General features: G+C 38.3%; 2 protein-coding genes across 3 annotated transcripts; one reads left to right on the top strand and one right to left on the bottom strand.

Moving 5' to 3' along the window:
• The first annotated feature begins 353 nt into the window (after positions 1-353).
• Positions 354-6237, top strand: LOC142095366 (somatotropin-like). The gene is made up of 5 exons (XM_075178318.1): positions 354-434; positions 1866-2066; positions 3097-3213; positions 5664-5813; positions 5970-6237. The coding sequence occupies exons 1-5, from the start codon at positions 354-356 to the stop codon at positions 6168-6170; spliced, it is 750 nt and encodes a 249-aa protein (XP_075034419.1). The 3' UTR covers positions 6171-6237.
• A 688-nt stretch (positions 6238-6925) lies between these two features.
• Positions 6926-53442, bottom strand: RDM1 (RAD52 motif containing 1). Of its 2 annotated transcripts, XM_075176884.1 has the most exons (7): positions 53277-53442; positions 31515-31694; positions 31041-31163; positions 20322-20484; positions 19702-19800; positions 8606-8694; positions 6926-7104 (listed from the first exon to the last, which is right to left on the bottom strand). In XM_075176884.1, exons 1-7 carry the CDS (start codon positions 53373-53375, stop codon positions 7000-7002), a joined length of 858 nt encoding a protein of 285 aa, XP_075032985.1. In that variant the 5' UTR covers positions 53376-53442; the 3' UTR covers positions 6926-6999. The 2 variants fall into 2 exon arrangements, with proteins under 2 accessions (XP_075032985.1, XP_075032986.1); XM_075176885.1 differs by lacking the exons at positions 6926-7104; positions 8606-8694 and adding an exon at positions 12714-12878.
• Between the last annotated feature and the right edge of the window lie 8279 nt (positions 53443-61721).

Raw genomic sequence — 61721 nt, forward strand, 5'->3', positions numbered from 1 at the left:
GGCAATTTATACCATTTGACTTAAAATGTTGAGGTTTAATGACCAAGCTTTACAAAATGGTACAGGATTTGGGGTTTAAATACACAGTATGGTTTTATTAGTGAAAAGATTTATGACTCAATCTATAATCTGGACAAAACACAGGGTACACATCTGTACACCTACAATAGATGGGCAAGGCATAGACTAACAGGTATGCAATGTTCTGAAAACAAGATAAATGTCACACAAGCTCTATCCATATTAAATTACTGTCACATGAGAAAATTTTCATATATGTATAAGTTGTGCCCTGACCACAGTAGTAACTAGCGTACAAAGCTTATGCTTATTAATTACTTTATGTATATAAAATGGTTGAGATCGGACCTAGTCCTCACACTCAAGAAGATCTTCAGGCTTGCAACTTACATCCGCTGCATCGCAAACTTCAGGCAATGGCTTCAGGTATGTGATTCTATATATAGAAGAGTTAGCAGGTGTGTAAATAACACATCAACATTAGTAGTTCTAAATAGACAGGGGATGCTCAGTGGAAAATATAATGGATCACAGGGACAGGAAACCACTATAAGGATATCAATCAAGCAGATAAATGTGTGTAAAATAAATGAAACAATGTGCATCTATTATATTTCTATGTGCTCTCTTTAGTGGTTTTCTACTTGTATAGTCTGTAGGTATATTAAAAAAATACAGACAGTACAAGACTAGAGAAGGCTTGTTAAAGTGACAATATACTCTTGAAATATACCTATGTGAAGTGAGAAAACTTGAAATATCAGTTGCATTATAAAAGGTCCACAAATTAGTGTAGTACAGGACTACAATCCCTCCAATAGAAAATAAAAAAACTAGTGCATAAGACTAATAATACTGCACCAAAAACCCGTTTTTTCCTGGGCAAACCCAGACGACCCAGGTCGAGGCGCAGTATGAATGGTGTCGTATCTAATTCAGGAATTAAACCCAGGACCTTTGGTGGGGTAATTCCCGGGTCCGACACGGGTCGCCTGCACTATGAATGGTGATACACGGGTTTTTCAACCTGGGTCTCACCAAACACAATTATAAAGTTGAAAAAAAAACACCACATCACAAGAGGAGCCAATCAGAGCTCCTCTTGTGATGTTGCCATGGAGATCCGGGCAGACCCGTGTTCAGTATGAACAGGGTCCACCTGGGAATTTCTCTCCGTGTCCCTTGGCAATATCCCGGGTTCATACACCCGGGACATTGCTGGGGCGGCAGTATGAAAGCGGTATAATAAGTATAGAGCAGATTTCATTAAAAATCTCTGACCTCATGCACCAGCTGAAGATAAGGAAGGAAGAGTAGTCCCAGCAACATCCATTAGGTACAAGAAATAACAATAACAAACTTTAGTGCAACGAAGGTTCAAAATCCATGAGCTAATAGAATTGGTGCTGCCCAAACACACACCCCTATTTTATGAACTTTATTTTAAACATCTAGTGGAGAAAGATAATAGCAAAAAATTTAACATATAAAGAATAATCTACATATAATATACCTGGAATTTTGAGCATGCAAGATAATAATGATTGTTCAACTCTGGACCAGTCAGAAAAATTGTTTGTTTTCAAATAATTAGCAATGAAAATTACCAAATCATGCCTGAATAATCATCATTTTAGAATATTCATGTGCTACATATTTAATAATTGTAGGATCTCATTGAATATAATCACATTGCTGAAGTGCAGAAACATGTGTTTATTCAGCTACTGGAAACCGAAACTAAAAGGTCCATGAGTGTGGCGTGAGGAGGTGCAAAAGTAGACATACCATTTAATATAAGTAAACAATAAATCTGACACATAAAAAAAAAACAAAAAAACAAGAAAAGAAGTAAAGTATACAACTGTGAATTACCTTTGTTTCCAGGGCTGTTCTCCTCTCTTGGACTCCTAGTCATAGTGTGCCTTCAAAGCCCTCCAGGATTTAGCGCTTTTCCCCAGATATCTCTGTCTAACCTCTTCACAAACGCTGTATTCAGGGCACAGTACCTTCACCAGATGATTGCAGATGCATGCCGAGATTATGTAAGTACCATGTAAGTTTAAATGGCTAGTACTGCATACGTTACAATTTAGAAGCATCTACCTATTTTCTGTATGCCCCGTGACTTGTTCCTTTCTTTTGCATTCATGCATTTATTTTTCTGCGCTATTGCATCCTTATAACTGTAACTATACTTACTGTTTTCATGTATGTCAATCGTAAATTAATCTGTGGTGCTTTATAAATAAACGATGACGATGGCATAAATAACACAGACAACAAAAGCAAGGACTATGAGATTCAGATTTATTGATATCCAGGGGGAATTATTAATATTATTAAAGTACAAAAAAAATAGCCTGAACACAGCTTTGGAAACTCATGCTGCAATGCAATCCTCCATTCAGGTAACAAAGCATAGTGTAAGCATGATACTTCAAGAACATAAGCAATAACTACGGATGGAGAATAAGGGGTAAATGTATCAATCTCCGGTTTCTTCAACTCGCGGGAGTTCGGCGAGATGACAGCTAAAATTTAAAGGGAAACTTGCCTTTACAAGGCAGCGCCGCTTTAAATTTTAGCTGTCATCTCGCCGAACTCCCGCGAGTTGAAGAAACCGGAGATTGATACATTTATCCCTAAGTCTGCTATCATGGGACTTAAGCATCCATGTAATACTGACTTGATGTTACTTAGCAAAAGCTCACAGCGTCAAAATCTCTCTAATAATCTTTCCCAATATGTTTATATGGTTGAGATAATCATGTTGTAGCCTTTTGGGGGTAAAAAAATTAAAATAAATAAATAAATATTGTCAGAATTAAGAATAGATGAGAAGTTTTGGTGATGTTGGCCGCAACATGGGGGGAGGTGAAATGTCTACAAATGTTACCTGCCAAATATTTTTATTCTAGTGCCATTGTTCTGGCTGGTATACAGAGTTGTAATAGGTTTTATGCCTATGTATTCAATTATTAGTTATCTGATAATAATAAAAAAATGTATTAAAAAAAAATGCTTATATGCATAGTAAAACATCTTGCTAAACAGCTAACTGGTATCTTCTAGGAACGAACATATTTCCCTGAAGATCAGAGAAATTCAAATAAAAACTCCTATCCACCATTTTGTTACTCAGAAACCATCCCAGCCCCAACTGACAAGGACAACACCCATCAGAAGTCAGTAAGTAATAAAACATTTTTATGACATAGCGGATTCCACAGTACATGCAGCAACTGCAACAAATCAGATTGTAGCTGTCATTTTGTACTGTAGTTTTGAAAATGAAAGCAAACATTTGATTGGTTTCTATGAGTGACACCACTTTTCCTATGCATAACTTTTCAAAAATGTCACCCATTATGGGAATACAAAATAAAATTGGTATACTGATTTTCACTATTACTCTAAACCCTTATGTTAAGAGACTAAAATATTTTGTTCCTAAATCAGGGAGTTTGAGAATTTGTGTTCCTCAATGTACATATTAACACCAAGTTGTCACAAAAAAGTTGACTAATAACAAGAACAAAGTAGAAAGATCAGGGTCTGAAATATATTGCCTACACATATTAAAAATCAGTGTTAAGGGGTGAGAGCGTACCTTATAGTCTGGCAAATGTAGTAATGACTGACCACTTAATAACGTATTTATGACCATCACCGTCAAATTCCTCGTAAAGGCTGGTTTAACAAGGAATATGCTTCCTATTTTACTCTAAATCCACAGGTCCAATATTTATGCTTATGCTTATAATTTCAAGAAAATCTGTATGCAAGATGTATTTATGTTAATTAGAAATACAAAACATTTAAAATGTTTTCTATTCCTAATTAACATTATAATTGTAACAATCATATATAATATAAAATAGTAAATAAAAGTATGTTATACAAATGCAACATGTTTTGGTTACTCTATTAGCAGAGGTGGTATAGCATAGATGTTAATACAATACATTACATTCATTGCCTGTTTTATAAATATATGACTTATGTGTGTGTGTCAGGGTGCATACATTCCAGTTTGTATTGTATGGTGTATCTCAATCAGTTTTATCTATTGTGAAGGGTGTATGTATATTGTGTGTGTGTGACTGTGTCCAGTGAGGAGGTCAGAATACACAGTGGGGAGACACACTCAGGCTACACTCCATTTTAAATATCCAACAAAACAAACATTCTATCTTCCACATAAGTTCACAACACTATAACCTTCAATACACCATTTATAGCCCATAATACTCACATTCATTATACCTGAATAAAAATCATATATTCTCACACTTTAAACTCCAGCATCTCACATCATAAACTCCATATAACCTCATGTATATCAATAAACATATGGCACATTGTCAGCCATCTTAACTCTAATTTATCAGCAATAGCAACACTATAACTCTCAAATACCATCTATAGCCCATACTACTCACATTCAGTCTCAGTATTCATTTTTCATTGCATTCTCACAGAGCACAAGGCCTACAAAATGCATACAATTGATATTTATGTAACACAATCTAGACACAAGACACATATTAAATCACACAATCTCCACTATCTAAACTACAATTCTCATTCAGGGCATCACATTGTCTCACATCTAAATCTAAAGTAATACAAATTACACAAACTAACACATTCTATTACTTCATATTACAAACAAGCACAGTCAGATCATAAGGCTGGGTACACACTACAGAAAATTTCTCCCAATGTGATAAGGATTTTAACAATGACTGAATGTCCCGATCAGCATCCACATTCACATGTACACACTATACACGTTTTACAAGATTTACCTTTAGATCTGTGCTCTTCATCTGTCATAACCATTGGCTGAAAAGATTGCTGCACTGTAAACTCTATGGAGATTGGCCTACACTGCTGTTTGTCAGTGCATACACACTGCAGAGTTTGACAGATATCATTCCATCCTTTATAGTCCGATTATAGAATATGTTGTAAAATGTATCCTTATATAGGGAGAGTAGTGAGGTCATGGCTAAAAATATACCTTATTTGGTGACCAGTGACATAACTGCTCATTTTGAAAGTGTTTCATGATATGACGTTAATAAGGGAAAAACACCTGGGTATGACATTCAATTCATAACAGCAACTTGCTCTGTTTGAAATTGAAACTTGTGTATAAGAAATAATGTTCCCCCAACTAAGAAAAAAATAGATTGTGTATAAATTTTATAGTCACAAAACTCTTTGGCGGCTTCTAATATTCTTATATATTAAAACAATGGGTACATTGTTTCCATAACCAATCTGCAAAAAAATAGCCTTCTTAACTCTGGTCCTTAAGGCCCACTAACAATACAGGTTTTAAGGATATCTGTGCTTCAGTACAGGTGGCTTAATTAGTGCCTCAGTCATTTTGATTCAACTGTGCTCAATCCTGGACCTTATTTAGAATAATAACAATATCCTTAAAACATGGACTGTTGGATAGGAATTGAGGACTGGATTTGGCAACCACTATCTAGGGGATCTTTACAGCTTCTTTTTAATACCACAGAATATTAGAATGTATATGAAATTAAAGAATATTGCTGAATGGATTCCTCTATAGAACTTTTATATGTTTGCATGGCTAGTAACCTTTTCTGCAATCACAGGATATGGACCTCCTACGTTTCTCACTCACCCTCATTCGGTCCTGGATGACTCCAATGCGGATGTTAGCTAACAACCAGGTGTTTCGGAGCTCAGACAGAGTTTGTGACAAGCTGGGGGACCTTGAGGAAGGATTATATGCTCTCATAACAGTAAGTATAACCCCGTGAAAACAACCTAAATGTACAATGTGAAGTAAATTAAAAAAGCTATAACTTGCAAATAGGCTGTAGAGAAGTTCCTGCTGATTAAACGAACGCTAATACATAAACTATGTACATTGAATGCATACTTGTTTTTATCACCAGGAACTGGATGGCGGTAATGCCCGCAATTACGGTGTACCGACTTTTCCATATGATAAGTTTGCCGTTAATCTGCGCAATGAAGATTCGAGGATAAAAAATTTCAGCCTCCTGTCCTGCCTCAAGAAAGACATACATAAGGTGGAGACCTACCTAAACGTGATAAAATGCCGGAGGTTTGTGGAGAGCAACTGTACCTTTTGATCAGAAAAGGAATACTCAGTAATGCCCATCCCCCAGTCCTCCAGACAACCGATCCATTTTCAGTTGATGGGGGGATCAAATATTATGTAACGTTACTATTACACTTCCTTACCAAATTATGTGTGTTGCTGATGTATTATGCTTTATGTTGTTAAGGGCTTTATACATTGTAAAGTAATAAAAGTAAAAGATGCATTTACAAGAGTTCAGAATGTCTAGCCATATGGCAAGAAACAAAGCTTGGACACAGTATCTATTAATGTGTGTCTATCCTGCTATAATGATGACGTTTGCTTGATCCATAAAAGTAGGGGGTGTGTGGGGGTGTAGGTGTGTGTGTGTGTGTGTGTGTGTGTTTTTGGTTGCCATTTCTTTATAATACTGGAAAAGCCTGGATTCTAGCGATGACATTCGGTCAGTTGATACTTCCACCAACACATGCGGAGGGGACTCAAAAATTCAAAATGAATAAATATGGTTACTGTGAGGTCTTCAACACAGAAGAACAAGGCATTTATCTGATGTTAAATTATATATCTATGTTTAAATATAAACGGACCCCACCAGAAAAGGAAATTGCACAGAGGCGTACAAGTTTTTCATACCATGACAATAGATACAATTATATTATATACAATAATGTATGGTATTCGAGTGCAATCCATTGTATTCTGCAAGCAGAATCCTTTTGAATTTATATAAGCCCCAGAAGTTGGAGAAGACCAGTAAAATAATTCTGACATCAAGTCACAACATTTATAAAATCACAAATACATTTAATATAAAGTACAAGAAAAAAGTCTCTAGTTTCCTTTTAAGAAATGCCCGCTTATTCTCCATTTACCAAAGTGTCTTCCTGAAATGTGAGTTCGGCCAGGTTGTTCTGCTCCTCTCCATCTCCTGGATCCAATGATGTCCAAGTGAAGTCATTTACCTGCGGCACAACACACTTGTAACACCAACAATAGAAGAAAAACTCAGCACTGGAGTAGACAGAAAATGGTGTATCACATGGTGCACCAAGGTCTACATCAGTAGTTATTATATGCTCTGCACAAATGGGGATTAACAGAGTTGCAACTCCTGGAGAATGTTTTTTACTGACAGTTTTAAGGGAATTAAACTGGTGCTAAGGCATTACAAACATGTACATATAAATGAATTACATAAATTAAACTGTAAACACACTAGAGGTTACAGGTTCTCAGATGGTGAATATGACTCAAGCTGAAACCACTGGCTACTGCACTTTATCTGTAGTTTATAATGGTCACTAGATTTAATATTTACAGATCAGTACTTCTATTATTTTCTTATTCATTGACAAACATTTTATTTATTTTCACTGAAAGTTGGCATGCATAAAAACAAAACATGGCAAGTGGCATAGTATTATTCCAGCTGTCTTGAATAGATGCTAGAGAGGTTACATGATTTCTGGTTCCTTCCTTCTGATCTGGAGGTCATGTCCAAAAGCTTCAGATTTCTGGTATCACAAATTTAATCTGTGCAATTCTTCACATTAATGTTAAAATTTTACTTAATCCCACTCACATCTGTGGATGCAACCCATCAGGCTAAGCTCATACGGCATATTATAATAGCCGCCACTTGCAAGTTAGCAACAGATTGAAAGTCTCCTGCGGTTCCCACCTTTGCTGCAGTCAACAATAGAATATTGTTGAATGGAATTTATGATGTATATTATTAATAACTCAACTAAGCTTTTTTTAGTAAGGTCTCGGGGCTGTGGGTAACACATTTCAAGGTTTTACATTATAATAGAAAAAAACTTGTTAGCTCCCAACGTAAGATAAGTAAGCAAACATCTATCTGGACCTGATCCCCCACCCTCTCCCCCTAGTGTTCACTCCTCCGGTCTACCCTTCACCCCTATATAAAACTTCTGATAGTCTCCTCTGGTCATCCTTCACAAGTATACAATGTGTTAACTACAAATGTACGTTATGCTCTCTGTTCATTGTTATAGCTACTTCTTTTATTTGTACTAATTTGTCAACCTTGAAATAAATACAATTTTAAAAAAAACAGAACAATGAAATACAAGATATATTGAGCAATTAGTTTTTTGCTTTGTTTTTTTCCAAACTCTCCCCCCCCCACCCCCTCCCCCAGGCCACCATACCTAGGACAACACGGTGGCAGAGAGGTTAGCAATGTTGCCTCACAGCATTGGTGTCATGGGTTTGATTCCATCCAGAGCCCCATCTCCTATGTGGAGTTTGTATGTTCTTTCCGTGGGGTTTCCTCTGGGAATTACAGGTTCCTCCCACAGTACAAATATATACTGGTAGGTTAACTGGCTTCTGACATATGTGTGATGGGGAAGGGGAATAGGCTAATGTGAATGAAAAATTTTCTCTGTACATCAATGAGTAATATGATTGGTGCTATATAAATGTTAATAATAATACCTGGATGAGTCCCTGTAGTTCTTCTTCTGTTAGACAGTCCACAGTATCATCTTTACCAGGTACACATTCCACAGCAACCTTACCACTGTCTGTAGGGGGGCAGAGAAAAAAAAAAAGAGAGACATCAATTCCAGACAGGCAGGTTACCTGTACCATTATTACTACCAGCTACTGTTTGCTGTGGTCATTGTTCGTTATGTAAAAACGGTCTAGGTTAAGAACATTTATTTCTACAGATAATTCAAAATAATTCATTTTGACACCATTGAAAAGAGCTCTGTCAATATTATTAGTGTCTGATTTATCCCGTTTGAAAATGTAATAGATGAAAACAAAAGCTGTCACTTTCCATATATTTGCAATTCCTAATATTTTCACTTGGATTGATCATCAAATTTGAGGTACAGGATAATCCATATATTTTCTGGGACCTTACTTGATCTGAGACAACAGGTTATAAACATATTTCTTGTACCCATTTTAAAATGGTCACATGTAATAATTTTTTGGACCTTAAGAGTCACCAATCACCATAGCATGTAGCAAGAACACACTTTTTGGTCCATTAAACAGAATAAGAAAGAATTGCCCTACATCAGATGAAAGCCAGATGGAAATTTTGTTTTATTAAATTTAAAATATAAGAGATATCCGGAATATATTTTTTGTGATGCTCTTGCAAGAAAACAAACTATATATAACAATTCTACTAAAAAACCGCCATCTGCTATAGATTTCACAGCAACCCCTGTTTATTACCAAACTTAACAATAAAAGTAAACAATTAACAAACATTCTCAAAAAGCAGTAAGCCACTACCCTGACATTAATAATGTAGTATATCCAATTCAAAGATACATAAAATGAAATAGACAATTCATTATCTATATATTAAAAATTGTAGTTGCAGCTGCAAATAAGTCAAGATTTCTTACACCATAGGAATATTCTTAAAGGATATCAGCTACATCGTGGAGCGGATTTAGAGGTGCACGGATTTGTGTCACAAAAGTACACAGAAAAAGACGCATGTGAGAAAAAGCATATTTATGCGCATATATTCAGTCAGATGCATTTGGGTGAAAAACAGTAACATTTGTGCCAGACGTGTGTCAAGAGTATTAAGTATGAACATTTCTGCCCCCAATAGTGTAGAGATGGGGCTTGACCAACATGTTTTCCCTTTACAAATCAAATAGGAGTCTTCTTTTCTGCAGTAGTCTAAATGGAAATGTCAATAAATAATATGAATAGACATCTGCAACCTCATATAATGATTTAAGTACTCGCTAAAAGAGTCAATACACAGTCAATTAGAAGCAGCTTTCTAGTGCTGCTGGTAGTCATCTGGTATTGTTGTTCCTATCGTCCAGCAACTGAAAGCGATACACAACCTAGAAGTATATGCTGATGCGTCTATATGCAATTGTGTCGCAATTATGTGAACACGCCTTTACTGTACTCTGCCTACCCTTGCACACAACGTTTAGCTTTTCCAGGTGTAGGGAGATGCAAGACACATGTACACAGAAATGTATATAGGAACTATGCATATACACTTTTGGTGTGCATACACAGTACGGAAATGTGTTTGTTACAAAAACAGAAAAAAAAAAGCAGACGTACGTATCCAACCCTAAATGACCCTGTGCCTAGACATTTTAGTAGCAAACATGTGAAAGATTGCAGCTTTCTCTCTGCAGCTGGGATTAAGCACATCTCTCTGCAACTTGATGCCCACTCTTCCTTTAAAAAGTTGTCAAAGAGAATCCCATTCGATCTTCAGATTGCAAAAAAAAAATTAATGAAGGTCTACATGAAATGTTCAATATGTAAGTTTCTTGACTGATAGGAAATAAATAGCTACCTTTTCACCTTCTCGCTCTCCTTTCTTTTTTTATCCACTCCATGTATGTTTTATCATACATAGTTCTGTATAGATCATGTGCTAATATGTGCATTTTCGTGTGTATGCATATATATGTATCTTTATACATTCAATATTTTTAATGATCAGGTATTAATGTCCTTGAAATTACTTTCCACTGAGGCCTTTGTAATCATGTATTTCCATTGTTTTATGAACTAGACTGTTTTACTAATTAATAGCTGCTCTTATATAATTAACTATAAAAATTGTAAAACCATATTATCCAATATGTATGATATAATTCTAGACTTTTGAATATATATATATATGCCATACCACATTTAAATTAATAATTGGACACACTATATAATGATTGCCTCTGCACATCATTACTACACCTGAAGAAAGAGCTTAAGCTCAGAAACACGCTGCATTTACATTGACTATTACACCTTGCCGCTCTTTCTGTCTAAATGATCCACGAGAGCAAGGACACGTCTGACCGGTGACATCTTGCTCTTTTGCTTGCGGATATATCAATCATTCTGTTTATCGGGGAGACTTTTTTACATTGTTGTTCGCCTCCAATTTTATTATCTTTGTAATCCATATTAAAATATGTAAGAATTTAACAGTAGAAGCTGGGTTTCTGCTCCTTTTCTTTAAGATTTCCAAAACAATCTAACACTGAAAAGTTAATTAAATATTAAATATGAATTAAATATATTCTTAACAGTTCTAACATACTAAATATTATAACAAACATATTTTTCATAGTATGCTGATACAATCCATTACAAGTTAAACCAGGCTAAACAGGATACAAAAGTATATGTATAAAAGACACAATGTGTCTATCGAAATGGTGACCAACACCTCAGATCATAATTAAAACACATGTAACAGGCAAGTTCTTATAAACACACAACTCGCTATCCAAAGGGATAATGGTACTTGAAACAAAGTTCTGATTAACGCTGAACAAACGAAGTTACGATCCTGGGCTTATCAAATGGTTTATCACAGCTTCTGATGAAACGGCTTTATTTGGCCGAGAAACGCGTCAGAGTACAGTTGCGGTGGGTAGTGGTGTCTAACAACCCCTGTGTTCTATTTCAAGATATTGCTGACTCTAGTTCCGAGGACTTGCTAATGGGCTGGATCCTAAGACGGACGGTTGCTTCTTCTCTTCACAGGCAGGAGTATGAGCCAAGTACCCCACACGATTCGGATCATCTATTATTGTACATCATTATGTCACGAATCAATGCATGAATACAGCTAAGGAGCCACGAATAAGGTGAAAAACATTCAATGTTTATTTGCTGAAGATTATGAACAGAAGATGTAATAATGAGCTTTGCAGAATTACCAGGTATACGGCAGTTGCAGGTAAACAGGAGGTATGGAAAGATTCCAGGCAGCAAGTGCAGGGAAATGCAGAGGTAATTACCAGGTTCACAGATGATACAGGAAAGCAGAATGTATGTAGAGATCCCAAGCAGCATAAACCCTGGAGCACAGCAGGAGGTAGTAACAACAAAGAATAACAGGATGTGAGCACAGAGTGTAACATCAATAACCAGCAATGAATGCTGGGAGAGACAGGTATACATAGGGAACACCCGTGTGCCAGGGATAATTCGTGCAGCAGGGTTAACTCCTAAGGGACTAGAAGCAGGCACAATAGCAGCACCTCTGGTGAATAGAGGTACGGCTGTAACACATAAAAAGAAACACAAATAATATAGTCTAATAGTCCTGGAGGCAGGAGCTGCCAATACAAAGCAGCAAGCTGCAGGCAGATCGTGACACATTAATACCTTCACACACAGCTGTAATAAGTTGCAACGCTGACACGAGTTCTGATTACTTGTTGATGGGCTGGATCTTAGGATGGTTGTTTGGTTCTTTTTTTTCTCCACAGGCTGGAGTATGAGTCAAGTACACTAAACGATCCGGATTACTTATTCCTGTTTTTGCAATTCATTGCTTTTTATTACAAACGCTCTCAAACAAAGCTGTGATAAACCATTTGATGAGCCCAGGATCATATCAGGATCGTAACTTCATTTGTTCAGCATTAATCAGAACTTTGCTTCAAGTACCATTATCCCTTTGGATAGCGAGTTGTGTGTTTATAAGAACTTACCTGTTACATGTGTTTTAATTATGATCTGAGGTGTTGGTCACCATTTCGATAGACATATTGTGTCTTTTATACATATATTTTTGTATTTTGTTTTAATAAATTTATGTAAAAGCGTTTAACCTAGCGCTCTTTTCTTTTTGTTGTTTGCTTTCGTTTTTCTAGGTCCCAGAGCCTTACTGTTAGAGCTGCAGGTTAACGTTCTTTAGGTCATGATTAGCACCCAATATTGTGTTTGTAAGCTAAATAGGACACTGTTGAAAATAAAAGAAAAACAATTAAGGACAAATCATAATTTAGTCCATATTCTCCTTTTTCCAACATAACTAGAATTAGAGTCACACATTGACAACTGTAAGTAGTTTACATTTTAGAGTGTGTCTTAAAATAAATGTCTGCATAATGGCCCAGAAATGTATTGGAATGAATTAATGAACTGGCATTGGCCATGCTCACATTTAGTAGTAATGCTTACATTACAAAGATCACAACTTTTGAGAAATATGACGAATCCTGGTAAAAAGTTGTTTTTCGATTTTTCTCTTTATGGCAAACAATTTCTTTTCTAAGGATTTTTTAATGGTTATGTCTTGCAATTGTTGTAGACGACACCAGTGTTTTTGAAGAATTTAAGGAATATCAAATGTGATAATAAACCTACATATCTTGAAATCTTTGTTCACATCTTTTTTTTCTTTGATGCAATATGTGGTCTTTTGAAGCTATTCAGATGGTTATAGATTTTCCCTAACTAAAATACATAATTATAATGATTTTGCTGGGTACAATTTACTGGAACAACTACTGATTTGAAATAGTACGTATGCCCTAAATTGCAATTTAGAAGACTCTGACATGTTGTAAATATATACGCTTCTTAATCACATAACCATGGGAACAAACAAGACTAGCTGTTTCCATGGTTACGGGGATCAATATAATTTGGTAGTGTGACCACTTTATTTTTCCTATTCATTATTAATGGGCTATGTGTTTGTGAACATTTTTGCAGTCTACATACTGGTTTCAACAAAGGAATTTTTGGCATTCTACTACTGCACAACAAAATAGGATTTACAATTTACTCATGTAAAATCTTTAGAGAGACATTTTGCCAACCATTCATGTCATTGTCTGTCAACCAATCCTTGGTTTTAAATAATGATGATTGTTTTGTTATATTCTTTTTTTAAATGATGTTATATACAAAACAATGAGCAGACACTCATTCCTTCAGTGGGTTTTAGGGGGAATTGACCTACTGAGGAAAATGGCAGCATGAGAGGTGAGCTTTGCTGAACCCACTCTCCTACCAATAAAAATTAGCACCAGGAAGCACACTACTTGAGACTGCTTCTACTTCAGGAGAAGACTAGGTAGGGGGTAAATGTATCAAGCTACAATTTTTTCAGAGATTTAAAATCGCAGCAAATTTTTAGTCCCCAAATCGCCAGATGTATTAAGCTACGATTTTTACCCTGATCTTCAAAAACGCTGGTCATCTCTGGCAATTTTCTGCGATTTCAAACACTCCCGTGCTTAGCAAGCCCTCCTGTGTTTACTAACTGCAAGATTAGTAAACACATCACTGTTACACAGTTCTGCTTATAGAGCCGAAGGCCTGGCAGTCAAAAGATTAAAAATAGAGAAATATTTATATAAAAAATAATAATAAAAAAAAAAAAAAAAAGAAGCGTGTTGTCCCCCGTCCAACCACTATTAACTCTATTGCTGCCAGCCTACTGCTGGTTGCGTGAAAATCGGGGGGAAAAAAAGCGTAGGGTCCCCCCGATTTTCACGCAACCAGCACTAGGCAAACCAGCCGGGGTGGTTGGCACTATAGCAGGGAGACACACGGCAGGGGTCCCCCTGCCATAATGACATACCAACCCCTTCAGCACTGGGCTGGATTCCCTAGGGAGTGGGGTCCGCAGAAAAAAATGAGCGGGCCCCCCCTCTAGGAAGACCCAGCCCAGTACTGAAAGAACTAAGGCTCTTCCTATTCCCATGGTCTGTGGGTAGCACCCACCCCCCACGGAAAATGTTCCCCGATTTCACGCAAACAGCAGTAGGCTGGCAGCACTAGGGTTAATAGTGGTCGGGCGGGGGGACTATTTTTAAACTTTTGACAGCCGCCGGAACCTGCGGCTCTATAGACAGGCAGTGTAGTGTTTACTAATCACGCAGCTAGGAAGCAGCATGTTGTATCTAGCGATTATTAAAGCAAACTCAGGAGAGTTTGCTTAATCGCAACTTTATATATTTGAGACTTGTATAGCTAGTGTGACAAACAGTCGGGACTTTGATCTCTATTGATTTTTGACAGAAACATCTCTGGCGATTTTACATAAAATCTCACTTTAATATATCCGCGAGATGAAACACCCGCGAGAAGGAGAAAAAAAAAAAACTGTTGGATTTTCAAAATCGGAGCTTGATACATTTACCCCTAGATCTCAATGATATAGCTCCACCTGCAGTCCAGGGATTCTGAGGCCTGCCTGCTCGGAGCACACTTAATCACACTCATAACAAGAAGCAGAGGTGCATCTGATCTTTGTGTGTCCCTCAAAAAGTTATCCACGACATAGCCCCTACACGTGGTCACATTTACCAATATCTCAGCAACATATTGAATAAACAAAGAACAGCTGCTGACATGATGGTACTTTTTTTTTTTAAAGCTTGCACTTCTGATGCTAAAACCAGTTGCAACATTAACTAGTCCTTGGACATGGATCCGTATAATGTCCATGCGCTAAACATGACTTACAAGACTATAAATCCCTCCAAAGAACGTTTAAAGAGTTCATCCAGCATGGTCTGTGAACTACCTTCTATTACATTTTTTACAGCTCTAAAACAGCATTGAACTAAAGAGTTACGACCCTGGCGCAAGCGCCAACTTCCTCTTCAGAATCCACTTTGGTTGTGGAAAGCCAAAACTGAGGGAGAAGAGGAACCCATACATAGGAGAAACATCTGGAATACATTAGGACTGTTTGAGGCTCTGAAACCATTATATGTATTTGGTTACATTTTTATATTAGGTCTTGATAAATAAAAGGATGATTTTGATTACTAATAAAATTTACTACTGGTGTTTTTCCATTACGATAACTGGCATTAGAAGTGGCATGCAGATGGCTAGACCAGAGGAGAATCGGTAGTTTTGGGCACAAATCCAGGCACTATTAGGTAAAAGAATTTCTCTATGGGTTTTGCCTCAGATATTGACCTAAATGACTTCTGCCTACTGCATCTGACTATTACAAATTCTAGGTTATAAGACCTTTCCTTGAAATATGGTTATTAGTTATTTGAATCAGGCTACCTGAACAAAGAGAAGGAAATATAACTTGTTTTCTAGGCTGCTTCCTTCTCTTGAGAAAAAAACAAAAAAAACAAAAACACAAAACAAAACCTTTTGATAGAAGGTGTAGGTATGTGTGTGCTATGTGAATGGAGTATTACAAGAACAGGCAGGTAAAACCAGATCTTGCACAAGCAAGGAAAATGTGTATCCACTACAGTAATGCATATATGTTAAGTGGCTTCACAAATGATCAACCACTAGGAGAATGTACCAAGTAAAGTATGAAGTTATGGGCAGCATGGTGGCTAAGTGGTTAGCAATTCTGCCTTACAGCACTGGGGTCATGAGTTCAATTCCTGACCATGGCCTTATCTGTGAGGAGTTTATATGTTCTCCTTGTGTTTGCTTGGGTTTCCTCCGGGTGCTCCGGTTTCCTCCCATACTCCAAAAACATACTGGTAGGTTAATTGGCTGCTAAAAAAATGACCATAGTATGTGTATGTTAGGGAATTTAGACTGTAAGCCCCAATGGGGCAGGGACTGATGTGAGTGAGTTCTCTGCACAGCGCTGCGGAATTAGTGGCGCTATATAAATAAATGATGATGATGAAGTTAAAAAGTAAAGGTTTACTGATTACAAGGAGGGGGGGAATTCAATTCCCCACGAATTAGCGCGGCGTTAAATGTATTACTGTTATTATTTTAACCAGGCTTTCTGCTCGCAGCTCAGCGAGCAAAAAGCCAGCGTTAAAACTACTGTAATAACGGTAATTAAGCGCATTTCTGTAATTGAATTACCTCCCAGGAATTTGTTTTTATAAAATCATGGTTTCAGGGGTTTTTTCCCCTTTTTAAAAGGTACCTTCAGTTTAAGAGAAATTAAAAGGTCTCTTTGGACCTATAAGACAAGCACTTTGAAAAAAGTGCTGTTGGGGTCTAATAGTGTAATCTGAAAGATTAGGTTATCAACTGCTATATTATTTCACCATTTTTTTATATGTGTATATACATTTTCTAAAAGGTTACTTTAATATAATAGTAAATTAAATGAATAAAAAAATGCATCTTTGAAATTTTTTCTAAGAGACAAGGAGCTAGGGTTTTTTGTCTATGTAGAAGGAGTTGAATGAAAGTGAAATGAACGTATGAATGTAAATATGCAATTAGATATGAAATGGTTAATTACACACATGTATACACACATTCAATTTTGAATTCATTGTTGAAGAATTTAAAGAAAAGAAGTATCTTTAAAAGTACTGGTAATAGTTTAAACTGTCTCTTAACCTACTTGCTGTAATATCAACTGAAGGACTTTGTCCCAAGTTCATGTCAAATGTACCATACAATTTTTTACATTATATGATGTTCTTGTCTTTGGAAAAATTACCAATTAAAAAGGAATACAACCCATAATAATAACCTCTGAAACAAACAAAATAACCAGTGTCATTGATATATACATACCCAATGATGCATCTCTCCTAGGGTTTACTATAACCAAATCATGTTTCATAATGCATATGTGCAGACAATTGCAGAATGTTTAATGCTGTATCTCTACTGTGGTTCCAAAGGGTGTTATGGTATATTTTTGGAACCCTTTAATAGAACCGTTGGACCCGAGAGCGATAATGAAAGAGTTGTGTTGGCAAGCTAATCCGTTTTACAACCCGTTTAAGGTCACAGAGGAGAAAAAGTTTGGGGAAAGGAAGATTAAGGTCTAAAAAGGTAGTTGTGTGGCAAATTGTCAGTTTTTGCGTTTCAGTCTGCAACTGGGAAATTATTCAAAACTTCTAGCCTTCCCACCAGCCGCCGATTATACCATGAGTGTAGTTCTGTAGTTTATAGGTTTCATTTACATTTTATTTTGAAAAGAGCTGCATATATTTGTCAAATTGTTAACAATATTTATTCAATAAGCATTGTGTCTATACGTGTCTGTATTTTTATATTTAGATCTCTCTTGAATGGCCACAATGTTTAGAGAGCCATGGGACATTCAACTTGCTATCACAGATAAGAAAAGTTTAGCGCTATGGAGGAATTCAGGCAGGATTTTCATATCCAACTACATAGAAGAGAGCACAGAAGAATTCTGTATGGTTGGCTTTATACCTGTTCTAGAATACCAACATTTTACCAGGTTTCTCCCCTCTGTTCTTTAGGGGCACCATGATAAAGACATTAATTTTATTGTGTAGTGGATTGTGACTGGATCACTGATAAATAACTTTTGGTATGAATTTATTTAAAGGAAATAGCGCAGGCCGCTGATTTATATAAATTGCCAATGCACTTATTTTTTTATATTGTGTATGTTTTGATATAGGGAAATCTTTAATTTCTGAGACCAAGGGAAGAAATTTGTCTCTTGTTTAACCTTGCTATAGGATATGCCTATTTCTGATGTATATTTCTGATACAATGAGCCTTTGTTTACAAAGCCTTTGTGTATTGTGATGTGGGAAACTGGCTTGTTTTTGTTGTTCTGTGTGAATATGTATTCTGAACGGTCTGATGAAATGCCCCGTGCTAATTAGATCTTTTGATGTGTGAAGGTCCAACATTGAAGGCAGGAACTTTTAATTAAGACTGGCTCCTGGATTCTCTGCTTCTGAAAACCAGCTGCAGGACATCACAGCATTTCTAGAATTTCACATACAAGTGTAAATATGGCTAGCTTTCCAATGCATGTAAATCCATGTTTGTGTAAATAGAGTACATCCTGATACTAAAAATAGCCTGTGTCTGAACAGTATAAAAGATGAGTTGTTTGAGCATGTAATGTATTCTTCTGATTTCAACTGACTTGATCACTGAGACCTTGAATCAAGATGTTTATTTGTTCTTATTGGTTAAAGACTGGCTTGAAAACATCTTTAATATTGCTGTATTCCTGTGATCTGCAGATTAGATCCAAAATCTAATCCGTTCTCCGGCTGTCTGAGGTTTGGACCAAAGCTTTTCCAGTGCCACCACTCTGCCTGCTACCCATGCAGCCCTGGTTAGTGTGATAGGCCAGGGGGGATCAATCCACAGCAACCCTGATCTATAGTGAGAGGTCAGGAGTACCAGCCCGGTTACACCAGCAACGAGGCACACTAGCAGCGTCAGTTACCCAGAAGGATTGTGGTTCTGAGTGCCATAGAAGGAGCTCAGTGGTGGCAGCAGGCCCCTCCCACTGTGGCAGGAGGGGCATATACGGAATAACGAAAGGGGACAGTGGCAAAGTAAGCCCAGCCGGTTCCCAGCAGCAACAGACAGGGTGGCATAGGTGGTCCATCCTGTCACATGGATATTTAAGGAGATGGTTGCAGATGTCCAATCTAGCGTATTCTTGGTACAAGGGAGGCAGCAATCGAAAGCTGTCCTCCTGAGCCTGAAGCAGAGATCAGATTTTAGTTGTTTGGGAAAGCTTACAAATTTTAAACTTGACTGGCTCCCATGATTTTCTTGCCACTGGGAACACATCTGGGTAGTCAGGTATATTAATTCATTTGGCTTGAAATTCAAGGATCACATTTGTTCTTTTCCAGCCCTTTTTCTTAGCATGGATGTAGTTTATTACCAATAGGCATTTGAGTACTGTATTTTATGCTTACGTACTATTTACGCTTATATGCTTCTCTTTAGGTCTTAACTTTTGTCATTAAAAACAAACATCTGAGTGGGTACAGTGGATCCCATTATGGGAGTTCAAATTAGGTAAAACAGGGCGGTGCCTGATCTTTTAAAAACAAAAACACAAAATGTCTTACCAAAAACCACCAAAAGGATCTTTTGGAAAGCATTAGACAAAGCCCTTTGCACAGCATATTTCTGCAACTTTCCATTCTTTAAAAGAAATTCCATTGGATCTGAAATACAAATGTTCATTTTGAAGTACATAACTTTGGGTTTAGTGAGCAAGTAAAATGTTACTACCAAAAGCCTGTACTGCATACATTTTGGGCACCTTTCATCTACCTACAGGCATCTACTTTTTATGCTAATCGTGAAAATGCAGCCTATAAGTCATAGCCATCAGAAGAGTATGGTATTGAGCACAAGTCACATCACACCAGTATGAACTAGGAGACTTTTTATAAACTAGTATCAGGATGTCAATACAGTGAGATGGAGCGTGAAACAAATAAGGTGTACAGCGTGCAAAGAATGTGCCAACTTCCACAGTTTTTGCTGTATAGCCCACCAAATGATTTGTTTACTCAAAATGGAACACCAACCAGAAAGAAGGAGAAGTAAAGTCTTGTAAGGCTTCAAATGCCAATCACTAGGGTTCATTAGGCAATGTCAAGATTTTTAGCATGTATGTGAATCTTGAAGAGGGGGGGGGGCTTCACAATTTTTAAATGTTGAAAAATAATGAAGAAAGTACCATTCTGCTTCTCAATATTCTCCTGTACAACTCCAACTCCTCTGCTGCTAACTCCATGATAAGGAAGAGTCACTTGAACAACACACAAGTATCTTAACTGTGCCTGCTCCTTCGGACTGTTTTCCTCCTCTGCCTCATCATCCAGGCCGGAGATATTCTGAAGCTGAGGAGAAAACACAAACATAGTGTATACACTAACATTTTCCATATGACAAATCTTTCAGTTAGTCATGATTTCTGATTTTACTGGATATGGTTCCAAAATTGCAGAACGCATTACAAAACAGACCAGAGGAGAGTTTGGATAGAGACCCTTCAAACTCTTTGTGAGGTTTTAGTTAGTAACAGTAGTGCAAATGTGTGCCATGCACTAACCAACAGTGACTGAAAACTTACTTTCATTAACCTACTTTGCATTAGACCAATCAAAACCAGATGCAGATTGGTGGTTATAAGTTACTAAACTGAACAAGCTTATACCTATATTGTAAATAATCCTGTACCTGGTAATAGTGGTCTTGGGGATTGTTTATGAGTCATTTTACACAAGTTTCTATACCAGAGAATACAAATTTTACTGCATTTATCTATGAGCAAATTATGCTTGTTAAAATACAGTATCACCATAATAAATGGTTTAACATGAATGAAGCGCTACAATTATTTCCACATATGGGTTATGTAATACTCTGGAAATGTGGTATCACTTAATTAACATTGACGTTGCCATGTGACATAATACACATGTGCCGTATGGTCTCGTACAGAACTACAATTGAGAACTACAACTCCCAACATGGTTTTATCATAGCCATCAGTAAAATACTATAGCTACACAAAACCCTTATTTACATAAAGCATAAAGATATCATTCAAGTACTGTGAGTTATTAAACACAGTAGAAGACTGAAAGAAGGAAATACTGAAAAATAGGTCACACTTCCAAGATCCATAACTATAATTCACTGCAAAAAGATTCATTCAGGCCTGCTGCGTACATCAACTGCACCAACTACAGATAATATTTATAATACTGTCACGAACACGCTCTCAGCTTCCGTGACTTTGGGTGTTTACTGGTTACACACGATTCCAGCACTCAAGTCTCTCTCTACCTATCACACAGGTTTTATATACCTGCTGAATCGCCCCACAGCAGCACTCTCACACCCCCACACACTTCAGGTTTGCCACCACCTATTGAATACGGGCAATAGGACCCTGATATACTGTCCCACACTGGCACACAAGACTTCTGGCTACCCACAGGTTAGCAAAGCCCACACCAGCAATCAAAGGGTTATCTCATCACACCTCCAGACTGTTACACAAATGTAAATGCAAGCACACACTAGGCTTGTTAGTCAAATGTGTTAACAAATCACACATCTGCATTTAGAGGGTTAACTTGGTCGAGCTATATTTTTCTTAACAGGCTAATGGATTTGTTAGAGTATCAAGGACACCACTTATTAAATTATAGATTTAATATACAAAAGGTACAGGGCATTCAGATATAAAAAAAATACAATAAACAACTGACATGACATACACAAGCAAAACAGTTTAAAATAAAAGGGATTACATTCAGAGTATAATTTACATGAGTTGTATAATCTGGGCCATGGGAAATTGGCTGGGAAGATGGACAGCTTATCAATGTGGATTGATTTTCCCAAAAGACTGACAATTTGTTGTAACTGGTCTCAGTTTGTTTAATGACACCTTTACACCTTTCCCCACCTCTCGGGGGGTTGTGGTCTGTGACACATTTTTCAATCACCATTTGCATGTTGCCCGATTTACTATCCAATTTCACTATGTGGCCTAACTAACTTTTCTGTGGAACGACACACAGACCCAATTTTATTATTAATAGATCCCCTATGAATTTACCCATCTATTGATACCAAACAAGCCTAGGTACACTATGCCAGTTTGAGGTTATACTCATTTCCTAAACCTATCTGTGGCAGAATTCTTAATTTGACATATGAGCTGCCCTTCATCATGCTATTGAAGAATATGTGGTTGATCACTACTTTTATTGATTTTAAGTGGAATATTTTAAAACTGAATTATTCTTGTCTATATAAAATATAGCCAAGTCAGTTTTGAGCCAGACAACATGCTGAGCGGTTCCTAAAAGTCTATTCAGGTGTCAAAACTCCATCCTAGGTGAGGATATATCTCACTGCAGGGGCCTTAGAAGATAGTATCACTGGTAACAGCTTCAAAACACTAGGATGTGCAGAGCCACCGAATACACACACAACAGACTCTCTGGCTTCACATTTTACACTTTAGTAGCTTAACTTATCAATGGATTCATTTGATATACCATATTTACACTGCAGTTATGATTTAGGCCTTATGCCCCACAATTATGTGATGGGTTAACCCTTATAAATATCAAAGTTCTCTATGTTCACGACAAATACTTTAATTAATTAATGTATACATTGGGTGTGTGGAATAGATATGTCTGGGAACCATCAATTGATCTTTGAGTGGAGTATTTGATAATCGTGTCACTACTAGAGAGTTAACTGCTGTAAAGCATTAGAATAAACTGGTTACCACATTTCTAACGCATTAATGTTATAGTAAAGAACAGTGTCAAATATAAAAGTTGTATTGTTAAAATCCATACTGATTTGTACGAATAGAGGAAGCAAATCTTATACAGTAGAAAAGGTGGAGATACTGATATAGGATATAATTTTACAAAAAACTTTACTGGGAATGGCGAAATTACTTGGATGAATAGAGGTGTCTAAATTATAGAAATTTGTCATCCCTCCCAACACCTGTGGATCTCAAATACCAACTCTGGGTTTATAGTCCCTACCGAGGTGTTGGAGTTATACAAATTAAACTTCTTGGTAACAAAATGATAGGATTAGATACTAACAAACCTTAAAGCTGGTCAGAACAAATCTATTCAAAACAAGAAAAAAAAATATTTTTACATCCCATGTTAGTCTTCGTCATTCACCTTGACAAAGATTCAGTGGGAGTGGAAACACGTTGAGGAAGGAAGTTATGATATTTTCTGTTTTGTGCATCCTGCCAAGATTTATTCTATCTAACCAAGAGGTATTCTTTTGTATTATCACCCTGGGGAAATTAACAACAAAGAAAGATTTATTACACACTGCATTTTAGACTTCTGAATCTGGTAGTAGTCCCTACATATATCAATTTTTTTAATCTACGTATTTGTTAATTTCTTGCGATAAGAGTGCAAAACTTTTTACTATTAAAAATTCCAGTAAATCAAAAATAATATTGTGCCAAATACATTTTTTTTTTTTATTTCTTTTCATATTTACTATACAACTGGTGGTGATGAGAATTTGAGACGTTTATATCCTATGTGGGGGAATATCAGTCCATTATCAAGAAATTCATTGAAGGCTGGATTTAAAGAAAACTTCCTGTAAGTTGTTTTTACCATCAAGGGGCTCTACATTTGGAAGATACCTTGTATCACTGTAAAAATGTATCACTTTAAAGACACCTAAGAAACAAAATATTTTGTAAGCTGACTACCACTGGGATACTGTATTGGAGTGCCTTTTGAACACTCAAAGTGTGAAAAATTCACTATATATAAGTTTGCCATTATATTATTGTTATTGGTCACAGAATTACACTATTGTTGTGTTTTTTCATTGCATATTTATTGAGTTGAATTGAAGATATGGAAAATAAGATACAGGTAATATAGGTTTCTCTATAGGTAAAATAGGTTTCTCTACATACACCAGATGAAATTAAGTATTTTATTCTTTACTTAGGACACTAAAGGGGTTTTAAGACAGTGCTTGGTTCACTTTATTTTTGTAATTCTATATTGGCTTTAAGTTCATGTATGGCTTAGATTAAAGGACACTAGGCAGCAGTCTATTGTGAAGCACTGTATGTAATCTTATATTATTTTGATTTACGAATTCTAAAAAACGTGCACAAATATTAGCTACCTGATGAACCGTTATAAATACCAAAATACAGGGACACCAAACTAGTTTTCAGTCTGGTAAATCTATTTCGATCAATATAAATCTGATGACTTATGAGCGCTACCCCCATGAATCTATAGGAACAGACATTTTCCTTTTACTAGCTGCTTCAAAGGAGTTCAACTCAATTGAGTGAAATTATCTGTGGCAAGGCACGACTAACATGGGATTAGGTCCCAGATTCCTGAAATAGGTTAACCACAGATCGGTTACTAGAATACTTGCTGGGGGTTCCGTTCTTCCTTTGAATTGTAAAGAGGCAGCAGTAGCCTTTACTCAATACAGTACTCTTATTGCCACAGCAGCTTTGCCACTGTCTACTAATATCAGGAAAAATGTAAATATCAAACGGACTGAGTATCAAGGTAGTAGCTGAAAAAGTCGTGATGTATGTAAGCAATACCTTGCTTTTCCTTAACGATCCACATGCCTCACTGGATGTGGCCCTACACACCATCAAAATATTTTGGTCACACTTAGACCTTTGAATTTACTGTGATAAATATTTTATATTCACAACTAATCAAATATATTGTAAAGTAATTTTTGCACAATTTAGATTAGTTTGGTCCAGCACCTTAAAATATCTGACAATTATTACCAGCCACTGGGGGATTATATTATATTAACAATGATGCAAAAGAAAACACCCGTGGCGTTAGACAGGCTGTGATGCAAAGGACAGCTGCGAGAGATCTGCAGTCCCCATAAAAAATGTATATCAAAAACCAGAAACAGCAGCAATGAACCTTGAATCACACAAATGATGAATATGTGTACTGCGGATAATTCATAAACTTATTTATTAGTACATAAAATAAATTTAAAATACAAAATATAAAAATTATAGATAATAAAATCTCAAAAGGTCACATCAAGATATTATGTAGCCTGGAAATGGAAACATGCACCTGTATGCCCAGTATGAGCCTATACTAATAGATTTGACAAAGAAATGATCAAGTGATAATAGATCCTTCATATATAATAATTCACATATTCCATGTATTTAAGCTGTTTAGCATGTATACTATATATCGTGAGGTCCTAGAGCAATATGGAGCAAACAATATTGCATCCAAAAGGAGAGTATTTGTTATCAACAATTCATAGACCGCTACATGTGAGTCCTAGAGTGTATATAGTACTACAATGTCCTCAGCCAATATATTGGACTAATATATGGATATTAAGCAGTGAACTTAAGCTGCATATATTGATGTTTTTTTGCCAGAATCATGAGAAACACAGTCTGTCTAATCACACAGCTGCGTGTGCTTACAAAAGTGTTACTCACGAACCACTGCAATCCTGGGTCACTATGATGCCGCCTCTCTCTCTCATGAGTAGTATATTCCACATATTGAATTTGAGGGGTACAAAATCAGTCCACTCGCACAACTAAGTATGCATCTAGAGATGTAACTCCCGGACCACTGAGATCATGAGTCACTCAGAGACTCCACCTCTCTCTCATGTATACAATGTATCCCACGATCTTGTAATTGGCTGTGCACAGACACTTCTGTTCTCCGAATATAGTGCCCCGGCAGCATTTCAGCAATAATAACAAAAACAAACAGCTAATGGAGCTTGTGGGCTCCAATCTGTAGTTATAATTAAATCCAGGCGACAAGGTTATACCAGTTTGACTCGTTTCATTGCTATGCAGCGAGGACATTATAATACTATATACACTCTAGGACTCACATGTGGAGGTCCATGAATTTGATAACAAACTCTCCTTTTGGATGCAATATTGTTGGCTCCATATGGGCTCATACTGGACACACAGGTACATGTTTCCATTTCCAGGCTACATAATATCTTGATGTGATCTTGTGAGATTTTATTATTTATAATTTTTATATTTTGTATTTTAAATTTATTTTATGTACTAATAAGTTTATGAATTAATTATCTACAGTACACGAATTTATCATTTGTGTAATTCAAGGTTCATTGCTGCCATTTCTGGTTTTTACTATACATATTAAAAATTATACCACTTAGTTATTGTCAAGATTAAAAAAGAGATTGATAAATAGCGAACCTTAACATCGACACCTTCTGGGCAAATTAGTTTATAAAAATTACCTTTCGTCCCGACGTGTTAAATGCATCACAACAGAGTAATAAAAATATTCCTATGTGGAGCATTTTAAATATCAGCTCCTTACTCACTCTTCTATTTGGTCAGGCAAAAGATACAGGTTAGCTCAGTATAGCAGAACCCCAGAAAAAAGGTTGGGCTCGAGTATCTGGTTTGTTCTAGATATTGCCTGGCCTTAGAGCTTGTTCATTTCAATTAACTCAGGATATTTCCAGTGCAGAATGTATTCTAGTTCAAACCTGCTACAGTAGTCCAGAAACTATGAGATACGCAATCTTTTTTTTTTTAAACTCTTTATTTGTAGAGGAAACAACAGGAACAGTACAGATAACATTTTGGACAAGAAAAATATTAATAATCAAAGTGTTTCCTCTGAGTTTTATACTTTTATATCGGTGGGGGAAAGAGAAGGGAAGGGAGGGTGGGGGGTAGAAAGGCACAAATATTGTCAACAATATAACTAATAAACCAATAGGCACGCAAACTTGGAACATTGCTAGGAAAAGCTAGGGCACACAGTTACAATGACTGCACGAGAGAGGGGTAGCATACAGACATTACTCACCATCCGCGCACCAATTCCAGCCTGGGGGGTCCAGAGGCGGCCCAAGAGCTATGTTCCATCTGCAGGAGGAGGAGCCGTACTGGAAAGGCAGCTACGGCTTTCTAGAAAGTACCACGGGGCCCACACCTTATCAAAGTTATATGATTTATCATGAAGGTAGCACGTTATACTTTCCATGCTTGCGACATGTCCTATGTACGACCGTAACTCCTGCATAGAGGGAGCCCTAGGGTCTTTCCAGTGCTTTGCTATTAGGGATTTAGCGGCTGCCAGAAAATGAGAGATAAGCTTGTTAGAGGGCGCGCTCTCATCAGGTATAGGGCGAGAGAGAAGGAATGACCAGGGGTCCTTACTTATCTGTTGTTCTGACACAGAGTTTATGAGTGTAAGAACCATGTTCCAGAAAGGAACTATGCGAGGGCAGGTCCACCATATGTGTAGCATCGTACCTCTCTGGCCACATTCCCGCCAGCAGCTCGGAGTGGCCGTAGGAAACATTCGAGACAACTTATCAGGAGTATAGTACCACCTATAGTACACTTTATAGGCAGTTTCCTTAATTAATGTAGAGATCGAGCTCTTGGCAATCCCCTCCCTGACCTCCTCCCAGCATAAGTCGTCTGGAGGAGGACCCAAGTCATTTTCCCATTCCCGCTCATGTCTGAGATACGCAATCTTAGGATCACAACATGCGTTTGAACCTCAATCTTACTTAAAATCAGGAAAGATCTCTCATATAAACTGCAGATACAGTACCTCCTCCAGTACCATGCTTTAGAGAAATACCCATTTAACAGAATCTGAAAACAATAATACCCTCCTTAAGTATATGTTTAAACATGAATTATACAGGCTTTGATGATAATGTTCTGTAGCCAACTTTTCTGTCCAATTTCCACACTACAGTGGTCATTTACAATATACAAGTGTGGTCTATAAATCTTTAGGTGTACAAGTGTGCCTAATAACGCATATATATTAACAAGGTGCACATATACATACACACATATACATACACATATATACATACACACACACACACACACACCCCACTGTCTTTGAAAACATCCTTGTAAAATAAATATGCACCTACATTTGTAGATTTGAAAAAAACATGCAAGATAGAAAGAGTGACAATATCACATCAAAATTGACTTCCACTTTAGCACTATACCTTTCAACAATATGTAAAAATACTGCTGGTTCACATCACAGTTTCAATAGTCCTTGATTCCGTCAATCAATATGGCCAGCTCTTGAACTTCAAAATAAATTCAGATAAATCTGAAGTGCTCCCCTTCAATATCCCCCAGCACCTTCTAAGCACTTTGGAATCCAACTTTCAGTTTCAATAGAAATCCAAACTGAAATATTAGGGATTCATCTCGCCAAATACTATGACCTCCCATACTCTGATAACTTCCCAACACTTTTCATACTATTAAAAAGGATCTTCGCAGCTACCCTTCCAATCCATTAAATATGATGGGAAGCCCAGGAGCAGTCAAAATTAATGTGTTTCCCAGACTCCTCTACCTTTTCCAAACCATCCCAGTTAGAGTTCCCTCCACCACCCTCAAATACCTTCAGAGCCGCATCACAAGATTTGTTTGAGCTTGTAGATGACCCAGAGTCAGCCTAAAGGTCCTTTATAAGCACCATAAAGAGAGGGGTTTAGGCTTCCCTTGCCTACACAAAAATTACTTGGCCTCACACAGATACTACTGGCACACGCACATACTAGGCTATGGGTTGATATTGAAAAAGACACCTTCACATGTATTCACCCTAGTTCCTTTTTTGGACAGACCCTAAATATCACCCCCAGTGACCACTGTTCCTTCTGACTCTCAGACTTTCGTTGTCAATCTGGACCTGCTGCACCTGCACATTTCTTTTGATAAAAGACCCCCTCTGTATGACTTATGGAATAATCCTGATTTTCCTCCGGGACTCCACCCAACACGTTTTAAAGACTGGACATCTTGCAAAAATTAATTCTTCCACAACATTGTGTCAGTAAAGTTCCAAACTCCTGGATCTCTATGGGCTACCTTTGTCTGCTTTTTATTAGTACTTACAGATACACCGTTTCTATAACGATAAAATTAAAAGGTTAAATCCCATATATCCCTTATGTAATGGAAGCCTTCTGTCTCAACAGATTCTCCTCCAGCACCCAGATATTAACCTTTTACTCACTTCCTATTAAACATGGCCAATTGACCATGGAGCTTCATGAACTCAGGTGGGAAGGGGACATGGGTGAATCTCTCAGTCCTGAAGACTGGTCCCAAATAAGCGAAGTAGTAGATAAAAGCTCTATTTGTTAACAGCTGAAAGAGAACATGTATAAAACTATTTTTCCGTCTATTCATCCATCTAGACTTGGAGCCATTTTTTTGCAATGCTCCAACTGCCCGTTGGCGCGACTGTGGCGTGGAGGGCACTAAGTCCCATAAATGGTGGGAGTGTCCCTGGATCTGAGGCTACTGGAAAGGGGTCTATCGCTTGATCTCATGTGTCACCCAAGTACACCTCTCAAACAATATCTCCTTCCAACTCCTCTCTCGTCCGGTCACAGTGTCCCGAAACACACACAAAAGTTAATTGATCGCATTCTACTTGGGCAGCACGGTGGCTTAGTGGTTAGCAGTCCTGCCTCACAGCACTGGAGTCATGAACTTGATTCCAGATCATGGCATTATCTGTGTAGAGTTTGTATGTTCTCCCTGTGTTTGCTTGGCTTTTCTCCAGGTGCTCTGGTTTCCTCCCACACTGCAAAAAACATACTGCTAGTATAATTGGCTACTATCAAATTGACCCTAGTCTCTCCAGATGTCTGTGTGTGTATGTTAGGGAATTTAGACTGCAAGCTCCAATGGGGCAGGGACTGATGTGAACGAGTTCTTTGTACAGCATGCGGAGTTAGTGGCCCTATATAAATAAATGATGATTCTACATGCAGCCAGATTTCTCATCGCATTAAAATGGGTGAAAAAACAAAAACAAAACACGCCAAACCCCAAACAGACCACCCCACCCTTCAAGCCCTTACCCATAAATTCTGACAAACATACAAGTTAGAGCACATCACCAGTATTATACACGATTCAATTCTCCAACATCTGTAGACACTTGGACATTTTATTATGCTGCTAGCCCTTCATCAGTCACATAGCTCTCTGTCTGTTTTCCCACTCCCCCTGTCCCCTTATCAACATTCCCCTGGACGTCACCACTCTGTCATTTATTTATATAGCGCAACTAATTCCGCAGCTCTGTACAGAGAACCCATTCACATCAGTCCCTGCCCCATTGGAGCTTACAGTCTAAATTCCCTAATATAGACACACACTCACACACAGACAGAGGGAGACAGACAGACAGAGAGGGAGACAGACAGACAGAGAGAGAGACACTAGGGTCAATTTTTGATAGCAGCCAATTAACCTAACAGTATGTTTTTGGAGTGTGGGAGGAAACTGGAGCACCTGGAGGAAACCCACGCAAACACAGGGAGAACATACAAACTCCACACAGATAAGGCCATGATCGGGAATTGAACTCATGACCCCATCGCTGTGAGGCAGAAGTGCTAACCACTAGGCCACTGTGCTGCCGCAATCTTTTCCTCCAAATACGCTTTCAAATGCTTGTTATCCGTTATAGTTAATGATAGGATGATCGATATTATTACTTATATCAAGGACTATTCTGTTATGAACAACCACAACCACCACAGGAAAAAGTCTTTAACATGATCACTTACCCTGCATATTTTTCTTGCACAAGCTTTTAACAAAAATATTTAAAGAAAAATGATGTGTAATAAACAGTAATATTATAAATATATACACATAGATAACCACACACTGCTGGATTCAGTCTTATTTAGGTCTTAAATTAATCATGACAGTGATGGGACAATCAGGACTGCCTTTACGGTGTATGGTGGAATGCACTATGGATGACTTCACATTGTTGCTGTGTGTAAAAGAAAAGCAGTAACTCACTATAATTATTCTTTTGGACCAGCCATTAAAACCTAGATAATAGTTAGCCAGCTCCTGGCATTTGTGGCCATACAGCTCCAGAGATTTGTATTGAAATCCCTTCTGCCTGATGCACACTTGAACCTGGAGGACAGAAGAGAAGAAAGTAATAGTTAATTCTATAAGGGCTTAAAGGTTAGTAAACATTTCACCTAGGTGTAATACAATATTAAATATGTACATACTTATATAAACAAGTTATAATACATTCACAAACTTTAGTACATAATAGATGTATAAAAACAGTGAGCTCTAATATTACCACTTCAGTGTCAATTAGGAAGACTTGTGCACTCTTAAATAAGGTATAATGCAGCCCTACAGTAAATTATACTTCAAGTTTCTGTGACATATATAATTATATATATATATATATATATACACATACACGCAAACACTTGGCCTACAGCCTCCATGCCTTTATATGGCACTTACCTTGAGAGGGGTGTCCTGGAAGAGAGTCTTCTTGTCGCATGCTGTATGGGCTCTTCTGGCACTTTGAGAGGAGTAGTATTTAATAACTGCGTAGTAACCAGACTCTGCAACACCAGCATTTGGGAAAAGCTTCAGCGAGTACAAAGGTCCAAATTCAGAAAACACCTTTAGCATTGAACACTACAGACAGAGAAATGTGACAGGAGGAAAGTACAAACACCATTACAAGAGAAATATGTATATATAATTACATACAATGAATTGTCAGTCCTAAACACGCACTGTGCTTCTAGAGTTATAGCACTGGTATTCAGTATTAAGCATTCGTGTGCTGCCTTTACCCACCCTTTGCATTTACCGTTTTTGTGTCAGAATAGGATATTGGCGCAAACCCAATTGCAATATTAAATAACAATGCCCCTTACGATAGTACAAATAATAGAATAAAGCAAAATCAAATAAGGATGTCCTTTTACAATTGCACAGTTCTAACAGTTCTTTGGTTGGTTCTATTCCACTCGATGATCTTTCTGGGGAAACATGCTCTCCTCTCCAACTGTATGAGAGAAAAGGGAAAAATGCTATATAGTGTAGTATACACAAAGATTGTATTACACACACAAAATGGTAACGATACACTGTATGCAGACATTGTTTGGCATGGGTTCTGGAACACACCGAGTGATTTATAGAGTATGTGAAGGAAAAAACAAAAAACGCTCTCACTTTGGTCTTTATTTTGATCTTTTTTGGATATAATTTATTATACTAATACACTTTATGGCAATTTTTTTTTCTTCTTTTGAGAGAGAAATTGAGATGTTGAGAAATGGATTCATTTAATCAAGAAATGTGTTTGAAGATTATAGTATTTTGAGAAGCAACACATACAAGAATCTGTGATGCAGGTGCAGACTCAAAAGGTGGTGGTGGTTGGCACATCGGAGAGGTCCATTAGCAAATTAAGATCAAGTGTCCCATAGCCAAGTGTTCCCATTTTCTTTTTAAAATATGTAATACAACCCTTGTGGAAAGCAAGCATAATTATAACTTGCAACTGAAAAAGTTTCACAAAACTGTATGCATGCTATATCTAGAACATACTTGCCTACGAATTTCTGGTCCTCCCGGACGAGCATGTAATCTCCCTGATCCTGTGGAGGGGGCGTGTTGACATTGTTGCGTCACCATAACCCTGCCCCCTACTATAAAATGTCACGTCATTAAGCCATGCCATGTATTTCAGCATTTTATAGTAGGGAGCGGGGCTGTGGTAATGCGGTGATATCACCACGTCCCCCCCTACCCCATGACCTGTCCTCCGATATCTCCCGGAGGACAGGTCATAAAAGTCGGCAAGTATGATTTAGACTTGAAAAAGCATCCAGGCCTGAATGGCAAGACACTTCTCAGACATTTACGCCCGACTTGCAAACCCTTTTATTTTAAAACCTTGAATAACCTATTTATTACAGCAGGAACAACTTCCCTGCATCTGTACATAAAAAAAGTTTTGTTTTTTTTGTTTGTTATATTTTCTAAAAAGATGCTTGGCATATCCTAATTTATGGCCGAGATACTGCTAAAGTCTCAAAAAGCTTATATTAACTAGTGCAAAACCTCAAATATTTGCAAACCTCTAATTAGAAGCGGCTCACTAGCTGGGTGCTCGACTTCATTATCAGCCCCTACTTACACTTGTCCCATACCACCCGAAAATAAAACTGCTTTTTCAGCTGTATCTGCATGCAATTGTCCAGACACCTACTGAATATTACTAACTTTAGAACTACCTTCCCCTGACCCGTCATGTCTCTTCTTCAGGTGTGAAGAGTAAAACTGCTAGAAAAGTTGCATGTCCGAATAACCAGTTGTGTACGTTCTTTGTGTATACTACACTATAGTGTTTTTTCCCCAACTTTTCTTTCATACAATTGGAGAGGAGTGTATATATTAGTGGCACTGTAGAACTGGCTGCTTTCTGAATTTGGAGCTGCTACCTGTAGTGCTGCTTAAAAAGCATTAATGATGAATTTCATATCTGGAACACACAGAAACATTATTTGCTGGTGAGAAATGTGATTTTGCTAAGCTGATGCCATCTTGTTGCCTTATAGCCATTTTGTTCTGTTATAGCTTAAATACAATTAGATGCACCTGTTTTGTAGGAGTAATTCATTATTTGCAAGGCTATGCTTAAAACCTCGGACATACCAGACAGGAGATAAGCCAGTCCCCCCCTGTGGAGTTCTCCTGTTGATAATGAGAGACTGTATTAACATCTGTGTGAAGGGAACATGAGTGGTTAAAACCTTTAGGGGCGTAGTTTTCTGTAATACGTGATTTTTGCTATATAGATAGGAACTTGTAACTAATAAAGCAGAGTTTATTGTACACTCAAACCATGCAGTGTATTTAATTCTCTCCGGCTGATGAGCTCATAACTGATAAACTGACACTTACAGGTGAACAATCTGATATAGATTCGACACTGGATATTATTCTACTAAACCCAGAATAATTTTGGTAATTGAAGATGGACAAATTAAAAATTTCTGAATTTAAATATCCATGAAAATCAAAGCATAGTATGTACTTCAATAAGTGCAAGAAAAAAAAATGATAATACACTTAACAGCTTTTATTCACTCCATTGTATTTCCAGTTTCCTTGTCTCTCAGCTAGGCAGATTTACAGTTCTGCTGGGATACCGTCGATTCTGAGGAATCTGCAGTTCAAGCTAGTTTCATAATGCAGAGATTGAGGAATCAAGGCTAATTACAATCTCAACTCAATATAGCTCTTTGAAAATTACAATTGGCAAGACCTTGTTGTGAACACTAGTATATTACTTTACACTTAAAATACACTGCTGGTGCTAAAAGTAGACCTGTCATCTGCACATTAAACATATCTCCGAACAGATAACACAACTAAATTGCATCGTCTGCAACAGCCTTTGTAAAGCAATGGGCATGGTGTATGGTACTACAACCCCTTAATCTAATCCATACCTGAACTGCACTTTTTAGCCATGTTGTTATCAGGAAATATCAGCGATGGAACTATAACATCTCCTTGGAAAAGTACTTCAGGTGTTAAATTCCACCTCCACAGGGAACACTCAGGAGTTGAGTGAATTAAGCTACCATTGTTATTTCTGTTGGCTCCTTATTGTCCACTAGTGAGCTCTACAGGCAGCCAGGAGCCTGACCCAGCAGGAGTCACCTGAGGGAAGACACCTGGGGAGGTAAAGGAGGGGCCTGGATGGTGTGAGAAGCACACCTATCGAGATCTTTTGCAACTCCCCTGGGCAGGCAGTTCCCAAGGTGGGATTATGAGGTGATAAAAGAGGCTACTCTGGGAGCTGGACATGTATGCGACTGACTTGGGCCAAGAGGTGATGCTCTGCCAGAGATGTGCTGTGGAAACTCTCACTGGATTTATTTGAACGGATTTCCTCACTTGTTGGACCTGCTATCGTTAAGGGGCCGTGCTGTATTTAATCTTGTTCTGCCGAATAAATCATCCTTCTATTTTTCCTCTAATACCATGTCTGAGCGATTTGGGAACCACGTATCTTCACAGCCTTCATAATTGCCTACATTAAATTTGCCATTTTCAAGGTAGCTATTAATATGAGTGGGGTACGAATTTGTGAAGCGCAGCATGCTGACAACACTAAGAGCAACAAGAAGATTTTGCATGGTCTAATTCTGATATGAAGTGAATACAGATATGAGAAAAAAAGTGAGTCACAAGAATTTCGGCATCAGAACCTACCGGCAGTGAGATTTACATTCATACTAATAAGGGGGCAATGCGGTGACCCGGCGCATGTGTACTGTCCAGCCCTTCCTTAAAAGCATTACACACCCACTGGCAGTGCCATACACCCCACAACCACCACACCACCCAGTCAGTCATTAATAGCACCATAGTAGCCTCCAGGCAGATTCACTGAGGGCAAGAATGGTAACAAATACACTGTGGTACATCAGATACACCTACATGGGCAAAAGTATGTGGACACCCAAACAGCACATTCATATGTGCTTGTTGAACATCTCATAACAAAAATATGGGCATTAATATGTAATTTGTCCTTCCTTTTCAGCTACAACAGCCTCCCTATTTCTGTGAAAGTTTTCCATTAGATTTTGGAACATGGCTACAGGTATATGCATTCATTATGCCACTATGGCATTAGTGAGGTCAGGCACTGATGTTGGGTGATAAAGCCTGGCTCACAGTCAGCCTTCCAAATAATCCCAAAGGAGTTTGATGGGGTTGAGGTAAGGGCTCTGATCAGGTTAAATTCTTCCATGTCAAACTCCGTAAACCATTTTTTTTATGGACTTCACTTTGTGCGCAGTCGCATTGTCATGCTAAAACAGGAAAGTGCCTTCCCACACAATTCTCTAGAATTAGATATCCCTTCACTGGAACCAAGGGGCCAGGATAAACCATGAAAAACAGCCCCAGAACATTATTCCACCTTTACCAAACTTTACAGTAGGCAGAGATCCATGGCAACTGCCAAACCCAGATTCATCTAGACTGCCATATGGTGAAATGCAGTTTGTCTTTGCATTTCCACTGCTCCAGAGTCCACCAACGGTGTGATTTAAACCACTCCAGTCAACATTTGGCATTAAACATGAAGATCCTAACAAACAGCTATTGTTGCTTGCAGAGGCAATTGGGAACTCTGTAACAGAGGACAGGCTATGTTTACACACTTCGGCACACAGTGGACCTATTTCTCAGCTGAGCTGTTGTTGCTCCTAGAGGTTTCCACTTCAAAATAACAGTACTTACAATTGACCTGGGCTAGGGGCGGATTGGGAACTTAAAGTGACCTCATGAAGGCAGAACCAAATAAATGGTAGGCGAGGCCAATACAAAATGGCTAGCAAACCATTTTCCCTAGCCACATCAGTGGTAGACAAGGTCAATGCAACATGCAATGGTAGACAGTCACAACGACGACAGGTATTTTAGGGACTTCTATACAAGGCAGGCATTTTAAGAACCTATATACAATACAGGAAACATTTCATTGACGGATATATAATACAGAGTGCATCCCAATTACCCATATACAATAGAGAGATCATCCCAGAGACAGATATACAATACGGCATGAATCCCAGTGACCACCGTACAATACAGATAGCAGCCTGAAAACAGAGAGCATAAAATAAATGTTAACAAATCGAAGTGACCACCATATAATGCAAAGAGCATCCCAATTACTGATATACCATATAGAGAGCATCCAAGTGACCTCCATAAAATACATTTTACATATACACCAGGGAAAGGGTAAGTGACTAAGATGTCCGTATTTTCATGTATACAATGAGTAGGGTTTTGGTCACTGAGATGTCTATTAGCAACAGTGACTCAGAGCTCTAAACATACGGATCAAGGTGTTGTAGGAAGACATCACCCTCCACTCAAATATTTATTTGAGGGCGTGCAGATGCCAATGTCCATCTTGGCCTTTCCCAGCCTCTTCTTCTTGAAGTCTAGTTGCACAGTAGCCCTGTAATTGCTGAGGGTCAGGCTTTATTGAAGCAACCTGTTTGAATGAGTTAATTCTCCAGAGAACTCCCCTTCTTGGCTGCTGGACAAGAGGAGGAAGAGAGGAATCTGCAGCTTGGAGCTTCTTCTGTGGGGGAAGGGATGCTCCTCTGGTGCAGAAGTTTGGAGAAAGTGGAAGCCAGGGAGTGGCTGGTGTAAGAAGGGTTGGGTTGGAGAGATGTTTCTCTCCAGTGCTCCTTGGGAGATCTTCAGGAGAACCAAGAAGGGGTCTCTCTCTCAGTTCTCAGCCTGTCTCTCAGCATTCATCCTGCATCTCACAGCTGCCTCTCTAAAAGCTCTGAGCACAACTCGCTCTCCCTCAGTTTTTCTGTCTCAGCCTGTTTCTGTCACAGGGGTCTCCCTCTCTCTCAGCCTTCCTCAGCTTTCAGTCTCTCTCAACAGGTCATTCTCATAACAGTCTCTTTAAGCTCTCAACCTGTCTCTCAGCCTACTTCTCTCATAGCCATCTCTCTTTAAGCTCTCAATCTCTCTCTTTCAGTGTGTCTCTTATCTCTCGGGCTGTCTCTCTCTTAGCTGCTTCTCTCATAGCCATCTCTCTTTAAGCTCTCAATCTCTCTCTTTCAGTGTGTCTCTTATCTCTCGGGCTGTCTCTCTCTTAGCTGCTTCTCTCATCGGCCTACCGGGAAAAGTCCTAGTAAGGTCTATGGAAATCTGCCTCTGACTTGGGCAGCTCTAGTAAAACAGAAATGTGACAAACTGCCTTGTTGGAAAGGTGGCATCTTATGACAGTGCCACCTTAAAGTCACTAGCTCTTTAGCCCAACCTATTCTCCCTCTAATGTTTGACCTTGGAGATTGCATGACTGTATGCTTGCATTTATGTACCTTTTAGCAATGGGTATGAATGAAATGCCCAAACACTAATTAGAATAGGTGTCCACATACTTTTAGCCATGTAGTGTACAAGTGAAGTAAACCCCATGCACTAGGGTCATTATGGGCGTTGGAGAAGCAAACAAGCAGCCCAAGGGTAAATAATGATGCAACAGGATTAGGAAACAAATAACTATGATATCAAGTACAGCCATGTTGAAAAGTGCCACCCTGGGAGAAGGAAATTTAAAAAATTGAAAACACCAATATTAGGATGTTGGGCCACCACTGCCTTTATGTGCCATGGCAACAAATCTACCAATGTCTACAGTAACTTACCAACTAATAAATATACCTCTATATTGGCCATGTAATGTCTTTGCTTAGCTTAATTCATAAGAACTCATTACTTTACTGCTTTTATCACTAATTTTATTCTACTACTTACAGACAACTATCCAAATAAAAGTTCTTGTACTTGTTAATAAGCCACCACCAATTACGAACGTGTTGATTAAAATGACAATCTTCACACTCATTCTCCACAGCTACCCTCCATCTGGCTTCTCTCCTCAGTGGTCCTTGTCTCCTCCTCGCACATCGCTCTCTACCACTCAGCACTCCTTGGGGGCTATTCAATTAGCTGCAAGTTTCCATAGTAGCATTGAGGGTTATGTTTCTGCACATTTTATGGTAAAAAAATAAAATAAAATAAAAATAAATAAAAACGCTCATTTGAGCGCCTATGAGTAGTGAGCAAAAATGAGTGAAGATCATTGCCTACACATCATGCAGAAACATAATTCTATTTTCTATCTACACCACTTCGCTTGGGAAACTAATAAGCTCCTTTGGATTTCAGTATCCTCTCTGTACAGATGACACAAATTAATCTATCCTCTCCCCCCTATCGCTCACCATCTGTGTTGTCTCGCATTACGGACAGGCTTTCTGCCATTTAGTGTTGAATGTCCTCTCACCAATTCAAACTCAATCATTCAAAAACAGTATTAATAATAGAATAAAATTAATAATATAAATATTCCCACCCAAGACAGAAGCCTCCTGCTTGACATTTCTATTTCTGTTGACATGTCATAAATCCCACCCTGCAAGCTCACTTCCTACGTATGATCCTTGATTCACAAGTAGCCTGTTCCCCACATCAACTCTAAATCTATATCTAAATCATGTTACATAAATCTAAAAAACATTTCCAGAATGCATACATATCTCACACAAGACAATGCAAAAACTTTAATTCATGCACTCATCATCTCTCGCATCAACTATTACAATTCCCTCCTTACTGATCATCCCAAAATGAGACTTACACTACAATCTATTTTGCACGCAGCGTCACTCTGTCGGTCTCTACATTGGTTGCCTGTTTTTCAACGAATTCAATATAAAAATTATTCTAATAATATACAAGGTCACTAACAACATTGCACCAACATATATCTCCTCACTTGTCTCAAAATATCTCCCAACTAGACACCTCAGTTCTCCACAAGATGAGGACTTATTTTGGGCTGCACCCACTTTGTGGAATTCCGTCCCTCACACAATAAGAATTTCCTCTAGTCTTCAGACCTTCAAGTGTTCTCTGAAAACCAACCTCTTCAGAAAAGCTTATAATATTCCTCAACCACCCTCTTAATCTTCCTAGGTTACCTTTTTATCACTCTCTACACAGCTAATACAAGACAACAACCCTTTGACCAACACTGCCGTCTGACTGAAAATACGGCCCACTCAATACTCTTTACCTTTGCATTCTAACTGGACCAATATTCAATATGATGTAGCACTTACTCTTGTGTATCAAACTCCCATTGTCCCACAGATTGAGAGCTTGCGAGAAGGGCCCTCTTACCTGTCTGTATGTATTGCCCAGTATTGTTTTATTACCATATGTTTCAAATTGTAAAGTGCTACTGAATTTGCTGGTGCTATAAAAATAAATAAATGTTGATGATGACTGTGAATGAACAAGGCTACTATGAAACCTCATGGCTAATCCCCTTCCTTCTCAAATCGGCTGTATGTGACAGAGTTCAATCAAAAGCTGCAGCTCAAGCTCTCAGATGCTAAAACCATTTTCTGATTGGCTGTACTGTGGGAACAGCTGGTAACATGTGCCATCCAGATGAATGACAAGGGGACAGAGCTTGGCATATTTCCAGCTAATTAAACACAGTTTTCCGCTGCACTGCTTTACAATGCATCAAAGTGTAAATAATACTTTACGTTATCCTGCATTTTCTCTTATAATCACTAGTTCAAGAGTAATACATAATGGGGTAAGAAAAGGGTATATATGGAACCCTGTCTTCTGTGTAGGTCTACCTTTATGGTATATCAAGGGATCAGGGCATCTGCACCTGTTTCATAGCCCTCTGCCCATATCACCCACTACAAATCAGATTGTACATTAATACTGGAGGATTTGCTATTGGGGATTCAGTACAGGGACTCCATGCACATTTATCAGGACATCCTCTATTGTGCACTGATATGTTTTTTTCGGGAGAAAGAGGGATTAAAAATAGCAAGGGGCACAAATTGCTTGCTATGTTTGAGTGACCACTTACCTAGCAGAATTTTTTGCAAGGAAATCTGTTTGTGCGGAGGAATGCTCAAGTTTTAGATTATACCCAATAGGCTCGCCTTGCCATGATTATATTGTCATTAAGGGACTTCAACACCAATATTCCATAATTCTGGGACATTTCCAAGTAAAGTATGAAGTTTCCAGTGCATATAAAGGCATACTTTGTGTGTGATTGAGAATCCTCAGTTAAGCAAGGATGGGTACTGTGCAATATGCTCAATAAAGGAAGTATCATTACGTTAATCTTTGACAGCATGTTTGGTACACCATTTTAAGGAATTCTGCCTAAGACCTTGAATCTATACAGGTATTACCAGTGTACATCAAGAGCTAAATAATGTAGGCATCTATTCCTTTTAGAATATTTAAACCTTTCAAGTATTCCTTTTTGTAGGGATATAGCTGCACTTTATAATGTTAAATAAATACAGTATCTATAGATTTATAGCATAATTACCAACTTTCCCTAATTTCCAAAGTCAGTTCCAGGTTTTTAAGATTGTTCCCTGGAAATTGTTGTTCTTGGAAATATTCCTATTTTTAAAACACTGAACAAATGTAAAGCACCATTTTTTTTAAACTGTATAGAAGATGCAATTCACACTATCCTTATTGTTAGTTAATAGTCATTATACGTGAGTAACAAAAACACAAAACAAACATCATCACCAAGCTTAGTAAACAAGTCATGGTGGCCATTCTAGAGTACTGAACGTTAAATGGGTTGTAGCACCACATGTGATGCTTACATACAGCTATCTAGCAGAAGACTATACTTGCCAAGATTTTAATAAACTTTCCATAGTCTGGCCCAAATTGCATCTCTGAATATAGACAGATGCTCTTAGGATAAAAAAAAAAAAAAGAATTGGAGGCAGCATGTGAAAAACTTCAGATTTATAGGTTGGAAAGACAATGATCATTCACCATCTATAAATGACAGTACTATAACTATGGCAATAAATGTGGCATTGCTAGTAGTAAAAGCTTTGAGAGAAATGTGCCTCAGTTATTAGTCAGCGCAAGTTTAAATACAAAACTCTAGACTACAAGACATACAGAAGTATTGCCAAAGCTTTCCATTGTTACTACATCTTGTTTTATAACTTGAACTGCAATTATTAGAGAGGAAACTCAGATGCCAAAATATTACAGATTTACTTTAAAATATGACCTAGGGTCAATAAAAACTCTGGAGGCAACCTTAATGGAAAATTGACTAGGAGCAGCACTATGCAGATGCCCCAAAGGTAAGAGTCACGATGGCCTTATCATCCAATACTATAAGTATTATCAATCACAACTAGCTCCTTACCTTCTTTGGACATTCAAAAAGCTTTCCCTCCCCACACACATTTAAGAGTATATATTGATGACTTCTAAGATGGGAAAGAATCCAGCTCATTGTCCAAGATTTGAACCTATATCACTTTTGAATGTAGTTTTTAAAGCTGCACTACCATCTAGGTAAAACATTTTTTCCTGGAGGTGTCCCTCTCACTAGCCAGAGCCCCAGAGTTCTGAGTGTTTTGTGCAACAGTGCAATATCATTCACCAACTTTAAATAGTGGCATGGGGACCAGGAGGTTTGGCATATGCAGGAGGACCAATTACAAGCTGCAAACTCTTGACTTTGGCTTGTGATTAAGAGCACATCCATATGACTGAGCCCTTTCTTCTATCTGCTGAATTGAAATGGCCTCAATTATCTAGGGTTGCATTGGAACTTAGACTGTTGTCCGGAACTTTGTTCTCTGCATATGCCTGTTAGCCAGGGTTAAAAAAAAACAACTGGCTTCTCTCAGACAATTTCTTGCTACAGCACCGATTAGGGGGTGCCCTCTTTCACATTTAATTTTCATTTTGGCATTCAAATACTTTGAGGATATAAAACTCAACTATTCAGTATATAATAGTAGTGGGGAAAGAACACAAGCATATATACATTTTTGCAAACTCATAGTATACTCCATTACATTTTGGATGGATTCTATGAATTTGGCTATTTGTCTAACTTTAAATTTAACTTTACCAAATTGGCAGCACTGAAACTCAGCCTGTTCTACCCGTTTTTAGCTAAGTTTTTACTTAAAGTGTAACCCTCTGTATCTGAAAACATAACAATTCACCATCATATTGAAAATAAATATTCTTCCATGAATCCTTTGAGTTTTGCAAGCCTTTTACCCGTTTTTGTTTTTTATATCAACTTTCAAATTCATTTTGGATAATAAGAACCCTCAGTTCAAATTTCTCACCACCCTGAAGAACAAAGAGGGTGTTAGGGTTCCTGACCTCAGTGGCTATTATCATAACACTATGGTAAACAGATAGTTGGCTATTACAAGATAAACACAATGGTTCAGGCCTTTATGAGCATCCCTCAGTGAACTTCATCTTCTATCAAATCATCTCTTCTCTTAAAGTCAGCACCTCCTACTTCTCAAAGAATGGGTCTCCCCACCCAACCAAAGAGCTTCACAATTCACTGCTCTCTTACGATGGCCGTGGGGACAGGAAGATGTTATATATTTAAAAGGTGCCACAGTGCTGTGTAGTGCCTGACAGTGGAGAAAACAGAGGGACATAAAAGGGACAAGGGACAAAATAAATACATGTGAAAATGTATAGTGAGGGCCCTGCTTGTAAGAGAGAGTTTTACAATCTAGTAGGAAATTGGCAAAACTAAGCAAAGAGGAAAGAGTGTGCCTCAGAGTAAAGAGTAGGACAGTAGTGAGGGTGTACCAAAGTGAGTAACATACGTGAGAGTAGAGTAGGCTCCAGTGGAGGTTGGATTTCATAAAACATTTGGAGATTTGTAGGGTGGAGGAGATTCTGATCAGGTGTTTAAGGGAATTTCAAAAGTGTGTAGCTGCACAGGAATAGTCAAGAGTAAGTGGGGCAGCTCAAAGGCAGGTCTATAAGGGCACGAAGGAGTATATTTTGCAAGGTTTGAGATAAAAGAGGTGGCGTTTGAGGAATTTTTGTTGGTGAGGGTGAATATTTAATTTGGAATCTGGAGGATACAAGGAGGCAGTGAAGGAATTTGAAGAGTGGTGCAGTGGCGTTTGATTTCTCTCCAACAGTAAGGACAGATGGGTGAACAAAATGTCAGATAAGATAAAAAGTGGTTGCAGTTTCTCAGGGCTGGAGAAAAATTACGAGTTTTGGTTGATTATTGGGTAAGAAAAGGGCATATTTTACGAATATTTTAAAGGTGGAGGTGACAGGACTAGAAGAAACTAAGTGCTAGAACTAAAAGTAAAAAAGGATGGAGTCTAAGGTGAAAGACAGTGGGCTTGAAGACATAGTAAATTGTGGCATTGGTGACAGGAAGGGAGATATGAGGGGAGGTGATTATTTTGGGAGAAATTTACATAAGCTCTGTTTAGGGCAGGGTTTCTCAAATCCGGTCCTCAGGGAGCCATAACAGCGCATATTTTCCAGCCCAGTGAAAGAATTAGTACTACCTGTGGATCCTTTAAAATAGGGTTAGTTACTAATGAATACACCTGTGCTAAAGCAAGGAGAAATGCAAAACAAGCACTGTTAGGGGTCCGTGAGGACTGAAATTGTCAATCTTTGATTTAGGGCATATTGAGTAACATTCCTATTGCCACATGGATGTTCCAAAGACACAGTTGGTCACATGACATAGTATTGAAGCGGAAATGGCAGAAGAGGTAGATTTGGGCATCATAAGCATGCTGGAGACAGCATCATTAATTTTTTTTATTTCCTAATAATGCCATGCCGGTAGTTACAGCAAAGAGACAGCAAGATACTTGGGATAGGAATAAAGGGAGAGAGAGTTCAGCGGAGGAAAGATATGCGTTTCATCAGCATAGTGGTGGTATTGGAGGCCAAATGATTGAATAAGCTCGTCGAAAGGTGGTGTAGAGAGAAGAGAAAAGGCCCAGGACATAGCCTTGTGGGGCTCCCATAGAAAGAGGAAGAGGGTGGGGGAGGAAGAGTCAGAAGCAGATACACTAAAGAGGTAGGAGGGAAACCAGGAGAGGGTGTTCTTCCAACACAAGGAGGAAGGGAGAAGCGACCTTTAGACTTCAACAAGAGTTTTGGTACTTTAGGAAGGGCGGTTTCAGTTGAGTGAAGGGGACGAAAGTCAGACTGGAGAAGGTCAAGTAGAGAGTGGGAGGAGAGAAAGTGAGTCAGATGATTGAAGACAAGTCTCTCGAAAAATTTAGAAGCAAAGGTAAGCAGAGATGCAGAGACAGAGTCAAGGGAGAGTTTCTTAAGAACGGGGGAGATGAAAGCATGCTTGAAGGCAGAGGAGAAGATACCAGTGGAGTGTGAGAGGTTAAAGAGGTGAGCAGGTAACGACAGGCACTGGGAGAGAGGGAGCAGAGGAACTTGGAGGGAATGGGGTCAAGAGAACAGGTTGTAGAAGAAGAGGAAGAGAGAAGAGGGAGAAACTCAGACAGCTACAGGAGGTACAAGAAGATACTGGCAAAGAAAGTGAGAGAGAACGGGCAGGGGAACTTTGGCGAGAACAAATATTATGGATAGTGTCATTTTTTTTTACTTTGAAGTAGGTGGCAAAGTGGAAAGCGATGATGGACAAGGAGGGAGGATACAGAATTAATGTTAGTGAAAAGGGTGTTGGACAAGGAGGAGATGAGGGATGTGAAGTAGGTTTGCTTGATGTGATATGACAGAACAGTATGAGGAAAGGATGATTTTGAAGTAGATGAAGACAGTGAGTGAGTGGGATTTTTGCCATTGGCGTTCAGAGGAGCGAGAGCACTTTTGGAGAAAGAGAAAGCGTCAGGGTTGGGTTCAGATTGGCGGAGGCAAACTGGGGTTGGCGGGGTCTGTACTATCAAAGGCAACAGAGCGTAGAGTTGTAACGAGCGATAGTGGCGTTGGAGCATAAGAGGGTACAAATGGGAGCATGGAGGGATTCGAGGGAGGATACAAAGGATGGGGGTCAATGTTGTTGAGGGAATACTGCATGTGAGTGACTTGGGGGGGTCAAGTAAAGGAGATTGTGGTCAGAGAGGGGGGAGGCAATTGAAATAGTTGAAGGGGAAACGGAGAAAAAAAAAAAAAAAAAAGAAGACAGGTGGATGTACAGAAGCTGCTAATGTGGTTTGAAGGCAATGACGGAGAAAAATGGAGCAGTATTTGGAAAGAGACAAGCTAGGTCAAGTTTCTATAGGATAGCCGCGAAGAGTGCATGCTTAAAGGAGGGGGAGAATTAACCAATGCAGAGAGTGATTGAATGAGGGGATCAAGAAGCAGGCATGCAGTGTAGAGGGAGTTTATTAGCTGAAAGGGGAATAGGATCGAAGGGCAAGACAATGACACGATTACGCAGTCAATTTATGGAAGAGAATGAACTGAGGGTGGATTAGGGGGTGTATGAGAAGGTTGGTTGGGGAGGAGGAGATATTCTGTCAAATTGTAGGTTTTGTCTTTGAAGTAGGTGTCAAAAACATGGACTGTGAGAGAAGAGAGAATGGTGCAGGTGGGCAGAAAATCAAGTCAAAAGTGGCAAAGATGCATCAGGGTTTAAAAAACTGGGAGAATATAAGAGAAGTGTAGGTTGGCTTGGCAAGTGTGAGGGCATAACTGACAAAAATATAAAATTTATAAGGAATGAAGTAAACATTGTAGTGAGATTTCCTACAATGGCAATCAGCAGCGTGGGTGCACTTTTCAGTTACAAAGTCTGCTTGGTGTCCCATGGTTGAGGTTTTGATCAACTTAGAATATACAATGGCTGAAGCTGCTATGTGTAGGACTAAAATTAACGTGTGGTTGTAGAAAAAGGGGTGGAAGCATGAGGTAAGGTGAGGCCGAGGTCAGTGAGGAGGAAGGGCAAGTTGGAGAAACCAGAGATGGAGCAGAAGCAAAAGATGAGGTAAAGAAAGCGTCCATCATAGTGATTGGGAGATGAAGTGCACTGGGAGAGACCAAAGGTCTAAGTAAGCAAAAAAGAGTTTTGTGGCAGGAGAGACAGTGGAGCTGTCAAAGTAAAAGTTGAAATCACCTAGTATGATCATAGGTAGGTCAAAAGATAGGTAATTTGTGAGCCAAGAAGCCAAATTGACAAGGAATTGTGAGACTGGACACAGGAGCAAAAGAAATGACAGGAACATGGAGGTGGAATGGAGAGAAGAGATGGATGATGTTGACTTCAAAAGGCAGAGAAGGATTCCAGCAGTATGACTCGGAAAGTGCAGCGTGGGAAAAAGTATGATGCCTACTCTGTCTCCTGGTCAGTCTCTGGCTCTGGGAGTGTGGCTGAGAGAGAGGTCCCCATAATACAGAGCTGTAGAGGGTGTTGTGTTAAACGAAGCCAATTTTTTGCTAGGAGTGTTTGAGGGCTTTCAAAATTCATCACTGATGAATGCAATAGATATTTTTTCATAATTTATATAAACATCTAAAATCATAAAATATTTACTGTGTCCTAGATTTAAACATTCTTTTTCAGTGTAGATATAAGAACGCCCACAACCTGACAAGGCAGCATTAGATAACACTACTTAAAGGGATGCACAGATTTTAATAAAACATAAAAAAAAAAAAACAATAAAATCAAACAGACGTAGATCGATGGGAGTCAGTTACAGATCTTGTGTTTCAGGGCACAATGGAAAAGAGGAGGAATGGTTTAGAGAGATGTGGATAAGATTAGAGGGAGCAAAAGTATGAGATGAATGGGAAGTATTGGGGTAGAAAGCAGAGTGATCAGATAGTGGGGACTGAACAGGCCCGGGCTTGGGTGAGATGTCACCTGCTTCCACAAGAAGGATCAAGGCAAAAAAAAAAAAAGAAGGATATTGAGGGATTATTTGTGGGTATCAGGTTTATTTCGGCTTGTGTAGGTCGATGCATGAAGGGTGCAGAACATTTCATGGGTGCAGACTAGCGAGGAGGGAAGTAGTGGATGGGAGATAATGATGGGGATGGAGAAATAGGATACATATAGTACTACTGTACACATAATTTAGTTTGAGAGAATAAAGATTATGTGGGAGGTGGGCAGATATCTAAACTAATGTGCAGCCAATTCGAACTGCAGTCTGCATGCCAAAGCTTAGTTGTTCAAAGCACATCGCTGCCTATTGAACTTCTGGATAAGAACAAACTGCTTAAATCTTCGACAGCTTCCAAGCCTACCTATTATACTTAGGTGTCAGTCCCCTAAAATTTATATATATATATATATACATATACACACACACACATATAAACACATACACACACCTATATACAATATTCTAGGATCCCAAATGGAAGGTGGAGTTGAAGAAACCTTTGTTGCCGAATAATATTGGTCAACAGCCAAAATGTTTCAGCAATCAAATAGGTTAATTTTTACTAATTTTAATATGTTAAGAACAGGATAGTTACGATTTTTAGCTTTAGTTACAATATTTATCGTTGAGGCATAGTTTGTGTGGCAACACTGCAGCCATTTTCTGCTATTACATTAAAAGTCCATTACAGTCCAATAGAAGAGCCAAGCAACATCCTGTTACCACCTCTTTACATTAAATTGGGACTTGTGAAGAACATTGGTATGGCCGTGAATCAAGATCGCACGGCTTTCAGGTATCTCAAGGACAAAATTTCCTATACTTAGTGAGTTCAAAATAAAGGAAGCTGATTTCTTTGGCCCACAGATACAAGAGCTTCTCAAGGATGAACATTTTGACCAAATAATATGGGGTGATGAGAAAACTGCTTAGGATGCATTCAAACTTGTAGCAACCAACACTTTGGGGAACAATAGAGAAGATAACTATAAAGAACTTGTGAGTAACCTACTGCTATGAGAAATAAGGCAGCAAAATGTCCTTAAAAATACACTTTATAGCATAACGAGAGATTCCATCAGGACATCTCAGCGATAGAGAAGAAATATCAATACCAATGGAACTGTACAATGCTAGCAGACTATTGCTGGACTGTAACAAAAGCTGCTCCAGATGTGGAATACAAACACTAGGCAAACAACAAGCATAACATAATAATACTATCTTCATTCTTATTGTCACAAGCCGCGGCTTTACCTCCAGCCGCCGCGGCTCGCTTCCCCTCAATGCCTCTCGTCCCGGCCGTCGTCATGACGACCGGGATATCACTTCCGCCAGAGCAACGGTCGGGACGCTCCTGCACTCTCTGTATGCGTCCCGGGCGCGTGATCTAAATCAATTAGCGCTACGACCCAGCAAGCTGTTACCTGGGCGCAGGCGCAGTACCATCAGTTTACAGCTTGGTCACATTATCTGACTGGGGAGCTTGCCTCCTCATTGGCTGCTGTCAGTATTTAAGGCAGGGAGAGCTTAGCCTGCCTGCCGGTTTTAGCGTTCAGATTCTCGGTTAGCTCACCTGCTCTGTGCTGTGTTGGTGTACTCCTTTGATTGCCTTTTTGTGTCTGACCCGCTGCCTGTTACCTGAACTCCGAACCATCGCTTGTTGCGCTGACCTTCTGCCTGTACCTAGACTCTGAACCTTCACTAGTTGCCTTGACCTTTTGGCGTGTTTACTGGACTCCGCTACTTGCCTGTGACCCTTGACTTGGACCAGCCGCTCCACACTAGGCCAGCGCGTCCAATTCCACCTGCGCTGCGGCCATCTTTGATGAGCTTTTACTACTCTGAGCTTAAGACCTGGGGGCATCGGAGTACCTGTGAGCATATAAAGCTCTACGGAAAAGGCGGCTGCTATAGGTGAAGATTTCTACCCTGCCTGTTCTAAAAGCTCATCTAGGTGGTCGTAGGCCATAACACTTATCACAACTTAACTTCATTTTAATAAAAATATTATGTTTGGATATTCTTTTTTTGTCCTTTAGGATGATGTACCTTAAATTATACAACAGAAGATAGAGTGGGTATTTTTACTACTTTAGTTGCGTCATTCAATGCCAAATCATCATTTAAAAAAAGTAACTGTTCAACCAGACCATCTCAGATGTTCAGGAAATTTGGTAGGATAGAAGATGACAAAGTAACTTTCATATGTAAAATTTTTGCCCTCAGTGATACACAGTGTTCATGCAACAGGGGAGCAAACATGACAAAAAAAAATTAAAATGTATGCTTTTAAGGTGAGAAATTAGAATACAGCAGTAATTTTAAAAATGTGTATTGTGCCTTTAAGATTTCTTCAAATATAATGTATAAGTCTTTGGAAAAAAAATGCCACATACTCAATGTTCCAGGAATTATGCAAAACATATTAAATAGTAGATAAGAGAAGCGCTGGTAAGAAATAGCTTATTATAGCCAACATTGTAATTGGTAGTGTTTTGAAATTCATTTTATTTATTGTCCCAGTTATTTTAGACATATGATGCCAGGTGTTATATCTTTTTGCATGCTACAAAAAGATTCTGAGTGCTATAAGAATTTGTAATCTTGTCTGTAATAAACAGAACAGCTTCTATACATACAAGAGATGGTGTTGTGCTCTTACTGTTCTCTAATTGATCAATCGATCAATGCATGCATGAAATAAAAAATCCTTTGATTGTGTATAGCTCAGCTTCAATCCACGGATTGCATATGTTGGAATTGACAAAGGCAGCATAGTGGCCTAGTGGTTAGCACTTCTGCCTCACAGCACTGGGGTTATGAGTTCGATTCCCAACCATGGCCTTATCTGTGTGGAGTTTGTATGTTCTCCCTGTGTTTGCGTGGATTTCCTCCGGGTGCTCCGGTTTCCTCCCACACTTCAAAAACATACTGGTAGGTTAATTGGCTGCTATCAAAATTGACCCTAGTCTCTCCCTTACTGTCTGTCCCCCTGTCTGTCTGTGAGTGTCTGTCTATATTAGGGAATTTAAACTGTAAGCTCCAATGGGGCAGGGACTGATGTGAATAAGTTCTCTATACAGCGCTGAGGAATTAGTGGCGCTATATAAATAAATGATGATGAAAGGTCAACTAAAACAAATCATAACTTTGCTTCTAAATGTGGTAGAGTTTTCATGTTGGTCTTCTTTTGAAGCTAAGGGAGTTTTCATAAACAAATAAATTTTATATTAAAATATTTACTTCTACATTTCAAAAGTCACATGATGTGACCTTTGACCGTGAATATCTAAAAAGTGTATGTTTAATTTTGGGAAGCCTATGGGAACAGGAGTAAAAAAAAGAATCAAGTACAGCAGTGGAACAATTTTTGCACTAACCATGCAACTGACAAGTTCAGACTTGTAGTGTCTCTGTTCTTCTCAGTCTGGCTGCAGCTTCTGCATTGAGAACTAGTGATACAAGGGACTAAGCCATCCTGATATAAAAGTGAGGTTTTTTTTAAATTTGACTCTCTGCATCCCAAACACTGTTCTTGTGGAAGCAAATGGTACACATTCTGTATATGTTTGTGCTTTACATCAAAATGTGAAACTGTTATTGGAAGGGTGCAAATTAAATAAACTTAGACCAGGATTTTCACCTATCCAATTACCAACACTATCAGGCAAATATGATATGCATTCTACCCAAAATAGAGAGTTCCTTCTAAGAATGTGGGGAATGCCCAGGATGTGGTCAATTGAGGACCATATTTGAAAATATACTAGAAGTGGCATTGAAAGTGTTACTGTCAAGCAGTAGATTACATCACATACCTGCACACTTGAAAAACGTGTCAAGTCCTCTGAAGATTTCATTGAAGTATTCATTTCTACGTTAATTTAACCACACACCCATTCTTTTATTGCTGTTCAGAAAAAGTCATATCTGAAAAGCATTAAGGACAATATAGATATAGGCGAATCCATTGCTATGACTTTGCTGAAAATGATTCTTTCCTTCTACAAGATTAGGTGCAAGGTTTTCACAGGAATAATGACCAAGCCACAATTCACCAATTTGCCATTTATTACAGAGAAACGAAAGCAGGGAAGAAATAAAACTATCAAGTATTTGTGTGCTAGATGAAAAAACAGCAAATATTTAACTTATGTGCAAAATAATAAACTAATTTGCACCCGTTGCATTGTAACATGGTTTGTCCAGGTGAACGTTTACTCCTTTCTTTTTGCCATACTTTCCTTAATAACTCCAGCCTCATGTATTACTGAGGGCTAAAATTTTACATATGAAAGTTCCTTTGTTGTCTACCATGCCACTAATCTTTACAAAAATCTGAGACGGTCAGGTTGGAAGCGGTCATGATTTGGCAGGAGATGACCCAGTTCATTTTGTTGGTTCCTTGATGAACTTGTTTTTTCTTTATTGGTTTGTATGTAATGAGTTAAAAAATGTTTTTTGTTGATCAGTGTAATGGTGTAAAATGTTCAAAATTAACACAAACGATGAAAAGAGCAGATTTATTTGTACAATGTATCAATCTTGCTCAGGTGAATTTAATGGCTGTATCAAATATATAGATATGGTAAAGGTGAAAACATCATATTATAAACTATATAAAATTAGCCACTCAGCCATATCAATAAATTTAATCTCATTTAGTGCCAAGGACGAGTGGCAATCGTCTTTAGCACACAGTAGGTTCAAAGAAACTAAGAGTATTCTTACCTGTTTAGTTTCTGTCAGTGGTGCTTAATGATGTCATCACCCCTACAGATGATGCCATTAAACCCCACATCCTCACCTACAGAAAAATAATGATGATTCATGGAATAAGGGCACTAGAAGTTGCCATATCTTTCCCATCCTGGCACAAAAACACTCATGGTGCAACCTCGTTTGAAAGAGGAGTACCATATTTTCATTGGAGTAGCCCCCTTAATAGTAATTCATCATTTGTCAGGTGATCATTTACCCCCAACACTACAAAAAAAATAACAAAAGTCCAAGGATGGGAGAGGAGGGCACAGATCTCCAACATCTTGGGGTACCTTCATTTGAAAAGAGATTAGTGACCTCTTTCAAATGATATGGCCCTAGCAGTTATTGTTTGGTGGTCACCATAACACCCTACACTACAGAAAGCTTTAAGAAGTTCAGCTTTAATGACACCAAAGGAAGAACCACAAATTATTTATTTGTGGTGCTTAGAAAAGCAAATCACATTTTATTTTAGTTCACTTTCTTGCAGTTGCAATGAAGAAATAAATAAATAAAAAAACAGATTCATTTTTGTAGGTAATGCAAAAACAAGTTATAGATAAGGATTGTGTAAAAAGCGACCAGTCCTAAAAGTGCCAAAATAGGCTAAGCAGCAGAGGTTTAATGCTACAGAAAAACACATTTATATGTGTACTAGACGATCATATTTTAATGGAAACCAAAATCATTAAGGCAAGTTTGCATTTGGACTATATAATAAATTTAAACGCAGAGGTTAATGCAAGTTAAATTGCTCCAGGTACATTACATTCAAATCACAGACTATGGAGAAGAAGGTGTGGGGGGGGGGGGGGGGGCACAGGACAATATATCTATACAAAAGAGTGAGCCATATAAACCACATCATGCCTTGTGATAACACTATTAGCAATTATGATATTTTCACACCACTTATTGGTAAGTGGACATACTACAATAACGAACAATGTGCATAATACATTCCAGCAAAACACAATCACAATGATTCACCAACGTGACACAATGACAATGATTCACCAACCAACGTGACTTAAATGATCGTTCCCCGAGCATACATCTGGCGCATGCGCACTATGGTAGATTCCCGGAGCGGGAACACGCTTCAAAATCTATTGGAGCGCGCACGTCGTGTTACTCGTCTGTCATGAAACTCAGTCAAATAACTCACATAAATGTCTCCCTCTGGGAGCTGCGCCCTTATGTTCCAAACGAAGACGATTTTATTGCTTTCTGTGGGGATCGTGAAACTCACAACTTCTGGCTCCATTTTCTAAGAAACACTAATTGTTGAGCGTAAACTCTTAACTCGTAGACACCGCCAAACACCTGATCCGTCCTACTTTATTGTCCAGCCAATCACAGGGCGTGGCCTTGTCATGTGACCCGTGCAAACGCTGGAAATGGCAAAAAAACGTCTCGGAAACGTGTCAACCATATCTATTTTGGGCACAGATTGACAGTAATTATAGTTCACTTCTGGAGCTGCCATATGTTTTTTAAAATGATAAAAATACACGTACTCCAATGAGTGCCAATTGAAGTAAAGCAGCTCTACGAATAGATGAGTAGTAAAACTAGATATATAACACATCTGTCAGGCAGGGATATTTTGTTATTTGTTTTACACGTACTTGCCAACTTTTCAATGTTGTCCTCTGGGGGAGAGTTGGGGGTGCAGGGGAGGGGTTTGGTGAATGTCATTTTGCCCCTGCACACATCATTTTACCACAGGGGACCAAAATGGCAAGATTCCACAATAATTGCGTTGTGGAGGCTCAAAATCCTGCTTAGTTCACTAGGATGTGGGCAAATGTGCTACTCTCCATGGAGTTCAGGAGACCTACCTGGAATTCGGAAGTGTCCCTGACATTCCGGATGAGTTGGCAAGTGTGATTTTACACATACAGAAGAGGTACGAAAAAGAATGACAGTCTGCTAAAGGAATTCCAATTGACTATAATGATAGCAAATTAAATTTTTATGTATATCTTTAAAAAAAAAATCTTACACTTATGTAAGGTAGCATCTGCTCCTCCACCACCTGACGCAGCATCTGCTCTGTGAGGATTATGTAGTATATCTAATGACTGATTTTTATTTTCCATTGAATTCGTGTATGACAATGTATATTGCATACTTGTCAAATCTCCCGGAATCCGGGTTGAACTTCCGGCAGAGCAGGCAAGCCTCCCGCATCCCGCAATTCTCTGGCCAAAATAACGCTATTCGCTGTAATTTGCGGCATTTTGGCCCCACCCCCAGCAACAAAGAAATTTGGGGGGGGGGGGAAGGGGGCCAAAATGCCACAATTGACTGCGCCTCACCCTCTAATCACGCCCCTCTCCCGGACTGCACTGTCTGAAAGTAGGCAAGTATGGTATATTGTATGTGGCCTTGTAATGTAATCTTAACGTGTACTTTGCTAACTGACATTAGTTGAAACCTATGCAAGCGTCAATAATCTGTTGAAATTAGCCAGACCAGGGAGAGATAGGTATTTCTGAGGAGTTTGAAGCCCCAAAGTTGTAAACCCTCTAGCCAAGCAGAAGGAGCAGATGTGAGAACAACAAGGCCCTGTGAACATTCTGATCTCAGGACATCTCTAGCTCACTTTGAAAGCCCTCTGACAATTGGGAGATCAATCTGTCCTTATTGACAGCTAACTCCAAAGGTGGGGGGTGAGAGCTATGTGAAAAAGGGTTTAAAATCTTCTGCTTTAGACATTACTGTGTGCATTTTCATGAGGAGGTCTAATGTCCCATTTTCCTCAATTGTGTCCCATCACACACCTGTCGTAACTAGTAAGTAGTAATTCTGATTTTATTTCCTATTTTTTTTTCTGAAACTTATTTGTGCAAATTTATTGTATGTCTTGTTATTAACTTTTTTTGTAAGTAAGCCTTGGAAGCATTTTTCAGATTAAATAAATTTAATCTAGCGTTAATCCGTGATTCTTTGTGAATTTACGTAGCCCAAGGTGGCTCATGCTACATGTGTATGTGATTTAAGTGTGAAAAATTAATATGTGGTTCTGGTGAACGTAAGAACTCCATAATAAATCCTTTGTGATGGCAGAAAAGGTGTATTCATTGCTAAGTGAAATAGTGGTTTGATCGAGTACTGACAGCGCTCCAAAAAGATCTGCTGCCCAGTATGTACACACTAGGAAAGGTTCCCTTCTTCCTATACACAACAGTAATGAAATATCAACGGTGTACATACATAAGGCACCAATCTATTACCCCATCAGAGATGGAACACTCTTCCTTCAAATGTATATGTCAGCAATAATAAACATCAACAATATACGTACATTGGGCATCAAGTTTTGTCCCCAAAGACGATGAAACCCTCTTTCTTCAATATATCGATGTTAAGTCAGCTCGTTCTTATAGCTAGAACTTAAAGAGGTATGACATAGTGTAACATGTTTTAAAGCCCACTTCCTGGTCACAAATAGTCTACTCCAAACACCATGTGAATAGTCAATATAAGACACCCAAATGAAATGCAGGTCTGTGGATTTTCTGTGACACCTTGACCCCAATGGACATATGCTTACAGTGTTTCCACTTTAAACGAGCCTTCAGACAAAATTCACACTTTATTTCTTCTTCCTCTCCTTCATTTAGATGTTATTACATTCTCCATGATGCATGTAAATAAAGTGAAGACAGGAAGAATCTAGTGCAACACTATTTTACTTCTTATATGGACATTTAAAACAAGTGAATAAAAACAATCCAAAAATGGATAAGTCAGGGACTCATACCAGATGAAGACAGAACACAGGCATAAATCACAGCAGTGCTCCAGATCTGTTCCCCGTCCAGGTCAGGTCCCGCTATCGCCAACGCGTTTCAACTCTCTCTGAGTCTTTCTCAAGGCTGATGTTACTCCATATGATATTAGGCAGTATTTATATTCTGCCTCTAAACGAAAGAGAGGCTTGGAGATTCACTCCCTTCCGAGATGTAAGTCCATCCCCCGTCATATCATTATACAGGATGTAGGTGGATGCCCCACTTCCGGTTGGCGTGTATTACATTAAAATCTCCTTAAAAAACTGAATACATAACTGATACATAACACACAATACTTCACACACAAATTAGTGGGCATTTCACCACATAAATTCACTGGGGTAATGCATCCTGTTGTTTCTCTCAGCATGCCTGCATAACGGGAGCGATACATTACCCCACTTCCGGCAGAGCATGCGCAGTTACTCAAGTCAAGAAGAAAATTTTACATCATAAAATAGTCATAACAAGCTAAGTCTGATGGCATTACAAACAGAGGAAATACTACTATTCCAATTGATTCTAACACATTTTAAAGTGATCCAAAAAAATCTTTGTATGCAATAACAAATCCTTCATCCTATCAGTTGTTCTTTGATAGAATTCAGCCATTTCATATATTGGTTCGAGGTATGTCCCACATGAAAGAAATATACAAAAGATGAACAGTTATTGGACACACATTCATATAACATGTCAAAATTAATGCATATTTATATTTTTTCTATAATTAAAACATAGGTCAGATCTTCTTAATCATACACAGAAGAAACAAGGGACTAAATAGGTTTTTTTTATTATATAAAGCTTCACAGAAACCACTTCAATTCAAAGTCTAGGTTCAGACCACCTGGGGCTAAGGTCTTTAGTTTAAAAATCCATTTCATCTCAGTTTTTGATAATGAGGTGGCTACATCCCTATTTCTATCTTTGTATTCAATTTTTTGTATCCCCCAAAAGTCAGTGATTTTTTTAGGATCACATGCATGGTGGCTTTTAGAATGGCTAGAAACTGAATGTGTCTCCAAACCCTTTTTGATGTTGTAAAACATGTTCTCGCAATCTGACTTTTAGCTGTCGGGTGGTCCTGCCAACATAGAAGAGCCCACATTCACACTTCAAAACGTATATCACATTCTGTGAGTGACACGTAATGAACTCATTAATTTTGCATCTGTAACCATTAATGGTCACCTCTGTGAATTTGCTACTATCAGATTTGCACGTTCTTCATGCCAAACACTCACCACATCGGTGGAAACCTTTTGTTCTGTTCAACTTTCTAGTTTCTCCATATAACTGACTACTAACCAATTGATCTTTGAGGTTGGGTGCCTTCCTATATATAAATTTTGGTCTAATGGGAATATCCTTCCCTATGACACTATCCTTTTTTAGAATGTCCCAATATTTGGTAAATATTTTTTCTACATCTTTGAAATCCCCATTGTATTGGGACACAAAAGCCCAATCTACATTCTTGTGTGTTTCTTCAGTTTTTCTCTCTTTTTGGATGAAAAGTTCTTCTCTATCTACCTTCAGTGCCCTTTCTTCCATTTTCTCTAAAGTCTCCTTCTTATACCCTTTTTCCTCAAATTGCCTTTTCATATCCCTAAGTTGGTGAGTAAATACTTCTTCCTCTGTACAATTCCTCCTTATTCGCATCATCTGACTAAACGGAATATGGTCGAGCCAGACTCTATGGTGGTTACTGTCATATTCGATATAACCTGCCGTATCCGTGGGTTTTTTGTATGTCTTTGTCTGTAACCCTTTCTCATTGACATAAACAGTGATGTCTAGAAAGTTGACGGCGATCTTACTATAATCAAAGGTAAGTTCTACATTGCACTTATTGGAAATAAGGTAAGTACAAAAGGCTTGGAGAGTCGCCTCTGATCCATTCCAAATAAAAAATATGTCGTCTATGTACCGGCTCCAGGCCACCAGGCTCGCCCCAAAGTAATGACCAGACCACACCCACGACTCTTCCCACTGAGTCATGAAAATGTTCGTATAACTTGGAGCGAACCTGGTGCCCATCGCCGTACCGACGCACTGCTGGTAAAAAGATTCCTGAAACTTAAAATAACTATTATTAAGGATAAACACGATTCCTTCTTCTATAAAACGTTTGGTGGCTTCAGTATAATTCGCAATTTCAAGACTAGCTAGGATCGCCTCTATCCCCAGATCATGTTTGATGATTGTATATAAAGATTTTACATCCGCTGTTACTAAATAAAAATCTGGTTGCCAATCGATCTTGCTCAATTTTTCCGGAAAGCATTTTGTATCCTTAAGATGGGATTTGGATTTGACTACCAAAGGCTGTAGAAAATGGTCTATCACCTCTGAAAGATTGATGGTGACCGACTCCAGACCTGAAATAATAGGCCTTCCTGGTGGAGTTTTTGGATTTTTATGTATTTTAGGTAATGTATATAATATCGGTATACTTGGAATAGGGATGATTATATATTCTGCCATTTTTTTCACTGATTGCTCCTGCTTCTACATGTTTCTTAATCAAACTCCTGAGATTTTTGAGAATATTTTCTGTGGGATCTTTTTTTAGGCTCTTATATGTTTCCCCAGCTGACAGTTGGCCTTTAATTTCATCAATATAATAGTTGGAATCCATTATTACGACCCCACCCCCTTTATCAGCGGGCTTAATAATAATATTTTTATTAGCTTTAAGATTTTTTACTGCTTCTCTCTCCTTTCTTGTCAAGTTATATTTTCCCCTCTTTCTTTCTCTTGATTTTGAATGTATCTTTTCTAGATCCCCTATCACCATTCTGTTGAAAGTTTCGATGAAATTTCCTTTTGCCTGCACAGGAAAAAAAATGTGATTTTCTTTTAAATTTGTTCCCTATTGGATCTAATTCCTTCTCTATTGTATTCACATTGTCATTTTCCTTCATTCGAAAAAATTTTTTTATGGTTAACTTTGATGAATTTTTGGACATCTATGTATATATTAAATGGATCAATCCTATTTGTTGGGGCATATTTTAGCCCTTTTTCTAGAACAGACATCTCTTCCTTCGTTAATGTAATAGAGCTGATGTTAAATACTTTTGATTCTTCCTTTCTTTCTATATTTTCTACCTTCCCACCTGTTGTAGATGTTTCAAGAATACTTCTTACTAAGGTCTTTTTTGATTTCTTAAAAATTTTGAATTTTTTCCACTTTTTCTTTTTGCCTCCTTTGTTTCCTCTTTTTTTATTATTTTTATTTTTCCTATTACTTTGATATTTTTTATTTTTATTAACATTCAACTTAAAAGGCCTTCTTTTTATTTCCTGACATGATTTTATCTCCACCTCTCCTTGAATCTCCCCTCGTCCAAAAAAGATTGGGAAGACAACCCTTGGGCCTCTGATTCCCATTCATCTAAAACCTTAAACCTGTTCTGTAGTGGGACAGATTCTAGTGGGAGAGTAATGAAGAATCTGTCCCACTACAGAACAGGTTTAAGGTTCGAGATCAGTTTATGCTTTGGTCCCTGTGGCGCAATCGCGGGCTTAACCTCCATATTTTCTGGAAAACATGCGCCATTTTGGTTATAGGTATAGGTACAGGTATGTGCCCAAAGAATTTAGCTGTCTATACATAGACACAAAGCTATTTCAGTGAACAACTTCTTTCATATCTTTTTCTTCTTGGTATCAGTGGTATCTAAACTGACCTTCTCACCGTTAATTCTTCGTTCTGACAAACAACAAAACTATGTTACAAATTAGGCGTTTACATTGCTTTGTGTGAAACTAGAATGAAATAAAGTCCTTCAAAACAGGTACACTACACGTACTACTGACCTTTTTTTAATATCGTAGTCGTCCTGGTCCACTACTTCGACCATCATCTCCACCTCTCTTGAGCTCATTGGATTTGCTCTTTGCTCTTCTTGAGTATCTCCATCCCCCACCTTAACTTTTTCAATTTTTTTTGGCCCTTTCAGCACCATCTCTGACTCCATAGCTGCAATCCCCACTGACACCTTCTCCTCACTCGCCATCTTCTCACGCTCCTCGGCGCCAGACAGGCTTCTGTCATTTTATACACTCAGACATTGGTGTTAGTTTCTGCTGTGGACCAATCAGCAATGATGCCCACAGAGAATGGAGCATTCCATTACATACGAAGGGATATTATTAGGGAATAATTATTGCATTGCAAGTTAAATGTTTTTCCAAAATTTTATGAATGATAATAAACTTCTATTTTATAGGAATGAATGAAGAGAGGGTTGCCTTCTCTTTTTATGCGGTTTTGGGTGTTAACTATAGTGAAAGTTCTGTTCCTTTATGCTAATGTCTTTTGTATATCGTTACATGCCCCGCAAATGTTGCTTCAGTGTGTACGAAATTAAAATCATTGCTGTAAAAAGTGCTAAAAGGACGTCCGATCTTCCCTTTATCATCTAAAACAAGGCTAGTGTGTATGCAGTCCATGGACCAAACAATCGGACCATCGATCGCATGTAAAATCGTTCGGCATAAAAAGTTAGTGGAAAATTCTGTAGTGTGTACCCAGCTTAAGTGGCATTGCCACAATTACATCATTAATCCCCTCCCCCGTTGGCCATAGAATCAGTGCTTAGGACAAAAATATAAAGTCAGTGCTTAGGACAAATAAATATAAAGTCCTATTAAGCACGCAGTGTACAAACACTGTGTGCTTAAGAGGACTTCCATTTCTACAAAGCACCGATTAGTTTTTTTTCCAAAGTGTTCTCACCAGTGGTTAAAGTGGAAATTTATAAGTGGTATGGAAATTCAAAATTGTGTCCCCTGAGGTCTGAGCTATTTTTAGAATCAGAATGCAATGTGTTTACCCAAACATGGATTTACAATCAATGCAAAACTAACAATATTTATACTTCTCTGTGATATCTTAAAACTTGCTGTGATTTCATGCATCTTATTTTAGACACAGGAAATCAAACAAGTCTAATTAAACCTTCCTGTGCCTTCAGGTGATGGACCCTCACACATCAAAAGGTCTGATTAACATGAGATTAACATGGGTCCTTTCTTCAGACAGTTGCAGAAAACACATTCCCAAAGCAAAGTTACAAAACTCCAAAACAAGTCATTTCCCTACCAAAATACATAAGATTTCCTCAACAATGGCTTATTGCTTCAGGTATATACCTCAGAAAGAAAGCTGTTAACAAAAAACAAATTTCTTCCCCTGGTCTCAGAAATAAAGATATTCCTTTACCAAAATACACACAATATCAAAAATAAGTACATTTGCAATTATATAAATAAGCACCCTGCGTTATTTCTTTTAAATAAATTTATACCATAAGTTAAGTCGCATGATGGCATGGAAAATATAAGTGAATGGAAATAGTTTTACAACCAAATTAGAATTGGCGGTATGGCATACCACAGTATACCGGCCCACTTTGATCACTGGCGCTTACTTTACGCTACCAGTCTGTTTTTTTTAGTAAGTATGATTTTGCACAAAAAAAGACTTTCCTCTAATCTTCATTCTCTGAAATTCCACTTATTCAGGCAAGCTTTTAAAATTCCTCAACCATCCTCTTATCCTCCCTAGGTTACATTATTACCACATTTTATACCAGTTCATACAAGACAAATCACCCTTTGACCTGTGTGACTGGATCATATAGCCACCCTTTTTACCTTTGCAATCTGGCTGGACCAATATGCAATTAACCTCATGCATCAAACTCACATTGTCCCATAGATTGTAAGCATGGCCCTCTTATTTCTGTGTCTATTACCCAGTATTATTTTATTATGAATTTGTTCCCAATTGTAAA

Source organism: Mixophyes fleayi, chromosome 6 (genome assembly GCF_038048845.1).
Source record: "Mixophyes fleayi isolate aMixFle1 chromosome 6, aMixFle1.hap1, whole genome shotgun sequence".
Classification (NCBI taxonomy): Eukaryota; Metazoa; Chordata; class Amphibia; order Anura; family Limnodynastidae; genus Mixophyes; species Mixophyes fleayi.

Bases quoted from the DNA above. Each gene is read 5' to 3' on its own strand.
- RDM1 (XM_075176884.1), bottom strand. From the start codon at position 53,375: ATGGAGCCAGAAGTTGTGAGTTTCACGATCCCCACAGAAAGCAATAAA. The intron at 31,695-53,276 runs GTGAGTTATTTG...CTCTGTCTGTAG, and splicing joins TCCCAGAGGGAGACATTTAT to TGTTCAATGCTAAAGGTGTT. The intron at 19,801-20,321 runs GTACTTTCTTCA...TTTGTATTTCAG, and splicing joins GAATATTGAGAAGCAGAATG to ATCCAATGGAATTTCTTTTA.
- LOC142095366 (XM_075178318.1), top strand. From the start codon at position 354: ATGGTTGAGATCGGACCTAGTCCTCACACTCAAGAAGATCTTCAGGCT. The intron at 435-1,865 runs GCAATGGCTTCA...CAAAAAAACAAG, and splicing joins CGCTGCATCGCAAACTTCAG to AAAAGAAGTAAAGTATACAA. The intron at 3,214-5,663 runs GTAAGTAATAAA...CTGCAATCACAG, and splicing joins ACAACACCCATCAGAAGTCA to GATATGGACCTCCTACGTTT.